Source organism: Lolium perenne, chromosome 3 (assembly GCF_019359855.2).
Source record: "Lolium perenne isolate Kyuss_39 chromosome 3, Kyuss_2.0, whole genome shotgun sequence".
Classification (NCBI taxonomy): domain Eukaryota; kingdom Viridiplantae; phylum Streptophyta; class Magnoliopsida; order Poales; family Poaceae; genus Lolium; species Lolium perenne.
Genome location: NC_067246.2, coordinates 216,561,095 through 216,627,509, shown reverse-complemented (window position 1 = coordinate 216,627,509; position 66,415 = coordinate 216,561,095). Strand labels below are relative to the sequence as shown.

The following is a 66,415-nucleotide window of genomic DNA, read 5'->3' as shown; positions in this document are numbered from 1 at the left end:
TGTGTCCACCATACCTACCTACTATGTGGTATTTATGTGCCATTCCAAAGTAAATTACTTGAGTGTTACCTTTAAAATTTCATTCTTTGTCTTTGCAATATATAGCTCATAGGAAAATAGCTTAAAAACTATTGTGGTATTGAATATGTTGCTATGTATCTTATTTCTTATAAGTTGCTTGTTGAGCGGTAACCATGTTTCTGGGGACGCCATCAACTTTTACACCTTTGTTGAATATCATGTGAGTTGCTATGCATGTTCGTCTTGTCTGAAGTAAGGGCGATTTATCATGATTAAATGGTTTGAGTATGCATATTGTTAGAGAAGAACATTGGGCCGCTAACTAAAGCCATGAATCATGGTGGAAGTTTCAGTTTGGATATCAATCCTCAATCTCTTATGAGAATATTATCTGTTGTTGAATGCTTATGCATTAAAGAGGAGTCCATTATCTGTTTTCTATGTTGTCCCGGTATGGATGTCCTTAGTTGAGATCTATCAAAAACGAGAAATCAAATGCGATTTATCTCATTGGACCTTTGTACAGGCGGCATAGAGGTACCCCTTTGTGACACTTGGTTGAAACATATATTATACAATGATAATACATGTAAATCCAAGCTAATTAGGACAAGGTGCGAGCACTATTGGTATTCTATGCATGAGGCTTGCAACTTATAGGATGTCTTATGCATAACACATATGAATTATTACTACCGTTGACAAAATTGTTTCTATGTTTTCAAAATAAAAGCTCTAGCACAAAAATAGTAATCCATGCTTCCCTCTGCGAAGGGCCATTCTTTTACTTTATGTTGAGTCAGTCTACCTACTTCTTTCTATCTTAGAAGCAAACACTTGTGTCAACTGTGTGCATTGATTCTTACATGTTTACTTATTGCACTTGTTATATTGCTTTATGTTGACAACTATCCATGAGATATACATGTTACAAGTTGAAAACAATTGCTGAAACTTAATCATCCTTTGTGTTGCTTCAATGCCTTCTACTTTGAATCTATTGCTTTATGAGTTAACTCTTATGCAAGACTTATCGATGCTTGTCTTGAAAGTACTATTCATGAAAAGTCTTTGCTATATGATTCAGTTGTTTAAGCATTATCTTTACCATTGCTTTGAATCACTTCATTCATCTCATATGCTTTACAATAGTATTGATCAAGATCATGTTGCTAGCATGTCACTTCAGAAATTATCCTTGTTATCGTTTACCTACTCGAGGGCGAGTAGGAACTAAGCTTGGGGATGCTTGATACGTCTCCAACGTATCTATAATTTCTTATGTTCCATGCTAGTTTTATGACAATACCTACATGTTTTAGTCACACTTTATAATGATTTCATGCATTTTCCGGAACTAACCTATTAACAAGATGCCGAAGTGCCAGTTCCTATTTTCTGCTGTTTTTGGTTCCAGAAAGGCTGTTCGGGCAATATTCTCGGAATTCGACGAAACGAAAGCCAAACATCTTATTTCACCAAGACGGACCAGGACACCGAAGGGGAGACGGAGAGGAGGCCCAGGGCCCCCAGACCACAGGGCCGCGCGGGTGGCCCCCTGGCCGCGCCGGCCTATGGGGAGGGCGCCCTGGTGCTCCTCCGACTCCGCCTCTTCGCCTATAAAATCCCTCGCGACCTAAAACCCTACACCAATTGACGAAACTCCAGAAAGACTCCAGGGGCGCCGCCGCCATCGCGAAACTCCGTTTCGGGGGACAGAAGTCTCTGTTCCGGCACGCCGCCGGGACGGGGAAATTTCCCCCGGAGTCATCTCCATCGACATCACCGCCATCTTCATCGCCATTGCTGTCTCCTATGATGAGGAGGGAGTAGTTCTCCCTCGAGGCTAAGGGCTGTACCGGTAGCTATGTGGTTCATCTCTCTCTCCCATGTGATCTTTATGTGATCATGAGCTTTGTATCACTATTAATCTATGTGCTACTCTAGTGATGTTATTAAAGTAGTCTATTCCTCCTTCATGATGTAATGTGGACAGTGTGTGCATCATGTAGTACTTGGCGTAGGTTATGATTGTAATCTCTTGTATATTATGAAGTTAAATATTACTATGATAGTATTGATGCGATCTATTCCCCCTTTCATAGCTATTGTTGACAGTGTGTATGCTATGTTAGTACTCGGTCTAAATTGCAACGGTCTATTATGCACTCTAGAGGTTACTCTAATATGAACTCCGGATGTTGTGGAGCTTGTTTATTCCGGCTTGAGGTGTGCTTTTGTAGCCCTACACAATGAATGGTGTTTGTTATCCAACAAGAGAGTGTAGAAAGTAGCATTTATTTCAGTTATGTGATCAATGTTGAGAGTGTCCACTAGTGAAAGTATGATCCCTAGGCCTTGTTTCTAAGCATTGAAACACCGTTTCCAACAAGTTCTGTTACATGTTTACTCGCTGCCATATTTATTTCAGATTGCTATTACCACTCATATTCATCCATATCACTTGCATCAATACTACTTTATTTTTCTTTTGATCTCAAGCCGCATTTGAAACGTTGAGACCGCTGCTGCAAAATGGGACCCACATGTCATCCTCTATGTAAAATAAAAGTTTCTTTTCTTGGACTATTTTTCACGCTCTGATTTTTGGCTATTTTCTTTTTCTTTCGATCCCCTGCTGCCTTGGAAACGTTGAGGATGCTGCTGCCTCATGGGTCCCACATGTCATCCACTATGAACAATAAAAGTTTCTTTTCTTCGATTACTTTCACCCTCTGCTTCTTGGCTATTTCCTTTTTGTTTTGATCCCCTGCCGCCTTGGAAACGTTGAGGATGCTGCTGCATCATGGGACCCGCATGTCATACTCTATGTACAATAAAAATTTCTTTTCTTGGACTATTTTTGGCTCCTGATATTTGGTCACTTGCCTATTTCTTTCAATCTCATGCCGACTCTCAAACGTTGAGTAAGCTGCTGGCTCATGGGACCCGCATGTCATTATCTATGTACAATAGAAGTTTCTTTTCTTGGATTATTTTTGGCTCCTGATATTTGGTCACTTGCCTTTTTCTTTCGATCTCATGCCGTCTTTGAAACGTTCAGACCGCTGCTACAACATGGGACCCATATGTCATCCTCTATGTACAATGAAAGTTTCTTTTCAGGGATTATTTTTTGCTCCTGATATTTGGTCACTTTCCTTTTTCTTTCGATCTCATGCCGCCTCGGCCCTCTGAAACGTCGAGTAAGTTGTTGGCTCATGGGACCCGCATGTCATCCTCTATGTACAATAAAGTTTTTTTTCATGGATTTCTTACCCCCTGATTTTTGGTCACTTGCCTTTTTCTTTCGATCCTGTGTCGCCTTTGAAATTGTGGACGCTGCTGGCTCATGGGTCCCACATGCCAGCCTCTATGAACAATAATATTTCTTTTCTTCGATTTTTTTTACCCCCTAATTTCTGGCTATTTGCATTTTTCTTTGGATCCCCGGCCGCCTTTGAAACGATGAGGACGCTGCTCGCGCATAGGTCCCACATGTCAGCCTCTATGAACAATAAACCTTTCTTTTCTTGGATTTATTGTTGACCCCTAATTAATGGCTACTTCGCTTTTTTTCGATCCCCAGCCGCCTTTGAAACGTTGAGGACGCTGCTGGCTCATGGGTCCCTTATGTGAGCCTCCTGAAAAATAAAGCATTTATTTTCTTGGATTTATTTTTGACACCTAATTAATGACTACTTGGTTCTTTCTTTTGATCCCGTGACGACTTTGAAACGTTGAGGGCGCTGCTGGCTCATGGGTCCAACATGTCAGCCTCTATGAACAATAAGAGTTTCCTTCGTTGCATTTATTTTTGACTCCTAATTTCTGGCTATTTGCCTTTTTTCGATCGCCTGCCGCCTTAGAAACGTTGAGGACGCTGATGGCTCATGGGTCCCACATGTCAGCCTCTTTGTACGATAAAAGTTTCCTTTGCTGGATTTATTTTTGACCCCTAATTTCTGGCTATTTGCCTTTTCTTTTGAGCTCCACCGCCTTTGAAACGTTGATGATGCTGCTGCAAATCGGGTCCAATATGTCAGCATCTATGTGCGATAAACCTTTCCTTTCTTGAATTTTTTTTTTGGACACTTGATTTCGAGCTACTTGCCTTTTTCTTTCGATCTCCTGCCCCCTTTGAGAAACGTCGAGAACGATGCTGGTTCATGGGTCCCACATGTCATCCTCTCTGAATGATAAATGTTGTGGCCGCGGTTGCAAGATAGGTCCCACTACACAAAAAAGACAAAATCTGTTGAAATTTGGAGATCTAAAATATGCATACCCAGATCCACACGTTTGTTATTTTTGTGTAGCCCAGAATTTTTTGTATTTGAAACTGAAATTTTGCACGCTTATGGACAATTCATTAGCTACACCATGATTTGTTTCTATTTTTTTGAAACACATAAATATGTTTTTTATTTTTTCTAAAATAGCAGGAGCACTGGTGCCCAAGAGCACCAAATCTCTTAGGCATTTGCGCCTAATAGCGCGAGCTTAGCTAATTTTTGAAGAAAAAAAGATGTCCATTGTGGTATTCAGGATAAAGATCTTCATGTCTGCTACTCCACCAAACAACAGACCAGCATGTATTCATCACAATACGTATAGCTAATTTGTGAAAAATATGTTCAGCACGGGATTCAAACAAAGATCTTCATCTCTGAAAATTTTGATTTCACCAAAAACCGAACAACGAATGTTCATGAGGTTAAGTTCACGAACACTATGTTTTCTCTATAAAATAAGGTCACCATCTGTTTCTTATTTCTCAAGGAAAAACAGGTGGAAGTGTTGGGACGAACCACATGGGTGCTTCAGCTCTATGTTCAATCTTCTCTTTTTTGTACTGCAATCTTGAGCCTATGGCAGGACCTCCATTGACGTGCATTTTGCACCAATTTGGCCTTGGACGTATCCATGTATCACGGGCGCGATTGTGGGTAGCAAAGACATAGTCAGGTTTGAACAATTGGAAATCTGGTTCTGCAGCCTCTGCGTCGATTGGCGGGGGTAGCATGAAAATTGGGTGATTGAGTCCAAGAAATAAAGAATGCCCCTTCAAATTGTTCAATCTTTCCCACCTTGCCTCTTCTACAGGGTCCAAGGTATGGGCAGATCTCAAGAAAACGTAGCACCGTACCAAAGGATAAGACCTCAGCTTGTTACCCATATGTAATATTGGAGGACCGAGGATGGGCCGATAACCCTTAACCTGAATCCACGCGAGATCAGATTCACCAGTAATGGACTCTGCTCTCATTGGTGCCAGGAACCAAGTGCGCTGGTCAGAAAATCCAAGAAATACATCTTCATCTTCATCATTATGATTATCACCATCATCATCTAATTCTTCATCATCTAATTCTTCATCATCTAATTCTTCATCATCTAATTCGTCTTCTTCTAATTCTTCTTCTTCTAATTCTTCTACATCAGCATCATTATCTTCATCGGCACTCTGTCTTATGAAGTCAAGCATGAAGAGAAGTGGTTTTGGGTTTCAAACATGGAAATTTCAAAAACCTCCCTAAAACTTCATTTTAGAGTGATTAAGAAGGATACATGCTTCCCTTTTCATTTCATGTTTTAAACTTGTTTAAATTATCTTGGTCAAACCTAGGATTTGACAATATTCAAATGGGCATCAAAATAAAAAAAACAGAAAAATGAAAAACAAAAGCAAATAGTTTTCTTATGTCATATAGTAAGCATTAAAGTTGATAAACAAGGTCTAGACATAATCAAACCAGACAAATCATGTATATGTCTACCCTAACCCTAAACTCCGTCTTATGAAGTCAACCATGGAAATTTCAAGAACATCCCAAAAGCTTCATTTTAGAGTGACTAAGAAGGATACAGACTTCCCGTTTCATTTTCATGTTTTAAACTTGTTTAAATCTTGGTCAAACCTAGGATTTGACCAAGATTCAAATAAGTTAAAAACATGACAATGAAAAGGTAAGCATCGGTCCTTCTTAGTTGCTCTAAAATGAAGCTTTTGGGAGGTTTTTGAAATTTCCATGTTTGAAACCCAAAACCACTTCTCTTCATGCTTGACTTCATAAGACAGAGTTTAGGGTTAGGGCTTAGGGGTAGATACATGATTTTTCTGGTTTGAATATGTCTAGACCTTGTTTATCAATTTGAATGCTTACTATATGACATATGAAGGCTATGTGCTTTAGTTTTTCATTCTTTCGATTTTTTTTCTGAATTTTTATGCCCATTTGAATCTTGGTCAAATCCCAGGTTTGACCAAGATTTAAACAAGTTTAAAAGTGACAATGAAAAGGTAATTAATCCTGGATCCTTCTTAAATAATAAGTAAGTCTAATTAAAACGAAGCATTTGGGAGGTTTTTGAAATTTACATGTTTGAAACCCAAAACCACACTTCTCTTCATGCTTGACTTCATATATGAGATAGAGTTTAGGGTTAGGGGGTACATGATTTGTCTGGTTTGAATATGTCTAGACCTTGTTTATGAACTTGAATGGTTACTATATGAAATAAGAAGACTATGTGGTTTGGTTTTTTATTTTTTTATTTTATGCCCATTTGAATATTGGTCAAATCCTAGGTTTGACCAAGATTTAAACAAATTTAAAACATGAAAATGAAAAGGTAAGCCTGGATCCTTCTTAGTCACTCTAAAATGAAGCTTTTGGGAGGTTTTTGAAATTTCCGTGTTTGAAACCAAAAACCACTTGTCTTCATGCTTGACTTCATAAGACAGAGTTTAGAGTTAGGGGTAGATACATGATTTGTATTATTTGAATATGTCTATACCTTGTTTATCAACTTTTGAATGCTTACTATATATATGACATAAGAAGACTATGTGTTTTTGTTTTTCATTTTCTGATCTTTTTTAATTTTATGCCCATTTGAATCTTGGTCAAATCCTAGGTTTGACAATGATTTAAATAAGTTTAAAATATGAAAATGAAAAGGTAAGCATGGATCCTTCTTAGTGACTCTAAAATAAAGCTTTTGGGAGGTTTTTGAAATTTCCATGTTTGAAACCCAAAACCACTTCTCTTCATGCTTAACTACATAAGACAGAGTTTAGGGGTAGGGGTAGATTCATGATTTTTCTTGTTTGAATATGTCTAGGCCTTGTTTATCAACTTTAATGCTTAGTATATGACATAAGAAAACTATGTGCTTTGGTTTTTCATTTTTCTGATTTTTTTGGAATTTTGATGCACATTTGAATCTTGTAAAATCCTAGGTTTGACCAAGATTTAAACAAGTTTAAACATGAAAATGAAAAGGGAAAATGTATCCTTCTTAGTCAATATAAAATGAAGTTTTTGGGAGTTTTTTGAAATTTCCATGTTTGAAACCCAAACCATGCACTTCTCTTCATGCTTGACTTCATAAGACCTAGTTTAGGGGTTAGGGGGTAGATACATGATTTGTCTAGTTTGAATATGTCTAGACCTTGTTTATCAACGTTAATGTTTACTATATGACATAAGAAGACTATGTGCTTTGGTTTTTCATTTTTTCATTTTTTTATTTTATGCCCATATGAATCTTGGTCAAATCCTAGATTTGACCAGGATTTAAACAAGTTTAAAACATGAAAATGAAAAGGTAAGCCTTGATACTTCTTAGTCACTCTAAAATTAAGCTTTTGGGATGTTCATGAAATTTTCATGTTTGAAACCCAAAACGACTTCTCTTCATGCTAGACTTCATAAGATCGACAGGGGGTAGATACATGATTTGTCTGGTTTGGATATATCTAGACCTTGTTTATCAACTTGAATGCTTACGATATGACACAAGAAGACTATGTGCTTTTGTTTTCCATTTTTCTGATTTTTTTAATTTTGTGCCCATTTGTATCTTGGTCAAATCCTAGGTTTGACAATGATTTAAACAAGTTTAAAATATGAAAATGCAAAGGTAAGCATGGATCCTTCTTAGTCACTCTAAAATGAAGCTTTTGGGAGGTTTTTGAATTTCCATGTTTGAAACCCAAAACCACTTCTCTTCATGCTTGACTTCATAAGACAAAGTTTAGGGGTTAGGGGTATAGATACATGATTTGTCTGGTTTGAATATGTATAGACCTTGTTTATCAACTTGAATGATTACTATATGACATAAGAAAACAAAGTGCATTGGTTTTTCATTTTTCTGATTTTTTTAAAATTTGATGCCCATTTGAATCTTGGTCAAATACTAGGATTGACCAAGATTTAAACAAGTTTAAAACATGAAAATGAAAAGGGAAGCATGTATCCTTCTTACTCACTCTAAAATGAAGTTTTTGGGAGGTTTTTGAAATTTCCATGTTTGAAACCCAAAACCACTTCTCTTCATGCTTGACTTCATAAGACATAGTTTAGGGGTTAGAGGGTAGATACATGATTTGTATGGTTTGAATTTGTCTAGACCTTGTTTATCAACTGTAATGCATACTATATGACATAACAAGACTATGTGCTTTGGTTTTTCATTTTTCTGTTTTTTTTTTGAATTTTCTGCCCATTTGAATCTTGGTCAAATCCTAGGTTTGACCAAGATTTAGACAAGTTTAACACGTGAAAACGAATAAGTAAGCTTGATAATCCCATTTGTTGACTCATTTAACTAGTTAATCCCATTTGTTGACTCTCTGTTGACCATCCACTTGAGGTAAAACTGAGTACGGAGTATATTGCACTAGGCAGTATTAGTACTCAAGGGGAAAACTGAGCACACAAAAAATGCTAAATTTCCAGGGTTAGACTCGAGTACGCGTGTTGCGGTGCAGAAGTGGAAGACGTGCAATTGTTGACGCGTAGACGCGGGTCGCGGTGCAGAAGTCGAAGACGTGCAATCGTGGACGCGTGTCGCGTTGCAGAAGCCCAAGACGTGCAGACGATCAATGGTGGACGCGTAGGACGCGGGTTGCATTAACCAGCCCTCGCCTTTATAGACGCCTCCTCGCACTCTCTCTGTCACTCACACTAGCTCATGCAACGCCTCCTCTCACGTCCCATCATCTTCTCCAAAGCAAAAAACCCTCTCCCTCTCTGCCGGCGAGATGTGCAAGGAGAATGCGAATCCCATCGTCAATGACGCCATCGGCTCAAGCGCGACGCCTCCCTCTTCGACGTCGTCCCCTCAACGGTCGTCGCCGCCGCCGGTGGCGGTCGGATCCCGCCGGGATGGGACCCCTATGAGGAGGTGCCGTACATCTCGCCTCCGAACCCCTACGACACCTGCATGGACGACCCATGGAACGAGGTAACTATGGGTTGCTCCCTTTTTTTGTTCCCCATTCCTCTTTGAACCCTATTTTTGCTGGTTCCCTAGTAACTATTAGTGCCGATCTGTAGATGGATGAGTATTGGGTTAATATTTGCGCCGATTTTATTCCATTTTGCTTTGATCCCTTCTTGATTTCGTTTAAGATTTGGAGTTCGGCCGTTCGGTTAATTTATGCAAGTAATAATGGGATCTCAATCAGTTAATTTATGGGATCTCAGTCAGTTATTTTATGCACGAATCAAAAGATATCAACCGTTTAATTTTGCAAATATTCTGGAATGTGTTCAAATTCAGATCTGGAATCTGTTTCTTTGCCTATGATGAATCGTCGGGCACAAATTTTTACAGGGTGGGTTCAGCGAACCATTGCTGTGTACAAATCTGTTGTGCATGAGCTTTGGTTCACTTACTCCATCCCTGTAGACATATAATCGTGTCCACTCTAACTAAGGCTGGCTCTGTTTTTCCTTACTTTGTTATCATGCACGTTAGTCATCGTTGCAACTCATTCACTAATAGTTCCCGTTTGATATGGATCAGCTGTCTGGCAGCGACGTCGGCAGCGACGACGAGCACCATGACATCAAGACTCGCCAGGTGCTGCGGAGGCTGCAGGTCGGCCAGTACGTCTCCTACTTCGCCAAGGGTGTCTACAGGTGCCCCTTCTACACTCGGAGGCTCGGCGGCACTGACTTCAACTACCTCCTCACGCATGCCGAGAACATCGGCAACACCTTCCCCAAGGTCGGCGCGACGGTGAACCCCCACTCCTTCTGCGCCAAGCACATGGCGCTCGGCATGCACCTCCGCAGCTTCCAGCGGGTGGAGATCTCCGCCGGGCGCATGCCTCCGCTCAAGCCCAAGGCTCCCAAGGGGAGAAACAAGTGGAGGAAGAGGCAGATGGGGTAGGCGGAGTCCTTGACGTGTGCTGCTGCTGCAAAGCAGCTTCTATTTTGTTGTTAGCTAGGGATCCCTTGTTGTTATGTTGTTAGTATGATGGTGTTGTGAAGAACCTCGAACCTGTTACTATGTTGGCTGCTGTGTATGCAGCTTATTATCTAGGGAGGGATCCCTATTATCTATCCCTATTCTACTATATTTTGTTGGCCCTACTTTGTTTTCTTGAATTACTATGACTGTGAATTTGTCGTACATTACTCTGGAGATCTGCTTCTAGATTTAACTACATACATATGGACCAGAGGGAGTACTAGATTTGCTGCCATATTGGGCAAACAACGAGGGCCAAAAGGCACAAATAATTGAAGAAAGACAGAAATGCAAGCTTCTCTAGATTTGATACTAATTTGGTTAAAAAAGACAAAGAGACAGAGGGGGGAAAAGGTGCTCTTAAAAATGTCAATTCGCGTCGAGAGAGACAGAACCCAGCTCCTGCTCATGTACAACCAAACGCGGTCTCGTCCTGTCCCACGCGGTCCCTTTCTACTATCCCCATACGTCAGCACGGAACGGTCAACTTAACGGGAATCCTCCCGTCTGAGCTCCTTCTGCGGGTTACAAATAAGGTCTTGGGGAAAACTGAGGAAAAACATAAGGCAATCTTATTGACTAATATAGCTGCTTCATTAATAAAAGGATTAGCTACAACGTGCTCAGTTTGCCCATTTATTAAGGTATAAGACTGGCAGGAGAGAAAGTAATCGCTAGTTTCCTCATTTTGCCCCTGCATGCTCGCACGATTAAAGCACCTTCCGCACGCGCTGGACTCCTCGTTTCCTTAAACCTCCTCGTTTCTAGGATAGACCAACAGTTTTCAGATCGTGGGTTAATGTGGCCCTCATGCTCCCGGTCCCGTTTTAAAGTTCAGAGCGAGGGAGTAAATTAAACATGGCATCTCGTGCATGAAGCTTGACAGATCGATCAGGTTGGCTAGAATAGCAATACAATGCTGCTCATTAGGCAAATGCATGCCATGTACGATAGTATACATCCAGTAAAGAAGTCTATACTGACATAAAAAAAGACTACACTGGGGATGAGAGTCAATTGGGGCATCTACAATACAGAAAATATTGCTCGTAGCTAATTTTGGCTAAGAGGGTTTTACTCACATTACACGTGTCACTTTCCTTGTCTGCAAAACAAGTTCCAATAAAGGAAGAGGAAAGAAGAGGACATTGTGGGAGAGATTGAACACCTTTTTTTATGTGTTAAGCTGAGTCCTCGTTTAGCTGAGGATTTCGACTTAGGCCTAACAGCTCAACACACCCACAAATAAATATCATTGCGCGCACCACCGTCAGCAAAAATAACAAAATTAGCACGCAAGATTAAGAACAAAGTGAATTTAAGTAACTTGGTTAGCTTTTCAAGCAATATATTCAGAGAAAGAGCACACATGTTCGGCTCGAAATAATTGTAAGAGAAGAACAATAAATCTAAGGCACCCCACTTCATTGGCAGAAGGGTGCGACAACGCATGGATTCATACCTTGAGTCGAGGCTGGCTCGTAGAAGGGCGGCCGCGCCTCGAGGATGCTGGCGACGTCTCCACCTCGGTCTCAAATGTGACTTCTTCTCGGCAGGCGGTGCGCCGCGCCATGTAGAAGATCTATCAAGAGAAGAGAGCCCGATGACGCTATCGACGCCTCAACCTTGATATCACCGTCCTGTTGCTCCGCACCGAGATGCGCCACGTGCAAGATTTAGTGGATGTGCCAATTTTAGAGATATGGCATGATCGTTGTAACAAATTTCAACGTGATGATGATTTGATCCTGCACTCGGCCTTGAACATAAGTACTAGTACAGTCTCACAATTTTTTTATCATTATACTTTGCGAGATTTAGCGGATGCGCCAAATTCAGAGATAGATCATGATCATGGTAACACAATATTCAATGTAATGATGATTTGATGTTGCACTCGACCTTGAACATAAGTACTAGTACGGTCTTACAATTTTGTATCATTATACTTTGCAAGTTTTAGCGGATGCGCCCATTTTCAGAGGTAGATCATGATCATGGTAACAAATTTTCAACGTGATGATGATTTGATGTTGCACTCAACCTTGAACAGAAGTACTACTACTGTCTCACAATTTCTTTATCATTATACTTTGCAAGATTTAGCGGATGCGCCAAATTTAGAGATAGATCATGATCATGGTAAAAAAAATTCAACGTGATGATGATTTGATGTTGCACTCGGGCTTGAACAGAAGTACCGTCTCACAAATTCTTTATCATTATACTTTGTAAGATATAGCGGATGCGCCAATTTCAGGGATAGATCATGATCATTGTAACAAATTTTCAACGTGATGATGATTTGCTGTTGCACTCGGCCTAGAAGAGAAGTACTAGTACGGTCTCACAATTCTTTTTATCATTATACTTTGCAAGATCTAGCGGATACGCTAATTTCAGAGATAGATCATGATCATGGTAGTGACCGGTATTTAATGTGATAATGATTTGATTTTGCACTCGGCCTTGAACAGAGGTACTAGTACGGTGTCACAATTTTTTATCATTATACTTGGACGGTAGCCAAATTCAAAATCTCATAGCGGCAAAACTTCCCGCCCACAAAATACAAAAATTTCACACGCTTCCAAATTCCCATTCTACCCCTGTGGAGATGACAGCAAACTCGGTTGTGGGGGGTATGCCCATCATTTTTTGGATCACCACCTCCCTAGCCCGGAAACCCTCCAAAAAAAAATTCATTTCCCTCAGACCACCCACCGGAACTTCCCAAGTCCCTCTCTCCCACCTCCACGACCACCGCACCGGAACATCCCCGCCGGACTTCCCTGGCCTACCCGAGGCCTCGCGATCCTCATCATCCGGCTGCCTGCCGGAGCCGCTTCATCGATGCCGTCATCAACCGGACTGGATCATCCCCGCCGAACCTCGAAACCATATGCTCATCCAGCAGTCTACCGCAGTCGCTTTAGCTTCGGTATCGTCCACCCCACCGGAGCCGCTTTGCTGGATCCGTCGTCCACCGCATCGGATCTTGCTCACCGACACCGCTGTGCATGAATCGGATCTGCTTCACCGGCGCCGTGCATGATCTAAACTCTTCTACTGTCGCTTTTCTATTGCTTGCCTGCAAGTTCTTGTTTAATCTTGGGGGAACCTGTCTGTGCTAACGACGCGCCGTTACGTTTTTGCAGATGAGATGAGTAACCATGAAGTGTAATGGCCGTCTCTCCAACCCCAAGTAGCACATGTAGCGTACTTCATCACCGGATCTATCAATCCCAGGAAGATCTGCTGTGACTCCCATAGAGTGCTTCTCCTAATGTAAGTCCCTTGTTTTAGCGCCATGTTCTGGGTTCAGATGCTTGTTTGTCTGAAGCTCTTTTAGTTCATTCCTAGCTATGACCATAACACCTTGCTATTTTCTACTTCATTGCTAACTTTAAGCGATTGAACATTTTGGTTTGCATTCCCTGCTCTGTAGATGTAGCCATCATAACTTCTATCTTGCTCAGTCGTTGTTACAAAAATTATAGGCTGCTACTATTTTGTTCATGCCAATCTTGTTCTCCCTGAACATGTTGGTTTGCATTCCCTGTACTACAGGTGATGCCATTGTTTTGTATCTAGTTCATTGTAAGCTAACAAAGTAAGGACTTAGTTTGGCATGCTATCACTCTGCTATCTAGCCTGTAATACAAATAAACTTGTCATACTACTAGATAATAATTTTGCGTGCAATCTTGTTCTTCAAAAGCTGCATTATTGACTTGTTTCTCTGACTTGGCATGACGCTCACATATGGAATGCTGAACATATTGGTTTGCATTCCCTCTTATACAAGTTCACAGGTGATCCCACTATATTCTGTATCTGGTCCATCCTAAGCTCCATCATTAACTATCCTCTATGTGTTTCTCATTACAAGTTTATATCCCGAAACATCTTGATTTGCATCCCCTTCACTATAAGTTCATGAGTATTATTTAGTTCACGGCCAATATGAAGTAATTGCACTTGGCACATGTTGGTTCACATTCCTCCTCTTTAGCTTTTTCCATCGTAACTTCTATTTTTGGTTTACATTCTCTGCTCTGTAGATGTAGCCATCATAACTTCATCTTGCTCAGTCGTTGTTACAAAATTTATAGCCTGCTACTATGTTGTTCATGCCAATTTTGTACTCCCTGAACATGTTGGTTTGCATGGGACTCGGCAGTAGTAAGTCTGCTATTTCATTCTAACATGCTCTGTTATATTGGCTGTTGGTATGCGGCATGCACTCTTTGTTTGCTTATTGTGCACATTACAATGATCTTGTTATAACGACAAAATGATTAGTTCCAAATTATTTGGCAAACAATATTGTAGTGTCTTTGCCTTTCCATTGTTGCTGTCTTAACTTGTAATGTCTTTGTTTCAGATATAGGTGCTACATGGACAACTTAAAAGATTGCCGGATTGCTTCATTGTATTGCTAGGTTTAATTACCATTCAATTTCTCTGGGTTCTGTAATATTTTTTCAAAGCCTTGCAGCTGATGTAATATTTAGTTAGTTTTTATAGTTCTTTCGCGCATTTTTTCTATGGTGCTTGTGGTAAGTGAGGCTACCCTGATTAAATCATGTCTTTGCGTAAATATTCTCAGTATCTAAATCACAAATTCCCATCCCTTAAACGGCTCAATTAAGCGAAATCACATATGTGTCGGCCCGCAAAATCCTAAAGCGCCTATTATGTCGGCATATAAACACCAACTAAACGGGCTGGCCCACTTACTTATTGGGCCAACCCACTTGCTTTAAGGTGGACCCCACCCACTACTGGGCCGGCCCAATAACAGAAAAGTGGGCCCCACAAGCTTATTGGGCCGGCCTGCTAACTCGTCGGGCCAGCCCACCTAATTTACCGTGGACCCCACATACTAATTGGGCCGGCCCACATACTAATTGGGCCGGCCCACTAACTTGTTGGGCCAGCCCAAAAGCTTTTGTGGTGGACCCCGCACACTAAATGGGCCGGCCCTTTAAGAGGAAAGTGGGACCCACCTGTGTTTTTGGCCCGGCCCACTATCTTGTTGGGCCGACCCACTTGCTATATGGTGGACCCCACATACTAAATGGGCCGGCCCTTTAACAGGAAAGTGGGTCCCACCTGTGCTTTTGGCCCGGCCCACTATCTTGTTGGGCCGGCCCACTTGGTATATGGTGGACCCCACATACTAAATGGGCCGGCCTTTTAACAGGAAAGTGGGACCCACCTGTGTTTTTGGCCCGGCCCACTATCTTGTTGGGCCGGCCCACTTGCTATATGGTGGACCCCACATACTAAATGGGCCGGCCCTTTAACTGGAAAGTGGGACCCACCTGTGTTTTTGGCCCGGCCCACTATCTTGTTGGGCCGGCCCACTTGCTATATGGTGGACCCCACATACTAAATGGGCCGGCCCTTTAACTGGAAAGTGGGACCCACCTGTGCTTTTGGCCCGGCCCACTGGCTTGTTGGGCCAGCCCATTTGATCTATTGTGGACCCCACGTACTAAATGGGCCGGCCCGGTAGCAGGAAAGTGGTACCCACATGCTAATTGGGTCGGCCCACTAACTTCATGGGTCGGCCCGCTTGTTTTATGGTGGACCCCACTTGGTAAATGGGCCGGCCCGATAACAGGCAAGTGGGTCACACCTGTCTTGTGGGCCGGCACATTTGCCTGTTGACCGGTCAAACGAGTGCATTCGGCCCGCCCACATGCTTAGTGGGCCGGCCCATTAAAGTTTTGACCAGTCAACCTTAGAGGTTAGGCCCGGCCCACGTAACTAATGGACCAGCCCAGCTATATAGTTGACCGGTCAAACTAAGTCGGCCCGCCCGCAAACTTAATGGGCCGCCCGCTTAAGACGTGGCGAGCCTCGTGTGGGCCTACCATCTACCACGGGGTTTCAGCGAGTTAACGCCGTTAATCGCGATTAACGGCGTCGCACGTGTCGGTTGCATGACGTCGGCGATCAACGGGCTCCCGGAAACACTTCTGCAACGGTCCGATTTTCCGTGGCGGAAGGGCGCCCAAGCGCGACGGACCGAAAAAATCGTCGTAGGACTTTGCCTGACGCAGTTTCGACAACAGAACCCATATCGTCGGGTTAGGCCCATAGGCGACGGAAAATACCCCTTAGCGGACGATTTTGAGACGTTGTCTATCCGAACTTTTCTTGTAGTGGCTATCGACCCACAACAATCTCAACACCGGAAAAGCAGCGTGGCTTCCACTCAGCAGGATAATGATGAACAGGTGATGGAGCCTCCTCGCTACCCCCCCGTGGATGATTTCACAGAGAGCCTGTGGTGACCCGGCATACCACTTCATGGTGTAGTATGCAAGTCGTTGACATAACACCAATGAAACACCATTTCACTAGTATTACATCCCTCAGAGTGGTACAACAGAAACATATGCGGGTCCAAGCCATGTCTATAGAGTTACACACATACTCTTTACAGAAGATCAGCACAGCCTCCTACTTTACAATGAGGTAAAACTGCAAATAAACTCCAGAAGAACGACTCGTAGTCTAATCTTATCACGAACTCTATCTATGGAGAATTTGACTAGTTATAGAGGCTATGACTGGATTCTAGCTAAATAGGAGCTAGGTTTAGGGAGCTAGTTCCCTTCTAGTGCTAATCTAGGTTTTCTCCATGGTGGATGTGGTGTTTGACTCTTCTGACAGGGTCCTGTCCCTTGAAGTAGTTGTTGACTCCTCGACCTTCGAGTTGCACTGTAGATCCTCCTTCAATGCCTCCATATCTAAGCAGGGGATTTAAAGAGGGATGAGTACGAGCGTACCCAACAAGTTCATTATAAGAAAAAGGTGTTTAATGCACTAGCTACAGCCATAGACCAGAAAGTCATAGGCAATGCAAGTTTTGTAAGCATTTCTTCAAAAGGTTGCATTTATTCTGAAGAGCTATGTCCGTCAGCCTTCGCCGGGTGTCTAGAACTTTATGGAGTTCCTTTCCGGCCGCGTTCGCAGTTCCAAAACCCGGAATAGGGAGTGACAGGTCACGATTCATTACACTCTGCAGAGGTGTGTTGCTTTACCCAAGCTGTAATTCTCCAAGGATCCTCTCCTGGCTCTCTAACTACCATGTCTATGTGGTATTTCGAGAAATTTCTCAAGTCTAGAACTAACGGGTTGCTCCAGTGGATGCATAAGCCCCCGCTTCGTCCAGTACTACCTACTCCATACGCATGATCATATCCAAATGTGGAGGCCAAGCCTTCCATCCTATACTTGGCAATCTGTGTCTCCAATAAACACAAGATTGTTGGCGAGTGTATCCGTGCGAGCTTGCGCACCTCATTAACTGTCGCAGAATCGCCTAACCCGCGATAGTTTAAGCTTAAAGTACTCATTGGGCCTGGCGGTCCTCCTCGGAGGCCGCCTCTGTCGCCATGACAATATCATTCACTTCTTCTGAATTGTTACCGTATGCCCCTTTCTTTGTTCGTTTCCTTTCTCTCGGAGATGTATAGTTTGGTGGTGGAGGTGGCACCAGGTTAGACGCACCACTCCCCTCACCCTGTTCTCCTTTCCTGTCATCCTTTGGTAGAATATGATCTTCATCCTCCTCTGACTCACCGCCAAACGTCAGTTGTTGTTTGGCACTTCCCTTGCCCTCTTTGCCCTTCCCATCTGCATCTGCAGAACCATGTGGATTTGTCTTGAGAGGGCTGGAAGCAGTATCGTCCAAATTATCAGCATCAAAGGCCTCATCCGAAGGACGTTTTCGCACCATTGCTGCTTCTCCACGGCCTCCTCGACCACGGCCACCAGATCTTCCACCATAAGGTGCTCTGAAATTACGTTGCCCGCCTAGCTGAACCCTCCTTTTAGCTATCATCCATTTGCCATACTGTACTGCCTCAGGCGGATGCACTCCATCGCCACATTCCTCCATGTCATGGCCCATGATACCACATACATCACAAAAATATCCTATCTTCTCATACTTCACTTGCAATAAAATTCGGCCTGTTCCACCCAGATTCAGCGGCGTGAAGCGTATCAGTGGCTTACTCACATCAATATTAGCTCTTACACGTATGTAATCTCCTTCATACCATCTCTGATGAGTCATCTCAACGCTTTGCACCCTGCCAATCCTTCGAGCCAATTGATCTACAACTGGTTGGACTCGATACATTTAAGGTATAGAATGGATTTGCGCCCACACTGCAACCCTATCCAACGGAACCTCAGAAGGCTTGATCAGACCATCATATTCTACAATAACAACAACCAATTTGCGGAATAGCCACGGACCCTGGTGCATCACTTTATTCCAATCACCCAAACAGAAAAATTTGAAGGTGAAGAGGTTATCATCCACTTCACGAAGCTCTGGATCATTGGCAAGGCCCCATACATACCTCAAGGTCTCAAAAAGCTCCTTAGAACTAAACGGTTTCCTTGTGTTTACCCGTGCTACTGCTAGCCATCTAGCCTGCTTTTTCATCGCTGCAAGATCCGTTTCTCCAATGAAAACATCATCCAATTCTCCCTCTCTCAGGTCTAAATTCTGCAAGGCTCGAGCGAGTGCTTCATCTCCCTCTCTCCCTTTACCTTTGCCAGAAGAGCTTGCCGATGCTGCCATCACACCCTCTGCCTAAGACCAATCTAAACCTAAAAACCTCCTCCTAGAAGATGCCAAGGTCGGGCGGATAGACCAGCTGTCCCCTGGGTCAGCCCGAGCAGTCGACCAGAGGGAGGAATAGGTAAGATCACTGGTGTAACCAGTGGAATCTCACACCGATGACAGAGTCGCCGGCGGAGCAGTAAAACCCTAATCGCCTAGGGTAAAAAAAGTTTTGGAGGCGACGCATTTTGGCGGCCCAATGGATGCGAAAATGACCGCGAGGCGCAAATTATCTGTTTGCGTCGGGGGCACCCCAGCGGTCCGATGTATTTTGGACACCCCACTGTTTTGTTTCATGTTTGTTCTTTTTCTTTTGTTGAAGAACTCTCCAATTTCTACATCGGTTAACGAATCTTTGAAAGAGCAAGTTCAAACGCGAAAACAAGTTGTACTGATTAAAAACTAATTCTCGAATCGAACAAGTTCAATTAACATACAAACTAGAGAACAACTTTGAAAATAAAGAAATTCTAAACTAATTCTTGTCCTTCTTGTTAGAAGGTCCCGCCTTGTCATCCTCACGGACGCGCCTCTTGCTTGTCACCTCCTCCTTGAAAGAGGAACTGCCAGACGATGCGTCCGTGGAGCTTGCACTAGTAGGAAAATCATTATAGGTAGAAATGTATTCTGTGGCACACGTAAAAAATATGCTTCACAAAAATTATTTTTGTGCGCATGTAGAACTGGTGCGCCACAGAACTTTGCCTTTCTGTGGCGCATGTGGACGAATGCGCCACATAATTTCCATCAGACCCACGTGAGGTCCAGCACTGCACATGAGCGAAGGGAAGTCTGTGGCGCATCTGCCACATGCGCCACAGAAAGTCAAAACTCTGTGGCGCACGGGCATATGCGCCACAAAAGTTCATCTTTCTGTGGCGCATGTAGGCAGATGCGTCACAGAAAGTTGAAGAATTTTTTCTCCCCACGCAACTCCAACTCCTCTGGATCCCCCTTTTTAGCACTGTAAATAAAAAAGAAATAGATAGAAATTTCAAAAAAATAAATCCTTCGAGGTGCCCATGTATTATGTCATCTAGTACCACTGAAAATTAACAAACATGAATTTTGACTTTTATTTTTGCAAAATTGCATTGCAAAACCATCAAACTGAATTCCTGATTACATGCGAACTCGAAAAAAACGCACAATATATCAGAATGACCGGGATTTTTTTTAGAATCGCCAAATTCAAAAAGAGTAAAAAGATATGGTAAGTTAAAGATTTTTCCCTGCAAAATAGAAAATTTGAAAAAAAAAATTCGGTGGCGCATCTTATGCCCATGCGTCACAGAAGTTTTGGCCAGAATTTTATATTTCGGAGGCGCCTCACTTCTCCTCCACCACTTCTCCTCACGTCTCCATCTCCTCACTTCTCCTCCTTCTCCTCCCTCTCCTCCATTTCTCCTCCCCTCCCTTCTTCTCCACCACCACCACCACCTCCTCCTCCCTTCTTCTCCACCACCACCACCACCACCTCCTCCTCCCTTCTTCTCCCTCCTCCACCTATGGCTTCCTCCTCTGGCGATCACCACCACCTTCTTCTCCTCCTTCGGCAACCACCACCGCCACCTTCTCATCCTCCTCCGGCGACCACCACCACCTTCTCCTCCTCCTCCGGCGACCACCACCACCACCTCCTCCTCCTCCTCCTCAGGCGACCACCCACCACCACCACCACCACCTCATCCTCCTCCACCACCACCACCACCACCTCCTCCTCCTCCTCCTCCGGCGACCACCCACCACCACCACCACCTCCTCCTCCTCCACCACCACCTCCTCCGGTCGGCCGGTCTCCTCCTCCTCCTCCACCCACCCCACCCCACCCCACCCCACCCACCCAACCCAACCCATCCCAACCCACCCAACCACTCACCTTTCGGCGAAATTCCAAAAAAAAACCAGCAAAATTCCGGCGGCCCCAGATCTAGATCTAGATCTAGATCTGGCCGCCATTTTTTTAAAATTCAAAAAATAAATTCTGTGCCACATATTGGCATGGTGCACCACAGAAGTTTTCAAGAAATTTTGTGGCGCATATTGACCTGGTGCGCCACAGAAGTTTCAAGAATTCTGTGGCGCATGTACGTATGCGCCACAGAATTCAAATGCTAATCGCATGACAACTGTGGCGATCGAGATATGCGCCACAGAAGTCTAATTTGGTGCGTCACAGAAGGCCTATTTTCCAGTAGTGTTGTGTTCCAGTCGGACGACTGGTCCGTGGGGTCTTCTTCGTCGTCATTGGTGAACGGACGACGACGCTCCGCCCGCGCCCGCGCCCTCGCTCGGGCCCTTGCCTCCTTCCTTGCCGCCGCCGCATCGTCCGCCGCCTCCAGCCGTTCCCACTTGCCGTCGGAGCCCTCCTCCTCCTCCTCCTCCTCCTCCTCCTGGTCGTCGATGCTAACGGCGCCTCCCTCCTCCTCGACCTCCCTCGGCGGGGAGCTAGGGTCATTGGGCGTCGCAGCCCTATCCCACCAATGCCGCCATCCCGACGGCTTTCCCTAGCTGTCCGTGTCTGACGGCAACGACAAGTTGCTCATGGTGGCTAGCCGGTGTTGGAGAAGAAGAAGAATGACAGCCAGTTGGACGTGATTAACAGCAGGCGCTGGGGTTATATCCAGCGGGGATTAATGGCGACGCGTATAACAAAGAGGCATGCGCTTGCTCTTTCGCGGCGATTCGGCGCTCCATTCCGGCGGTTGGCGGGTTGATCGGCGTGGTTACCACTCCGGCGGTTGACCTCCACGACGGCTGTTGTGCTTTAATTTGCGCCGATCGAGCCACGGTCGCTGCCAGGCGGGCCTGTGGGGGAAGCGAGTGGACGATCGGCGCGATCGCGGAGACGCAAACGTACCGTATATTTACGCCGCGTTTGCGTCGATGCGGACGCCCCGAATACGATGCGTCGCCCTGCTGAAGGTGGGTGCAAGCGCATTTTCGATCCGCGCGGACGCAAACGGTTACGCAGCGTCAGTTTGCGTCGTCCGTTGGAGATGCCCTTAGAGACGACTGACCGACGGACGGCCCACCTGGGTAGTGTCAAATCGATCGAGTAGAAACGCGACCCCTGGTAATCTGGGATCACGTCGTTGACGCCTTGACGGTCCAGCGTTCGCCGAGTTGGATCAACGACGTATGTACGTAGATGCCACCCGTCGATCTCACGCCCAAACCACACAGGTCCAGGTCGAGAGCGAGGTCCAGACCAAGCCCGCTCGTGCGCGTGCGTCGAGTACTCGAGTCCACTCAGTGAGCCCTCTGCCCTGGTCTAACACGCTCGGCTCGGCTCAGCTCAGTCAGCCCCGTGCGCACGTCACTTTTACCCCCCTTTTGAACCAGTCTGGCCCGTATATCTCACCACAGCTCCTCGCCACGCACGCTCGCTATAAATCACCGAGCGCAGCAGGCACTTCGTATCATTCTCACAATCTCACTTGAAGTCGAACGAACCAGTAGAACCACCACCACCACCATCATCACTACTGGTCACTTGTCCGGGCCTCAGCTGCGTAACCACCATATACGTGCACACAGGCCAGAGCATCATACAATACATGGGCAACGCCGTGCCGCGCCACCGCCACGAGGCCACGACTCCGCGCTCCGGGGCGGCGACGCCCGTGCCATCTGGACGGAGGCATGGCGGCAAGGCGGCGCGGGACGCCACCGTGCGTCGACCCCGCGTGGCTGCTGACGACGACCGGAAGGCCGGAGGCGGGACCAACGCAGTGGTCACGGTGAAGGTGGTGGTGACGAGGAAGGAGGCAGAGAGGCTGATCGCGCGGCTGGAGGAGCATAACGCCAAGGAGCGCAAGGCCAGGATCGCCGACATCACGCGCCGGCTTAGGGCTGGGGATGGAGGTGGCAGCGGGAGCCCGGCGCCGTCGTACGGCGGAGCGCGGACGCCGCCGAGGCTCGAGCCGATACAGGAGGTCTAGCTCGTCTGTCGTGTAGACGTGCATGTACGCGCCTAGTCCTGGCCTGGCTCACGGTGGTTAGTCACCGGCACACCGGCGCCTCTGTAATTTACTAGTTCTAGCTTCACTTCGTAACCTTGTGTCAGCCACCCAGACATGCGCTTTGTTTCAGTTTGGTTCATATGTAGGTGGTCCGTGGAAAGAGGTGGCAACCAGTTAGATCAAGACAATATATGTTCTTATTCAGTATCGTTCTGCATACCTGAATTTCCTCGACAAATGAAAGCCAAGCTATACATAAATCTGATTATCGTGAATAGTGTATATTTCAAAACTATAAAGTTTGCTAGAATTTGCCATTTTTAAATAGCCTTCAATATACAGATTTTTACACTAAGATTTTTGCACACTTATGATGCATCATTTGCTAAATTCAAGATTTTTTTTTTAGAATTTTTCGAAACTTTTAAAGAGCTCTATGTACCTTGGTCTCCATTTATCCACTAAATTTCCTCGTTAGTGTTACCAAAAGTTTGTGTTGTACGTAACTACGTACTATCTTAGTATTTGGCTGGAAGAAAACACGGAACACACATAAACGATGGCCACAGTCTCTTTCATGTAAAATTGATCGGAGGTCAGATCTATTTGTTAGAAAATAAGGAAGATTATGAAAGCTTTTCCTAGTTTTAGAGTTTTCTTTATTGGGTGTGATGCTAATCGAGCACCTCACTTGTGCCCTAAATAAGCTAGACTAGATAGAAGAAGATGCATGTGGATTAACTATAAATCAAGTTTTTCTTTCTAACACTCTTACTAGTTATTGTAATCCTGATAAATGAATCTTTGAATTCGGAAAAAAGATCCAAACCCAAGAAAACGATCAAGCCCGGTTAGCTTTGTCCAAAGCTTGTGTATGTACTTTCCGCTTTCGAAAGCAGATTTGGTGCACCCGGGTGCTAGTGCTTCTGGTTTTTGTAATATTTAAAATTATATTTACATGTTTCAAAAAATTATAAATTGTATTCCATGAATACATACACATGTTCTAAATACTCGTGTAAATTTTTGGTAGAAATTGCGTTGTATTTTGCGCTAAGGAAAAATAACAAATTTGTGGGGATGGAAACTTTAGATGTTTATCGGAAATTTGTCTTTTTCGTATAGCTCAAAATACAGCATATTTTCATCCGAAATTTACACTGTACCTTCAAAATGTTTATATATGTATGTGCATTTAATTTCAGATTTTTTAAAATCACAGAAATATGTTTTTCAAATACTAAGAGCACTGGTGCTTATGTGTCAAAGAGACTTTCAGCTTTCTTGGCCGTTTCCATAACAGGGAGAAAATAGACGAACAGGCGACCCAGTCACTCAGCCACTGAGCCACTGCCACTCGCCCATTCAAGAGGAAAGCAACACGGCGACCACCCGAATGCGGCCAATTTTGCGGCGGCGATGCGGTCTTCGTGCTAGTCACGGCACGTCCGTGCATACTCTCGCCTCTTCCTCCAGACATGGTAAGGTAACGGCATCGTCTGGTGCAGTGCATCACCCCTAATCCCTAACCATCATGCCCCATCTCTCCTGATCTGAACTTGACCCACGGATCGTCCATGCAAACGACTTTTACCTCAAAAGTTACACTACACCCATACCCATGACTCTGATAGCATAGATTGATCGACTTGGACTTTGGAGTGATCCAACGCCGTGAGTACCAGGGTCTGAATCAAAGGTAAGAATCTTGGAAAATACGGTCACCTCAGCCAGGGAGGACGAGATTCTTTACCTCGGAGACCTCAAGCCGCTATCAGACTGTCGCGATTGCAGACCGGCTCAAAGGAGTTATCGTGCGCTTGTAGAGAAGGCTACGCGAGACTTATCCAAGACCGTTTCGAACGAGGTAAAAAGGGAAAGCAAATGCGCAATGGAGACATTCGCGCCGCTGACGCCCAAGTTCACTTGATTGGTCTCGGAGAAATTTTGCAAAGCGACTGCCAAAGCAATCCACGACGGTTTCAAGTCTTGAGCGCCAATCTCTATCCTTAAAACAACATATATTACAAGTAAAGTGGGATCAGTCGCCAGTCAGCGTTTAGAAGAAAACAAAATCAGGCAATAGCCAGGTGAAACCCTGCGGAAGTGGCAGCATACCACTTAGTTGACTGTACTATTGTATTTGCACAAATTAACTTCTATCATGATAACGATTTTATAAAGGAGTCAGGGATTACAACCAAAAGTCAGCTCCAGGATACATGAATGTAGAAGTGCTTGAGGCGGAAGCAGCTCCAAGTGATAACACAGCAAAAAAATCAGGGAGTAAGAGTAACAAATATTATACATACAGAGATCACATTAATTTCCAGTGCCAAGGCAAAATATTTCTGATCACATTACAACAAATACAGTCAAACAGAGGAGCTCAGACATTGTATTTTGCTTTCTTAGTAATAGTAGTCGTTATTTATTACTACAACTCACTTCCCTCCAGAGTTGGGCTTCGCAAGCAGCTTCTTCGGAAGTTTATCCAGTGGGGTTGTTTTCAGAAGGAAAAGTCGGGCTGCACGCTCTTGTAAGGTTCCGCCACATTTTAGTCCACGAGTCTGGAGCTCCAGCTTAAGCTTCTCCATGCCAAGCACCTAGATGACAACAGAGTTGATGAGCCACATGATATAAAGAATTATTTCAGACCATAAAAAGCATACAATCTTCGGGACTCCCGTGAAATGTGTATAAACAATACAGGATTTAGACAAAATAAGCAAAACATCTGAAGATGGTAAATAGATTTGACCTAATGAACATACGGAGGACATTAGAATGAAGAACTGAGACCAAGTAGTAAGGAGCTGGTTGATGTCTATCATGAACCTCAGCTCACAACTGGTCAAATAAAATACAGTAGATTGCACACATCTTGAAGGAGATGAGATGGTAGAATATATATGAGAGAAAACTTGGATGACAGAAAGACTGATTATTCAATTATTTCTTACTCCCTCCGTCCAAAAATATGAGACAGTATTAAATTCGGTTGTTCATTAACTTATAACTTAAACTATAATTTGTACTTATAATATATCCACAAAATTTGTAATAAATATATATATAATTAAAAAGATTTGCAAGACAAATGCAACGATACCATTTATACATTCTGAAACCATATAATGTTGCATATATTATTGGTCAAAGTTGTGCATCAAAGAACGTACGAAAATGGCGTGCCTTATATTTTGGGATGGAGGGAGTAATTCTAATCGCTTGATCTAGCTAGTTATGTGATGCACAAACTATTATAAAGGAGAAAATTGCTTATTTTCCCCTTAGAAGCGCTCAGTTTGCTCAAATTGCATCGAACAAACACAATTTGCTTATTTGTCAGCACACAAACACAACTTCTAGCTTCCATGCCCAAGGGGCAAAGGGCATCCATTGTGCAAAAAGACATTCCTGCCCTCAGTAGCAAATAAGAAAAAAAAGGTGTAACAATACGACTAACCAAATAACTATTTTGATTAGAAACTACCCCCTCCTATACATAACAAGTGTCGGAGATTTAATACTAAGTTAGTACAACTTCTGTACTAAGTTTCGACGCTTATAATGGATCGGAGGGAGTACATTTTTCTAAGTTCAAAACAATTTTCTAGAACTATTTACATTTTAAAGATGTAATTCCTTTAATGAAAAACTATTTGATCGCTGCAAAAAATAAAGAAGGTGTAATAATACAACTAACCAAATAACTATCTTGATTAGGTACTACCTTTTTCTAAGTTCAAAACAATTTTCTAGAACTATTTGTATTTTGAAGATTTAATTCCTTTAATAAAGAACTATTTGATCCCTGCAATAAGATAAAGACCTATTTGATTTTCTTGTAAATATGACTCACTACAAAATCATATTGGATTGTTTAAAGTGTTTGGAATTGATTCAATATTTACTTTAGCCACATTATTTTCCTCCAGATTACAATTCCGAAAATCCAAACTATATCTTAGCTTTTTGTGGGCCCATGCTCCACACATGACCTTCTTTTCTTTTCTATTCTTTCCTAGCTAATCAGATGTCTTAAATATTCAGCCAATCACTAATCTATTCTTTCTTTTTTTTCCCTTTGAATCCCATCTGTCAGATGCTTCTTCTACCTCAAAAGTAAGACATAGCAGCAAAAAGCATGGCAGTACAGAACATAATGTTCTTTTCTCCTTTTTTTAGGAGGTGGAGCGAGGGTAGTCTGGGGATTTAGACAAAATACTGACATGTCACATGTATATGACGGTTAGGGGAAGTTCACACATGGAAAAATAACAGCAATGGTATATAGACAGGAAGTTGTGTTTACGTGATGGAAAATCAGAAAAGAGTTTATTCGATGGCAATTCAGCAAACTGAGGGTCAGTACGGCATAAAGAAGCAATTTTCTTACTATAGAGCTGACTCAACTTGTGATCAAAGACTTCAAACTCTAAAATCCAATCTAAATAAAACAAACACTATCCTGGTCATAAGTTAGAATTTCTAAGTTGAAATCTTAAAGATAATTTTGTAATCAAACTAATGGACAGCACAGACAAGATGGAGAAGGTAATTCGTGCTGCTGTAACTGCAGTCCATCCGATGAAAATATGCCAGTTCAAATGATTTATCTTCATTGCTACTACACGAGCTCATTATGCAAGTGGAGTACTAATTATATATGAGCTTCTACGCCAGTTGGCAGCTGCTTATGCATCCATTTGACACGATTAATGTTTAGCACTTTTTGTAAGACAAGTTGGGCACACAATAGGCTGAGCTAGTGATTCTAAGGGTAATGTGAAACATGTTGAGTCTATTAGACAACAAACTATCGTGGTCAGAACAACAAATGCTATTTGGATGGTCTGAAAGTCATTTGATCTTTAACTCCTGCTTAAGTGAAATTGGGCCATCATTGTGATAGCTGACCTGGTGATTCTAAGGGTAATGTAAAACACAAACAACATATGCTATTTCGGTGGTTTGAAATTCATTTGATCTGAACTCCTGCTTAAGTGAAATTGTGCCGTCATTGTGATAGATGACTGATTATGCTATATTATTACTACTACTAATTGATCCTAACAATTGGCTTTCGACAAGTTGCTGAATTTTCACGAGAATCCAACTGTCAAGAGCAAATCACCTTTTAATTATGACAACATCACTACGCTACTACCTACATGCCTGCAAACAGTTATTATGTAACTATGGGGAATTGGTGATAAATATGTACCAGGAGCAGCAAAGAACACAACATACCTCCAATTCTGCAGCTGAACTGAATGCTGTCAGATCCACAGGCTCCTCTGGCAGAGGAGACTTAGTATTTACATCAGCAGATTCTTCCACTGGAGGCACCTCAGGGTCATTAGGAAGTGATGTAGCCGAACCGGTGTTCTCCACATCTGCTTTGTCATCAGTTTTGAGAACTTCTTCTGAAAGGGCACTCACACCATTCTCAGAAGTTCCATTTTCAGAAGTGTTCTCAGGAGCAGGCTGATCCGTCATTCCCCCCTCACACTCTAAAGTGGGCAACTCAGACTCACACCCTGATCTAATTGTTAATTCAATGGATTCCTGAAGAGCATTTCCATTTTTCTCCGAATCACTGCTATGGGACTTTTCACCCGAGGACTCTCCTTCTGAATGTGACCCGGAAACTGAAGCCAGATCAACCTTGTCATCCTCACTTTTGTTGGACCCATTTGAGCAATTCCCATCATCAAGAGCTGCAGGTTTTGCATCTGCATCCTCATCATCATCCACATCACTGTCACTGTCACTTTCACTATCGCTCTCATCGTCTGCTACCTTCTTCTTGCCCATCCTAAAATAATTTGATCAAATCAGATAGTTAGCACCACAAAATAACAGTCCACACCACTCTTGAGTGTAACATGCTTGATTACATTAGCTAATAATAGGCAGATTCGCAACCAGAGAAAACCATTTTTTGCACCCTCAACAGACTTAAATCAGCAATAACTATGTAAATTTCACCACAAATAGAACATAGAGTATAAAACGCCTCCAATATATGTTCACCATATAAAATAAAAAATAGAACCTAAACCATATTCGGTTACAATTTCAGATGAACTAAGGTTGAAACAACATGCATCAGTTTAGTCAAATTATCACAATACTTGGTGTACAGTTGGGCATAACAGAACAAGAGATAAGTTGTTCTTCTACTAGCACTCACCAGATCTTAAGCTTCTTGGCGTCCCGCGGCTTGTTGACAGCCTTCCTCTTCCCAAGCGACGCGCGCACGGACTCCTCCACGGCATTGACGCAGCTCTCGGCGTCCCTGCGGTACTTGTCGAGGTACTTGTCGACCTCAGCGGCGCTGACGCCGCGGCCGCCGCGGCCCGCCTCCTTGGCCTTCTTCCTGAGGAAGTCCTCGGCGAGCCGCTCGAGGCGGCGGTCGGCGGCCTCGGCGCGCCACTCCTCGAGGCGGCGCTCGGCGTTGACGTGGCGGAGCCTGCGGCCGTTGATGTCGCGGCAGGCGTCGAAGTTGCTCGTCTTCTTCTGGCCCGCCTTGGAGGCGGCCCCGCGGAGGAGCGAGCCGAACCCGCCCTTGCCGCCGCGGAGGCGGAGGAGGGTGGTGGCCGAGGGGAACGGGGCGAGGAGGGTGGTGGTGGGGGAGATGGTGCGGCGGCCGGTGACGAGGCGGAGGGAGGTGGGTGGGATGTGGGTGAGGGCGGAGATGGTGTGGAGGAGGGTGGAGCCGGTGAGGGTGGGGGACGGGAAGAGGAGGCAGCGGGTTCGGCCGTCCAGCAGGCGCACCTGGATCTGGTACTGGGGGGCCTCCGCCATGGCGCGCGGCGGTGGTGGTGGACGGAACCCTAGGTTTGGTGCTACTTCTCGGCGAGGTCGAGACGGAAAGGGAGAAGAGGAAAAGGGGTCGGTCAACTTTGGAGATGTATGTCTGGGGCCACCTGTGGGTCTCTTTTAGAGGAAATTGCCGTCGGTATCTGACCCGGTTTCCTTCGGTTCGAATTCGATCAGATTGTCACTGACGTGCGTCAGGAGACTACCCGACCAGAAGCAGCAGAGGAGCAAAGAGAAACAACTTCGCCGGCGCTCCACCCGTCCCAGCGCCGCTGCCTCGCCGTCCTCGGCCTCGTCTCCTCTCCTCTCGGGTGGATTTCCTGCTCAGGTCCTCCTTGCCCCGCCTTCCCCCACCCTCTCTAATCTGGTCTCCCTTCGTCTCTCCCTCGAGTCAGATTATCCCCTTACGCCCGAATTCGTCAGGAATTGCAGCTTGTCGGATCGTAGGCGACGGGGACAGAGGCAGCGCAACCAGCCGGAGGAGACGGGCGCTCACCCACCCTGCCTCAACGCAGACTGCCGCCCCGGTGCCCGGCTGAAACCCTAGCCTCCGCGACATCCGGTAGCCCGGCTCATCCGGCCGCCGACCCGAGCGCGCTCGTCCGGCCGCCGACCCGCGCCCGCTCGTCCGGCCGTCGCCCGTCGCCCCAGCTCCCGCTCATCCGGTCGCCCCGCTCCAGCAACTAGTCAATCCGGCGCGTCCCTGTCAAGGTACGGGGTCTTCTTTGCTCCAGCTCATACCGTCGGGCTACACACCTTGCTTATCAGATTACTGGAGTAACTTACTTACCGTGTTAGGTACACTACGTTGCTGTCTTACACGAGGATACGATTCACTTCCTATTTCTATTTCTTTGCACATGAGCATCATCATCAAACGATACAAGCTGAATCATCCAGCCTGCAGTTAATAACTGCTACGTACTACTCTTATGGTGTTTGAGTAGTAGTTTTTGCACTTAATTTTACACATAAGAGGTGTGCTCGTGCCCTGATAATCTGTTTTCCCCAACAACAATTTTTCCTCTCATTAAGCTTGAAATCTACATCTTTGTTATTCTTATGCCTTTGGTATCTGCATCTGGTCTGGACTCCTGATTTGTTAGGTAAAAAATTAGGAAAAATATATGATGTTTGGTAAATATGTGATTTTCCTCTCAGTTAAGCTAGTACTCTTGTTAAGTTAGCTTATAATAATATTAATAAGATTGAACTATCAAAGAAGAAAAACCTAGTTCAATAAAGTTGATGATTCCTAATTCCTAAGAAGTTTGATTTCTGCATGTATATATATAGATATGCATGGTTTCTTGTCTCTCCCTCTGCATCTCTCTCTCTCTCTCCTATGGCTCTGCGCCCTTCACACTATAGAATGTTATGTACATGTACACCTGATCTTTTCCAAATATTCTTTTACCTGTTTTTTAATGTAGCAAAACTATAATTGAGCCATTTCTTGACGATTATTGCAGCAACAAATGTGATCTCTGTTTTTTAATTGCTACTCTTGTTAATATTTATCATGATTTGGGATATTCTATTTATGATGCAGGTGCGACAACGTCCAGACCTAAGTCCGAGAGTCTGCTGCAACATGAAGCCCAAGGTTGCCGCAGCTGGCGGTGGCGAGAAGGGCCGCAGCGTGGACCCATCTCTGCCGCGGTTCAAGTGCCAGGAGTGCCACCGGGCGCTCGTGGTCGTCGGTGTGGAGTCCTTCCCTGATAGGCTGCCCGCTCACACCAACTCAGGTAACCCCTCCCCCCTGGCACATTCATGCGTTGATTTGTCACCCTTTCCTTTCATGAGCCCGTAGTAATCTAACTGTTGGCTCTAAGTGAGCCGGAGAATTTGGCACATTTTGAATTGTGTGTTAGAAGTGGAGTTTTCTTCTGTAAAAAGGGAGTCTTGTGTCATGTAGGTTCTAATGGAATGCATTATTGGCTTGCCACGTGAAGGCTTCAGTTGTTGGAGCAAATCGTAGGAAATCAATCTGTATCCTTTTAATTTAAGAGGATTGTATCTCTGGAGTTAGTTTCCAAGTTATTTAGTCCTTTCCAAGTTTGTTAGGATTCTGGCCTTAGGCCTTAGGTAATGTACGAGGGCTATTTATGCCTGCCCCTAGACCCTTACGGAAAATCAATAAAGAATCAGATCTATTATCCCCCTCTCTTAAGTTAGTTCTCCCATGCCTTTGTTGCGCGACAACCCCTCCACGGCTGGAGTCGCGCGTCAGAGGTCCAGGGGTTCGGCGTTATATCCCACTACATGCCAGGCAACTGTTTCTGGTTTTTACTTCTATATAGCCGATTTTAAACGAGAAATCTAAGTCTGTGCATCATTGGGTTTTGTTTCTGGAGCCATTTTGTTTGATATGGTAGTGGGACCTATATAGTGCTTTCAGATATCATGGTAGGGACTGTAAGTTTCAGCTCACGAAATACCTTATTTCATGGTGGCAATTTGCTGTCGTTTAACATTTATTTCCTCTATTATTTGACTCGAAACTAGCATATTCTCCATATTGATGGAACATTTAGTTTACACAACATAAGCTGTCATGACAATCTTAACATGTGGTGAACTACATGTATTGGTACATAGTTGAACCCACACAATAATGTTCAGTAAAACTTAAACCAGCAAATGCTTGCATACGTACAGAGGAATACATATAGTGGTGCTTTAAGATGGTTTAATGTTGTTGCATTGATCATGGTGCTAACCATTCCTCATTATGCTACCTGCTGGAATTGGTTCCAGTTGCTAGTCAGTTCAGTATTAAGCTATTTCATTGCTTAGCCGATAACGGTTGGCATTTGCTTTGCTTGCCTTCTGTAAACTGATGCATCAGCATCACAGATTTATATTCAAAGCAAAAGCAGTTTAATTTTCCATTTCCCTGTTTACATTATGATTCTATTTTGTGGTGGTAGTGGTTCTTGACTTATGTATTATGCCATTAATGAATACAGGTATGCATGCATCCTCTGTTCAAGGCAGTATCATGGGAGCGAGCAGGATGGACAGTTCTTACGTCGTGCTATCCAAGCAGAACAAATCTCAAAGCCCTGGAATTCCCCCACGCCCACCAACTGCAGCAGCCCGGCATGTCGAATCTAACCAATCAACAAGAGCAATAGAGGGGTCATATATAATGCTTCCACCTGCTGCTGCTTCCATATACAAGACATCTGCCTCTGAAGGAGGTGATGCACATCTGCCACCTCCAAGTCCTAACTCCACTAGCCCTTTGCCAGGAAACAATTCTGGATTTCACTCTAGTGTGACTGTATTAAAGCGGGCATTTGAGATTGCTAGTTCACAAACTCAGGTAAAGTAATTTGCTTAAGACGTCTTCACATTGAATTTGTGTGTGTATATGCACCTGTTACCGTTTCATGAAATGCAATGGTAACACAGGTGTGCATATGAAATATATTTGCAGGTTGAGCAGCCACTCTGTCTGGAATGTATGAGGGTGCTTTCTGATAAGATGGATAAGGAGATTGAGGATGTAAATACTGACATTAAAGCTTATGATGTGTGTCTTCAACGTTTGGAGCAAGAATCCTACAACATACTTAGTGAAACTGATTTCAACAAGGAGAAACAAAAGGTATCGATCTCTGTCACATAACAACATATACATGTTGGATGTTAATTAATGAGGTCACAAGATTCAGGTTTTACTGTTTTGTCGTTATCCTAGATGTATGCCATAATCATACATTTAGAGAGTTTCCGAATACTACGAAACATGGTGAGCTCCAGTTTCATGCTTTGACTTGGAACTATCATATCAACCAGCGATTGATGAAAACGTACATTTATCTCCTCAAAAATATAAATAAAACGCATTTGTCTTGTGATTCATATTTGATAAAGTATTTAAGCAGCTACTCTCTCTGTTCCAAAATAATCGATGTTCTAGTTTTGTTACCAACATTTAAAACACCGATTTAGTTTTATCACATCCATCATACAATAAGTTTCCAAACTATATAGATTTGATGTTGTGGATATTGATACATTTTCCTATAACTGTGGTCAAACTTAGAGAAATTTGACTTACAACAAACCTAGAACATCTGGAACGGAGGGAGTACATCGCAAACCTTACATGAATATTCTAGGAAGTGAGCTTCAAACTTTACTTTGTATGAGTTATGTAGTTGTTCATAGTGTTATACTTTCTGACACAGCTAGTTACAACCTGGACAAGTAGACAACAGTGTATGCCCTTTATGCTGAACTGATTTCTAATTTCCTATAGATAAGACTAAAAACCTTATTAAAATGTAAGAGAGTTGCTCGGCTTGGGATGAGAAAATGAGGACAAAGGAATAGTTTTTATCTATAAATCAGACATGTAGGGACCGGACCAGTACATTCAGTTATAATCAGTTCATTTACAATAGTCTAGTGTAAGTATGTGTGTTTGCCATCTCAGATAGAGGAAGAAGAGAAGAAACTAAAAGCTGCTATTGAAGAGGCTGAAAAGCAATATTCAGAAGTTACTTCTGAGATGAAGAAACTGGAAACAAAGTCTAAAGAATTTGAAGAACTGGAAGAGCGGTACGTCTTTCCTACACTTTGCCACTTTCGATTCAGATATCATGTTGCTAGTTTTGCAATTTGTCCAGAGGAAGAAGGCTTTTCTGCACAGTGGTTTTAGGCAAATCTGAACTGTTTGGTTTGCTTTTAAGCTCCAACTAGTTTCTGAACAAATCTAATATATCATTTTTTTTCAGGTATTGGCATGAATTCAACAGTTTCCAGTTTCAGCTGACATCTCACCAGGTATTCCTATTACAGGCCACAAGAACTTCTACTTATCAGAATAACAGTGATCCTGTTGTCTTGTCATATTTTGAGGTTTCCTACATTGTCATTGACACGAAAGTTACTACTAGCAAATTCCAACTTATGTACAATCAGACATGCATCTTTTCCAGATCACTGAACCAGGTGTATGGTTTACTTTGTACTCCTTGTTTAATTGCCTAGTGTTTTATCACCTAGGCAAGCTGGGACGTGCACCTGCACCTCTAGCCAACGAGCAACACTTGGTTCTCTCTTAAAAAGCCCAAACGGTTTACACAGTTTTCTCAAGCAAAAAGCAGGGGCTCTGCCATTCATTAGAGAGTTCAACAGAGAGAAGTTGCACAAAATAACTAAGCAAGTCCAGTATGGAAACAGAACACATAAACACTTGCTTACTCCATGATGAAGTAATACACCGAATCTGCATTTCAATGTTTCATACTTAACAAAAAGAACATTGTAACTTTGCTTTCCTTCTGTATGCGCATGCTTTTTTTATATCTGAACTGTTTATCAACATTTTCACCTGATGCTTTGAGTCATTGCCTATAACATATGTCCTATTCCACTTTTCAGGAAGAAAGAGATGCAGTTTTGGCCAAGATAGAAGTTTCACAGGTTCACCTGGAACTGTTAAAGCGCACAAACGTTCTCAATGATGCATTCTATATTTCACATGATGGAGTGATCGGAACAATAAACAACTTCCGTCTCGGTCGTCTCCCTAATGTACAGGTAACTACGCAAACGGAAGATACATCATTGATTCATTCACTGTCATCTGTGCTTCACTTGTGCTATATTCGATCTGTACTTGGAGTACATACAGTTATCGTGTGTACTAACGCCACAAATCTCTTTTGCTCTGACCTTAGGTTGAGTGGGATGAAATAAATGCTGCTTGGGGTCAGGCTGCTCTTCTGTTGCATACCATGGCTCAGTACTTCCCAAAATTTAAGTATCCTTGACACACATGACCTTTTTTTTCAATTTGTTATTGGTGATAAGTGCATATTTTTTATTGCTACGTAACATAAATGATAAATATTACTACCAAGTACACTAAAATTTCTGTAAGAAGAGATGATTTTGCAGTTGAGTTCCTGAACTTCTATCTAGGTACCGGATCAAGATTCACCCCATGGGAAGCTATCCAAGAGTAACAGACATCAACAATAATACCTATGAACTGTAAGCTTTATCCTGGAAATTTACTCCTTTTCTGCCTAGGAAGATATGTAGAGTGACCCTCATAAATTAGATTAATGGTGCTTATTTTATCAAGCATGCCCACATTATATGGTAGTAAAATATATGAATTGAAAATCAATTGCATGTTTACAGACTTGTTAATCAGTACGAAACTGCTTTCACCGAGCATGTGTTATGTCGCTCAGTGTTGTGGAAGACTGGAAGTATATTAAAATGGAAATTCTAAAATCATCATTGCCCAATCTAGGTGCTGGCTGTGTGTGTTGGGTGTTTATTTTTCAACTTTTTTCTCCTCATGTTGAGCTGTGCAATCTCATTATGCTTTGGAAGTAAATAATGCATCATTGGTGTTTAGGTTTGGTCCTGTGAATTTATTCTGGAGCACCAGATTTGACAAAGCAATGACATGGTTTCTGACTTGCCTACAAGAGTTTGCTGAGTTTGCCATAAATTTGGATAAAGAGAACAATGTTCCATTTGATAAGTCATTGAAGCTACCCTACAAGTAAGATTTCTTGCAACTTTCTGGTTCTGGCAATATTTCTGAATTTCAGGGCACTTCAGTAAAGGTTCTCACGTGAGGTGAAATTTATTTTGATGGTCTAAGTTGATTGGCAACCATATAAACATGCTATTTGGTGGGGTGGACTGATTTGTCTGTCATTGTGGTTTTTTTTTTCGTTGGTTCATATAACAATTAGTGTAACTACAAGGATGAGATCATATGTGCTGCGAATGTATATAACAACAAAATTGAAGATATCTTATGCATGCACCACCCTCTGGATTTTTGTTTGGCTTTCTTGTTAATTTAGATCTATTCACTTCACAGGATTGATGGTGACAAAGTAGGGAGCTACACAATCTTCTTAAGCTTTAATAAGCTTGAGAACTGGACAAAGGCATTAAAATATATGCTGTGCAACCTGAAGTGGGTTCTGTACTGGTTTATTGGCAATACAAGTTTCGCGGCACCATCTGCATCTCTGTACTTGGCGCAGTCTCCAAAGTGATGTTAGACACAGACAGAGAGGCACTGACCTTAGAGGCTGAATCGCTGACTGTAGCCGCATGTTGACCAATGGAAGTAACAATGCACATTTGATGTACATAAAAATCAGGCATAGCTAGCCACCTTGTTGCTTGCAAGTCAACAATTTATATGCACCGCATGAGGTCCATTATTATGTATCAGTTGTGCAATTCAGATAAATTGGAATGACAGCAAAATAGTACCGTATAGTTTTAAATCCAGATTACATGTGCACAGTAGCGGAGTACATTCCTATTGTTACAAGCTTGGGTCTGTCAATGGACAGAGCTTCCTACCTGTCAATCGATTTTATGAAGTACAACTTCAGTTCTAGTTGGAAATTTTACTAAAGTTGTGTTTTTCAGAAGTTATATTAGCGAAATAGTTCTAGATAGTAGTATTTTTTTTAGTGTTTCATAATAATAGATATTATGTTTTAAGATTTTGAGTTTTTGTGTTTATAGATAGTCATAGTGCCACGTACAAGATCGCACGGGGATCCTATGATGCGTGCAAAAAAGAGCTACATGTTCACCTTTCCCAACATAGTTATTCTTGACGGTTTTTAAGTATCGTTTAACTGCAAGTGTGGTGAAGAACTAGATTTGTGGTGACTCTGCTTTTACCTTTCATGTTCCACCTTTCATATTCCACCTTACTAGGGATAACGGGCAAGCGTTGTACTAGGCTGCTTAGTGTAAAAGGAATTGTTTATGTTTTCATGAGAACTTCTAATTCTAAGTAATTTATCTTAATGGTTGCTTTGTCTTGTAATTCTTTATTTTTCCATGTTTTCCTGTCATGCAAGGCACTTTTATGGCACAAACCTAGTAGTTATTTGTCCTGCTGATCTTGGGTGAACTAATGAATTGAGGTTGACTGCCTCCTGGATGAACGAAAGAAGGGAAGTTATAGAATGGGGCAGTGAAGGCTCGCCAAGACGAGATCGATCAAGCCCCCACCCCATCAGCACTCTTGACATTAGGATGTGATATTCACATAAGTAGAGGTGGAACCAGGATCGGAAAAAACCCGGGGCCAACTTCATATCAAATGTTGTATAGTTAGGTTAAATCCTAAAGGAAATCAATTGTTTCAGCCAATATGCAGGTAAAAAGTAAGTCTTATACCTAGAGCCATGGCCCGGGTTGCCAGGGATGCATATCTATGCTTTATGTGTCACCACATTTATGAGAGACAGTGAATCCATGAATTCCGGACTTTTTTTTTCTTCATACTTGCTTCAATTTTTTGTCACTTCTTTTTGTGTTTATATTGCCGGGAAGTAAAAGGGTAAAACATTACACCCCCACAACAACACTTCTATGCCACCATTATCAAAACAACCATCTTGTTTCCTTTAACTTGTCTAGTGCAAGGAAAACTTGAATTGTGCCACTCTAGGGTGAGAGAATAAATAACATAACCTTCTTTTTCGATAGGCTTTATTACTAAAGAAGATTTAAGCATTACATCCAGTTTCTGCATAGATAAGATGCACACACTTGTTCAACAATCCAGCCTTCAAAAACAAAATAAAGGCTCGATAAAAAATCATCATCATGTTGCATCGACCTTAGTCCTGACACTATTTACTTTCACATCACTAGGTGCTACAACTATCCACCACACTTCGTGGTAATCACCTATTTCCAGTGACCTTAGATTCCAGAGGACCCATTCATTGACAAGGACCAAGGTTTAAAATAGACACTATTTGTTTGCTAATAGCACCATATAGCATACTTTGACACTCCATGGTAAATTTTAGTAATTTTTCTTGCTATGATAGTATTTGCGAATTAGCATGTTATATCGCGCTAAAATATCATAGCGTTAGCTCGTTATTTTTAACAGCCTATTAATACAAGGGTTTGAGTTTTCCTCGTTAAGAAAAGAAGAAATTTCTTTTTATTTGTTGTGGTGATGAACGCCAATCTGTTGATTCCTCTTCAAATCGGAAGATAATATCGATAATACTGGTAATTTTTAATAAATAATTTATACAATGTTGTTACCTCGTGAAATAATGATGTTAGGCTTCTAAAAAAATTGGAGGAACTATTTTTGTATGTGATTATGTATGTATGAATCTATCACTTTTAGACTGAAATCCTTTATTTCTAGGTTTTATCTTTTCTTTCAAAACGCTATTTAAAATATAGCAAGCTATTACCATGATATGGCGTGCATAGCATTTGGAGGATGTCGCCGCTATTTCTTTTAGCACGCTATTTTAAACCTTGATAAGGACACCCTCCCACCGTATGGAGGCCACAAGAGCACCGTAACGACCTCACCATGCAAGCACATCCTCTATCATCGCCATCATCTACTATGAGAGACAACCTCGACACTAGCAGCGAGGGAGAAGAGGAGGAGGTAGGGGACGAAAGTAGCAATGGCTAGGGTTTCTCCACATCCAAGAGGAGGAACATGTCGATAAGTAATCATGCACTACGTACATAGTTTTTTTTTGTACACATATATACAGAGAAAGCTTTGAACCTCTGTTTCTCCCCCGTATTGTTCACCACGTATGGTCTGTCCCTACCATTCCAGTCATACATCAAGAATCTATTGAATTCAGAAAAAAAATTACTCTGAAACATTTGTCCATACGTCTTTTTGTTTTTGTGAAGCTGCCTCCTTAATGAGCCTGAGAGACTGGTCGAAGTCATCCAGAAGATCATGAGCATCTGGGAACTGGGCTTCGTCAACTGATAGGACTAGCTTGATAATGTTCGCGTAACTTTGATAATGCATAGTTAAGGCCTGTAGTACACATAGAAACCAAGTGATTAACAGCCGTATATAAAGAACATATCACATTTTCCAAGAGAAAATGATCGGTGGTAACCAATGAAACAACTGAAGACATTATACAGTACACAATTTGAGGCAGCAAAACCGAAAGATAGTGAGCCCGATCGGCAAGATGTTGATTGTAACTTACATGTGGATGCCCGTAAGAGCCGGGGGCAATGTAGACGATGGGGTGGCCGTAGAAGACCACCTGCTCGGTTGGCCCGGCGACGTTGGAGAAGGACAGAGTGGTGTTCCTCATCATGCCGTAGCATAGAGAAGCTGCGGCCTGTAGAATATATATGATTGATCAACACTTTCATCCAGGTTACAAAACTATCAATAATCAAGATGAAAACGATGGAGCACCTTAATGCCTAAGATTTTCAATATGACCGACCCGCTCCAGAACGTGAAGACCGATTCCATGGAGCTCTTCTTCCTGCGAGAAACCTGGGTCGCCTTCCGGACGTACTCTAGAGGGTCCTCGTGGTTGGCTATGTGGAATGGGAGTATCATGTAGCCGAGCCGATTCCCCCACTGGGCACCGTTGTTTTTGCCAGATTCCATCATATTAGCCAGCGCCTGCATATAATACGAATTAATCAATTGGCATAATGAAACATTATCAGAGAGGAGGCAGTGCTTGGGAAGGTTCTTTACATGAAGGCCAGGCGTCTTTCTTAGGTTGACAAGAAGAGTGGACCGCACCTTGATGGTCTCGCTGCCACTTTCTCCTAACATAACATGCTGGTTACAACAATCTCATCATAGAAGTAACAAGAAAAAAAAAATACAACCATAACTCAATTTTTTTTTGAAGCTGAACAGTGAGTTTCTTCGCTGCATATTTTTATATTTTATTAATTAAGAAGGGACTGTACAGGCAGTGCTAGAGAAAAGCACTTAGAAGAAAGGATCATACAAAATTATACAAAACTATCTACCCAAACCTTTAGTCCCGCATAAGATTTTCTCTTGGCCTTATGAATAAGGAGATGCAGTTCATCCTTTAATTTGCGCCTGGTTCTATAGAGACTGGGAGTCAGGCATTTGAAGATAAAATCATTACGTGTTGTCCAAATTGATCAGCAAATAAGAATTATGATTTCCACGAAGAAAGGCTGTCGTAGATGTACTTTGATACTCTGTATATAGCTCTGGATATCATTTGGCATAGTCACTTGAGAGAGGTTCCAGGGAGGGCACATGTACGTTCAACATTGTATTGCAAACGGGCAAGTGAAGAGTAAATGATCTCTAGTCTCAAGAACTGCTTCATTGCACATGATGCATGTGTAATCAGTCATAAAAAAATTCTTTCTTTGTAAGAGGGCTCTGGTGTTTAAGCGATTGTGAATTAGCAGCTAGAAGAACACTCTATGTTTATTCTGACAACAACTTTTCCATAGCCATTTGATAGCAGGAATAACAGAATCATGCTTGGTCAAAGACCTGTATGCTGAAGAGACCTTATAGCCTGTCCCATTTACAGTAACCAGCCAGCTATCCTTATCCTGAGACAGATGTGTTGTCTGCACCAAATCTAGTAAATCATTATATTACTCCATAGCTTTTACTGATAAGGGAAAATGAAATAACTCAGCAGTGTTAGGAGTATTGATAACATCCCAGACTGAAAGAGAGACATTCTTGACATATGTGAAAAGGAACACTTGCCCCCATTTGTCAGTCCAAAATAAAATGGACCTACCATTCTGTAATGTGCATGAGGCCATGTCCTTGTAAGTATCCAAAGATTTGAGGCAATCTCGCCACCAGAAGGAAATATCTCTGGCTCGGAGGGGTGGCAAAACAGATTGATAATAAGTTTCCCAGGCAAGGCTCACCCAAGGAACAGTATCCTTGTTATAGAACTTAGAACTTATGTAAATGCTTCATTAATAGACAGTCATTCTGCACTGACAATTTCAAGACTCCAAGCCCTCCCCGATCTTTAGGTCTACATACAAGTTCCCAGGAAGCCAGCTGGTGTTTTACTATCCAAGTCCTTATTCCTCCATAAACAATGTCTCCTATACTTATCACACTCATCCAATACCCATTGGTATATTTTCAAAGTACTCATGGCAAAAATGGATAGTGATGAGAGAACCGAGTTGACCAATCTGAGTTTGCTTCCATAGTTCAGACACATGGCACATGATGGCAATCTTCTTTGTATACACATTATAAGAGGCATGAAGTACTCCTTTCTAGGCTTGGTAGTACTTAAGGGAAGCCCCAAGTAGAGCAGTGGGAGATTTCCTAGCTGGCAATTGAGAGCAGGCGTGTACTGACTTACATAATCCTCTGGTATATTGATGGGGATAAGATTGGATTTCTCATAGTTAACTTTTAGTCCAGTGGCAGCCCCAAAAGTATGCAACAACTCTTTTAGATGTACCAATTGTGAGATATCAGCTGGCATGATGACAAGAGTATCATCTGCATATTTTACAATTGGGTAGTCTGAGGAACAAGTGAGAGAAATAGGTCTTTGCAGGTGCCCAGTGATCAAAGCATGATTAACCAAAGTATGCAAAGTATCAGCAGCAAGCACAAATAGAAGAGGAGAGAGAGGATCTCCCTTCCCGACTCCTCTTTTACATTTCAAAACAGACCCTGGGACTCCATTGAGTAGAACTGATGATGTAGCTGAGGAAAGAATTTGCATAATCCAAGCACACCATTTGTCTCCAAACCCCTTTCTTCTTAGAACCTCAAGAATGAATGTATGATCCAATTTGTCAAAAGCCTTTTCAAAATCAAGCTTAAGCAAGATTGTTTCTTTCTTGGATTTATGACAAAGATGAATATATTCATAGGACCAAGCCAGACAATCTTGAATAGTTCTAGTTTTGATAAATCCATATTGATTTTCATGAATAAGTTGCATGATGACAGTCTGCATCCTATTAGCCAGGAGCTTTGTGATAAGCTTAAGTGTATAGTTGAGGAGGGAAATTGGCCTAAAATCATGCACAGTAGAAGCATCATCTCTCTCTGGCACAAGTGTTATGAAGCAGCTATAAATGCTCTCAAGACATAGAGAACCTTGGTGAAACTGGTTGCATAGATCATAGAAATCCTTTTTAACAATAGGCCAACATTTGTGCAGAAATTCAGCATTGAAACCATCTGGGCCAGGAGACTTGTTGTGAGGGAAATCAGCCACAACATCATCAATTTCCTTTGGGGTAAAAGGTTCTTCTAGAAAATCCAAATTTGGATGCCTTCTTAACAGAGAGGAAATTTCAGTCAAATCAGTAATAGTTTCAGTTTGGCCCAATCTCTGCTTGTAAGATTGAAGTAAAATATCAGCTTTAGCAGAATGTTCAGTCACTGTGTCTCCATTGGGTTTTGAGAGAGAAGCTATGTGATTCTTCCTTTTTTGGTTGGAAGCCATGGCATGGAAAAACCTAGAATTTTCATCACCCAGAGTAACCCATTTGATCTTACCTCTCTGCTTCCAATAGGCCAACTGTTGCTTGAGGAGACTAGCTAGGTGCATTTTCATAGATTTTCTGAAAATTCTCTCCATAGGATAAAGATCCCTAAAATTCTCAATGGCATCCATCAGAGAAATAAGGCTATTTAAATCTTGGATATCGTGGTTAATGGAGGAGACGGAAATGGACCATTTCTTAAGTTCTTTTCTAAGAATTTTAAACTTAGCAGTAATCCTTTTTTCTGCATCAGCATAATGAATGGACTGGTTCCAAGTGCCAGGAAATCTGGGTGTTGCAACCATCTGTTCTCAAATCTGAAGAATTTTTCATGAGGTATGAGCTAGCTAATGCATTTTTCTATGGAATTTATACTACAAGATTTCTATAAGATTAGCTTCTAGCGGCCTGTTCCTCTGAATCAAACAATTTATATAGAATGTTTTTCATAGAATCTAAATGGTAGGTATTTTCCACACGAATCATATGAATCAAAGGAGCCCGTAAGGATTGAGGGTGTTCCAAAATTCGTGTACATCATTTTGCATACACGACCTTATGTTTGTACTGTACATCTCTCTTCCCCCGTAGTAAGAGAAGTGGACGAGCGTACAGCTTAGCTCTGCACACACACAGCCACCTGAACCCCTCTCTCTGGAAGGGACAGCCATGGTTCTCGCTTCTCGGTCAGTTCGTCTCGCTGGTTCCAGCCTCTCCATCCTGTATGTATTTCTAGAACTTGAGAGAAGAGGAAGAGTGCAAAGTGGAGTAATCTCCAGGGCAACGCAGACACGCAGTGCACCAGGATGGTCCGAGAAGACGAACTGGTTTGTAGGTTTGTCCTCAGCTAGCCAACGAAGTGAACAAACGAACTGAACCTTTTTACTCACCGTGGTTAACGAATCAAAACCGACCGATCGCGCCGCGCGTGGGCGACTAATTAGCAACGTACCTGGAGGCTGCAGAAGCGCAGGTGGCGCGCGAGGGTGGCCTGGAGGCCGGCCCGCATGGCCGACAGGTCGACTGCCCCGCCGAGGCCGAGCACGGAGACGATGTAGCAGCTGAAGTGCGGCTCCCGGAACAGCCGCCCCGTCGGGCTCACCGGCTCCTCCACCTCCTCCTCGCCCGCCTTGATCTCCGCCGCCGCCGCCGCAGCCGTGCGCGTCGCGTCGATCTCCAGCGCCGGCTTCCGCATCGCGGCGCCGCGGCGGCGATCCATCCTTCCGCTGCTGCGTGCTTGTGTGCCCGTGGGGCTTGCTGGTCGTTTTTATAGACCTGGAGCAGAACGGGGACAGTGTACAGTCAGGGGTGGAGCCGGGGGGGGGGGGGGGGGGGGAGCAGTGCAATGACGGTCGTGGCGGGGCAGCGCGCCGGTGCAGGTGCGTGGACATCGCGTCGCTGCCGTGCGCTGGTTTTCTTTTTCTTTCGTTCGGGAAACCCTCTGTCTTGGCTTTCGTGTGATTTTTGAGGAAAACTTCCGTGCGAGTTCGGCTGTCGGAAAGTGCAGGCCTGTGGCCGGAGTGAGCGCAACGATCGTCCCATGCACTTCCCGTGCATGTGACGTTGGATTCGCGCCGCACTGTTAAGGTGTACAATGGTTGATAAGACCCGTTTTATCTTAACACGCCACACAATTTAGACATGGTAATAAGATATGATGTATAATGGATTATCTTTTAATCTTATCTTTACTAATCAGATATCCTAAATTTGTGGTGAGAGAAATTATGCTAAAAGATCATTCCTTAATTAAGAGAAGATACACTATTTCCTCCACCTCAGCATTTATCCTACGTGGCACTGCTAAGATATCACTATTGTACATGCTCTTATTTGCTTTCTTTTGTAAAGAGAACAAAAGATTTTGTCTAATCTATCTATTATATTTTTTCGATAAACAGAATATATTAATATCAAAACATACCAATTACATCCAGCCTCTGCAATAACGTAATACCCTAATAACATTACAGATGCACACAACCAACAAAGAGAAAACAAAAACTAAGAACTAAAAGTCCCGCTACAGCATTCTAGCACTAGCAAAAGCAATACATCCACCACCAACACAACACCTGAAATTCAGACTCTCCAAAAGCGACAGCTCCAAGAAGAGAACAGTGCACCAGCGCCGTCATCGCCCGATCAAAGATCTTAGGTTTTCACCCTGAAGATAGTCTCCGCTCTCAAAACAATGCTTTCAACAAGGATATTGCCAGGCACAACCAGTTAAGGCCAAACCTTTGGGTTTTCACCCTCAAAGGTAAGACTCCGAACTTCACATGTGATGCCTCCCCCATTTTCATACCACTGCTGTGAAGCCCGAAACACCAAGCAAGTCCCTCAACAACGCAGAGACTTGAACCTCCATTAGCTAGTTCTTCAATCCGGCCTACATGATATTCTCTTCTTTTGACTTCACCATGGACCAACTGTCACTTGATGTCAACACAGAATAGAGCTTCGCGCAGCTCCCTCTAGAACCAAACGGTCGGAATAAAAGCATGGGTGCACACGACCGAATACCACCGATCCAACAAACTCCAGGCAATAGAAGCATTGTTACATTCGTCGGCGGCACCTTCCGGAACTCAACACTTCAGCCAGATCAAGAAGGGCAGACCTCCGGCAGGTCTTCATCTTCGCCCAAAAGAGACCTGATACGTCTCCAACGTATCTATAATTTCTGATGTTCAGTGCTTGTTTTATGACAATACCTACATGTTTTGTTCACACTTTATATCGTTTTGATGCATTTTCCGGAACTAACCTATTGACGAGATGCCGAAGGGCCAGTTGCTGTTTTCTGCTGTTTTTGGTTTCAGAAATCCTACAAAGGAAATATTCTCGGAATCGGACGAAATCAACGCCCAGAACCTTATTTTTCCCGGAAGCTTCCAGAGAGCCAGAGAGGGACCAGAGGGGAGCCCTGGGGGCCCCACACGTGGTGGCGGCGCGGCCCAGGGGGGCGCGCCCCCCTAGTGTGTGGGACCCCCGTGGCCCCTCCGACTCCGCCTCTTCGCCTATTTAAGCCGTCCTGCCCTAAATCTTCGATACGGATTGACGAAACACCAGAAAACCTTCCAGAGCCGCCGCCATCGCGAAACTCCAATTCGGGGGACAGAAATCTCTGTTCCGGCACCCTGCCGGGACGGGAAAGTGCCCCCGGAAGGCATCTCCACCGCCATCTTCACCGCCATCGCTGTCTCCATGATGAGGAGGGAGTAATTCTCCCCCGAGGCTGAGGGCTCTACCGTAGCTATTTGGTTCATCTCTCTCTTTGTGATCTAGTTGAATATCATCTATGTGTTACTCTGGTGATGTTATTAAAGTAGTCTATTCCTCCTCCATGATGTAATGTTGACAGTGTGTGCATCATGAAGTACTTGGTATAGGTTATGATTGTGAACTCTTGTAGATTATAAAGTTAACTATTACTATGATAGTATTGATGTGATCTATTCCCCCTTTCATAGCTGATGTTGACAGTGTGCATGCTATGTTAGTACTCGGTATAATTGCGTTGGTCTATCATGCACTCTAAGGTTACTTAAATATGAACTCCGGATGTTGTGGAGCTTGTTAACTCCGGCATTGAGGTGCTCTTGTAGCCCTATACAATGAATGGTGTTTGTTATCCAACAAGAGAGTGTAGAGTAGTTTCAGTTATGTGATCAATGTTCAGAGTGTCCACTAGTGAAATTAGGATCCCTAGGCCTTGTTTCCAAACATCGAATCTCCATTTATTTACTGTTCCACTGCATGTTTACTCGCTGCCATATTTATTTCAGATTGCTATTACCACTCATACACATCCATATTACTTGTATTTCACTATCTCTTCGCCGAACTAGTGCACCTATACATCTGACAAGTGTATTAGGTGTGTTGGGGACACAAGAAACTTCTTGTATCGTGATTGCAGGGTTGCTTGAGAGGGATATCTTTGACCTCTTTCTCCCTGAGTTCGATAAACCTTGGGTGATTCACTTAAGGGAAACTTGCTGCTGTTCTACAAACCTCTGCTCTTGGAGGCCCAACACTGTCTACAGGAATAGAAGCGTGCGTAGATATCAAGCTATTTTCTGGCGCCGTTGCCGGGGAGGTAAGGTAAAAGGTATTCACATCCTCCGACTACTAAGCTATTTCCTAGCACTGTTGCCGGTGTGCGAGTGCTCGAAGCTATTTCCTTTAGATCCTGCAATTGCATCTTTTTGTTTCTTGTTTTTATTTCACTAGTTAGGCATAATGGAAAACAACAAAAAATTTAGTGAGCTTTATAATCTTTTTCCTGAGTTAAGACATGGATTGTTTGATGCGAAAATTAAAAAACCTATGGAACCTTATTTGCATGCTAGTAGCAATGTTATTAGTATGAACGCAATTACTGCTAATGTTATGGAAAAGTCTAAGCTTGGGGAAGCTAGTTTTTATGATCTTTTTAGCTTCCCATCTTTAGGGGAGAAAAATTGCTCTGATAATACTTTATCTCCCATATGCGATAACTCTAATGATGCTTGTGATATTTTAAATCCACCTACTGAAAGTATTCCTTTCAAGATACCCATGAAAATTATTGAACATGTTACGGATAACCGCTATGAAGGAGATGGAACTGTCCATCTTGGAGATCATTTACTGTTTTTGCATGAATTATGCGGGTTATTCAAGTGTGCAGGTATCTCTATGGATGAAGTGAAGAAGAAACTATTCTCTATGTCGCTGTCTGGTAAAGCGGCGCATTGGTACAAATTGCTGAAGAATGGGGACTCTCTTGATTGGAAGGATATTGTGCCTCTATTTTATTCTAAATACTATCCTCCAAGTGAAATTCACAAAGACCGAATCCGCATATATAATTTCTTGCCTCATGATGGAGAGAGTATTGCCCAAGCATGGGGAAGATTGAAGTCTTTAATGCTCAAATGCCCCATTCATGAGCTTCCTGGTAATATCATCATTGATAATTTCTATGCAAGACTTTCTTTTCAGGATAAAACCTTGCTGGATACTACTTGTTCTGGATCATTCACGTGCAACAAAGAAGATTTTAAAAGGGACCTTCTTGATCGGATTGAGGAGAACGCTGAAGATTAGGAGAACGACAAAGGTAGAGAGTCAGGTATAAATTATGATTATGAATGCATTGAAACTTTTATGGATACTGATAAAATTCGAAATATGAGTGCTACTTATGGTCTTGACTCTCAAGTTGTTGCAAATCTTTATAAAGCTTTTGCCTCTCATTTTGAATTGCCTAGGAAGAATTTTGATAAGTATCATGAACCCTTTAAAGATGCTTGCATGAAAAATGAAATTGATATTAATGATTGCAATAAACATGCCCAAACTTCTGGAAATACTATTTCTTATAAGCATGTTAATTTTTTTGGAATGCATAGACCCTGTGGAATCAATCAAATCGAAGATGAATATTGTATCCATCATATGAATGAAAAAACTAGAAAGTGGTCTAGGGCTCTAGATGATCTTGGTAAAAAAGTTTGTGCCCTCTATCCTTTTATTTGTGAACTTTGCCATAGAGTGGGTCATTTTAATTTTGAATGCTCCTCCAATGATAATTCGAACCCCATGACTGCTGCAAATTTGTATTGTGATGATGAAATTACTCCTAATCAGCATGATGAACTTAATTTATTTTTGTGGTGTGAAGAGTTATCAAGAAAAATCTCTTTGCTACATATGAGTGATCTTGATATTGATGATGTCCTGCATGGGTGTTTTTCTTATTGCATTGATAATTTTCATACAAATACTTACATACAAAATATTTTAGAAGATGTCACTTTGCCAAAATATGATAGGACCGCTGTGTGTTTTGAACTTATTAATAAAAAGGAGGAATCCTCCCAAGTTTCTTCTATTGTTTCTGGAAATAAATCAGGTTATGTGGAGAAGCCTCCTTTCAAGCCTCTTCCTCCTAAAGAAGGGAACGAGAAGAAGGAAGAGAAGAAGAAGAAGAAGAAGGGAACGAAGAAGAAGAAGGGAATGAAGAAGAAGAAGAAGGGGAATAAAGAGAAAGAGGTAACGGCATATCCCCGCGTGTATGAGATAACGATAGGTAACCGTAAGTATGTTGCTCCTAATGATTATTATGATAATGAATCTGAGTACAATGATCTTTCTATGCCCTTTACCTACATTAGTGATCATGATTTGAAAGAGCACACTACTTTTGATATTGAAAATCTCTGGAAAACTAATTCTGAAAATGATGATGTTAATAATTGCCATAGTATCAATACTATCCATGCTTCCTCCCATAATGATATAGAAAGTTCTAAGCTTGGGGATGAGGTGTTTGAAAATCCTTTTGCTACTGATCATTATATGTTTGATACATCTCCTTCTAGTAACAATGATGGTATGGTCACAGATGAACATACTGTGAAAGATAACTATTCTATTTCTTATGATGACACTATGCCTCCAATCTTTGATGATTATTATAAAGAATGCTATGATATAGGTTGTAACTATCCTTATGAAACTTGTCATAGTTATGATTGGCTTGCCAAAAAACATTCCCTTAGTATGCAACTCGTTTACCATGTTCAAATTCTTGATAATGATCCTGCTCCAATTACTATTAATGAGAAGAGTTCTTCTTATGCCAAAATTAATGATACGTTTATGCATATGAACCATGATAAGAATGTTTTAAGTGATGGGTATATTGTGGATTTCATCAATGATGCTACTGAAAGTTATTATGAGAGAGGGAAACATGGTTATATGCATCTTAATAATATTAAGTTTCCCCTCTTTATGTTGAGAATCTTGAAGTTACTCGTGTTTTATCTTCCTTTGCTTGTCACTTTGTTTTTCATGAATTTATTTGTGTACAAGATTCCTTTTCATAGAAAGTGGGTTAGACTTAAATGTGCTTTGAATTTTCTTTTTGATGCTCTCTTTTGCTTCAACTATTATTTCTTGCGCGAGCATCATTAAAATTACTGAGCCCATCTTAATGGCTATAAAGAAAGCACTTCTTGGGAGATAACCCATGCTTTTATTTTGCTACTGTTTTGTTGTGTCTTGGAAGTTGTTACTACTGTAGCAACCTCTCCTTATCTTTATTTTATTGCATTGTTGTGCCAAGTAAAGTCTTTGATAGTAAGGTTGATACTAGATTTGGATTACTGCGCAGAAACAGATTTCTTGCTGTCACGAAATTTAGCAGCCCTGTCTGTAGGTAACTCAGAAAAATCTGCCAATTTACGTGAGTGATCCTAAGATATGTACATAACTTTCATTCAATTTGAGCATTTTCATCTGAGCAAGTTAAGTGCCCCAGAAAAATTCGTCTTTACGTACTGTTCTGTTTTGACAGATTCTGCCTTTTATTTCACATTGCCTGTTTTGCTATGTTTGATGGATTTCTTTGTTCCATTAACTTTCAGTAGCTTTGTTCAATGTCCAGAAGTGTTAAGAATGATTATGTCACCTCTGAACATGTGAATTTTTGATTATGCACTAACCCTCTAATGAGTTTGTTTTGAGTTTGGTGTGGAGGAAGTTTTCAAGGATCAAGAGAGGAGAATGATACAATATGATCAAGGAGAGTGAAAACTCTAAGCTTGGGGATGCCCCCGTGGTTCATCCTTGCATATTTCAAGAAGACTCAAGCATCTAAGCTTGGGGATGCCCAAGGCATCCCCTTCTTCATCGACAACATTATCAGGTCACCTCTAGTGAAACTATATTTTTATTCCGTCACATCTTATGTACTTTACTTGGAGCGTCTGTGTGCTTTTATTTTCATTTTGTTATTCTCTGAATAAATTCATGCTTGTGTGGGAGAGAGAGACGCTCCGCTCGTGCATATGAACACATGTGTTCTTAGCTTTACTCTTAATGTTCATGGCGAAGGTTGAAACTGCTTCGTTTATTGTTATTTGGTTGGAAACAGAAAATGCCTGATATTGTTTTGGATAATTTGATACTTGGCAATTGTTTTGAGCTCTCAAGTAGATCATGTTTAAGCTCATGCATCATGTAGTTTGAACCTATTAGTGCAGAACTACCATAGAGCTTGTTGAAATTGGTTTGCATGATTGGTTTCTCTAAGGTCTAGATATTTTCTGGTAAAAGTGTTTGAGCAACAAGGAAGACAGTGTAGAGTCTTATAATGCCTGCAATATGTTCTTATGTGAGTTTTGCTGTACCGGTCAATACTTTTGTTTGCTTCAAACAACCTTGCTAGCCTAAGCCTTGTACTGAGAGGGAATACTTCTCGTGAATCCAAAATCCTTGAGCCAAAAAACTATGCCATTTGTGTCCACCATACCTACCTACTACATGGTATTTTCCGCCATTCCAAAGTAAATTGCTTGAGTGCTACCTTTAAAATTCCATTCTTTGTCTTTGCAATATATAGCTCGTGGGAAAAATAGCTTAAAAACTATTGTGGTATTGAATATGTACTTATGTATCTTATTTCTTAATAAGTTGCTTGTTGAGCGATAACCATGTTCCTGGGGATGCCATCAACTATTTCTTTGTTGAATATCATGTGAGTTGCTATGCATGTTTGTCTTGTCTGAAGTAAGGGTGATTTATCATGATCAAATGGTTTGAGTATGCATATTGTTAGAGAAGAACATTGGGCCGCTAACTAAAGCCATGATCCATGGTGGAAGTTTCAGTTTGGACAACAATCCTTAATATCTTATGAGAATATTATCTATTGTTGAATGCTTATGCATTAAAATAGGAGTCCATTATCGGTTGTCTATGTTGTCCCGGTATGGATGTCTAAGTTGAGAATAATCAAAAGCGAGAAATCCAATGCGAGCTTTCTCCTTAGACCTTTGTACAGGCGGCATAGAGGTACCCCTTTGTGACACTTGGTTAAAACATATGTTATGCAATGATAATCCATGTAAATCCAAGCTAATTAGGACAAGGTGCGGGCAATATTGGTAATCTATGCATGAGGCTTGCAACTTATAGGGTATCTTATACATAACACATATGCTTTATTACTACCGTTGACAAAATTGTTTCTTGTTTTCAAAATAAAAGCTCTAGCACAAATATAGCAATCCATGCTTCCCTCTGCGAAGGGCCTTTCTTTTACTTTATGTTGAGTCAGTTTACCTACTTCCTTCCATCTTAGAAGCAAACACTTGTGTCAACTGTGCATTGATTCTTACATACTTACTTATTTGCATTCATCATATTACTTTGCGTTGACAATTATCCATGAGATATACATGTTGAAGGTTGAAAGTGTAAGAGCAAGATTTATATCCCTTGTTTTGTGTGTTTGATAACAACACTCGAACAATTCTAACCGTGCACAAAGTTTGTCATTGATAGGTTTGCAAGGTGTACGGTAACACATTATGATCAGAAGACCGAAGCGTAGTTCTTAGTCTTTCTGGTTTTGTGTGTGTGTGTCGTGAGGAAACATGGTAGGAGAGGAAAAGAGGAAAAAGCTGGTTTAGCCAAAGCGGTACTACCGGTACCAGTAGCGGTAGTACCGCTACCCCTACTGGTACCGCTCTGTGTACCGCTATGAGGTTTTCACATGAGATAGTCCCACAATACTCACTACGGTACCTGTGCGGTACCATGAGCGGTAGTACCGCTCGCAAGCGGTAGTACCGCTGACGGTACCGCTCAAGTACCGTAATGCGTTACGGCAGTACCGCTGTGGTACCGCTTCGAGTCCAGTAAGGTTTGGACCCTGTTGCGGTACCTCGAGCGGTACCGCAAGCGGTAGTACCGTGATGTGTCCACGTGGACAAGTTCAGTGGGGATTCAAACTCATAGCGGTAGTACCGCTTCCCAGAAGCGGTAGTACCGCTTAGGCAAAAACAGCACCTAACGGTTGGATTTGGAGGGACCTATAAAAAGGCCCCTTCTTCTTCAGATCGTTTTTAGCTCTTCTCTCTCTCTCTCCTCCATTGTTGCTGAGCTCAAAGTGAGGGGATCTCCCCAACCATCCAACCAATCTTGCCCATACTTTGAGGAGTGGTGGAGGAGACCCCGATCTATCATTATACCGGAAGAAAGTTCGCCAATTCATGGCACTCCTTAGTGGATCTTGGTGGAAGAGTTCCTATGGTGGAACATTGGAGATGTGCAGCTATGGAATCTAGCTTGGTGATGTACTAGCTCCATAGGGTGTTGGGAGCATCCTTGTGTGTGGAGCTCGCCCCAACCTTGTGAAGGAATCACCGCCTCGACCGGTGCCTTAGTGGAAGAGGGGGAGCACCTTCGTGGAGCTCTCTCGAGGAAGAAGGTGAGGCCTTCCTTCGTGGTGTGGCCGTCTAATCTCTTGTGTGAGACTAGCACCTCCTCAACGCAGATGTACTTCCTGTTGTGGAAGGAACTGCGGTAAACAAACCTCGCCTCGTCTCCGCGTCCTCCGGTTGTCTCGCTCCTTACTCTTACTATCTCGTTGATTCCTTTGCTTGTTTGCACTTGTTCTAGTATCATTGTAGGATCACCGCCATCGCTAAAGTGTTCACCTTTACCTTCCGTTGCACTAAAATTGAAAAAGACTAAAACTTGCCGTAGCGCCATTCACCCCCCTCTTGTTCGCTACGATCCATTCAAGTGGTATCTTCTTGCTCGGGCTTTACCGCCTAAGAAATGGCCGAACAAAGAGGTGATATGTCAATTCTATGCCACCGTTGTGTTTCTTGAGTATGAAGGAGGCTTTCGCTCTTTGAAGTGGATGACTAGGGAGCATGTGATGGAGGCCACGTGGGTGGAATTTGCTAGAGGCTTTAGTTATGAGATTCCCGAAAATGACTCAAACACCTTCCGGATTCATATCCAAGCCAAGCTATGGCCAAGGAGAAAATGGCCGATCTCTATATTCGAGGGAGGATGTTGTGTGGAAGCACCAAAGGCCTTCTTCCCGTCTACGACATCATGAACCGCATCTACCGCAGCACCATCAATCCCAAGCACACCAACCATGATGAAGTGCATGGGTTCCTTGTGAATCTTCTTGTGCGTACTCATGAAATGAGGGGCCGCGGCAAGCAACTGGACGTCATGGACTACATTTGGCATGAGATGCGTGACTGTGCCTTCCTTCGCAAGCTTCCTCAATATGCGCCTTACATCATGAGGCTGATTTGTCTTAAGTGGCATCAAGAAGGTTGCGGAAATCTTATGGATCAAAGCCACCCCATCACTATCCACAAGGAAAAGAGTCCTCTTGTCAAGAATCATGATCTACCAAGGTTCGGCAGGGGAGCTCCCAAGGACAAGGACGAAGACGAAGCCGATAGCGATGACTCCGACTATGTTCCCAACTCCGTCAAGACAAAGGGCCTCTTCGCCAAGCTCACCGCTCGCCTCAAGAAGTCCTTTTGCTTCAAAAGGGACCTTGAAGATAGGATGTATCAAGCTCATCACGACAACAAGAAGATCCGCCAACGCCAAAAGGCGATGATGAGGCACATGCAGCTCCCTGTCTCCGAGGGCTCTGAGGACAACATCACTCCTCCCGGTGAGTGGAACTCGAAGCTATTTTGGTCAAGCTCCGAAGACTCCATCCCCGAGCCACCTCATGGCAAGGGCCATGTTCAAGAGGAAGACGATGATGACGAAGGCGAAGATGAAGAGGAGGAGGACATTGAGGAGGAGGGTGATGAGGATGAAGATTACGACGACGAGGATGATGATGACGAGTGATCCCCTTGGGGCGTTAGCATGCTTCTTCTCCCTTTTTGGTGTCTTGATGCCAAAGGGGGAGAAGTTGATCTATTAGGACGGGAATTTGCATGGGGATGCCAAGGGCTTGGTGGCTTCGTTTTGGTTTTTTCGGCCTTGGCATCAAACCTTCCCCTAGTTATTTGGAACTTAATTCGTATGTGTGCTTGCTACTCTATTTGTGGATCTCCCGATCCCCCGGTTTGTATTAAGACTTAATCATTCATAGTAGCTTAATGGTCTTCACTATTTATCTTTGATTGGCTACATCAATCCTATGGAGGCTCTTATTATTATGAGTTTGGGTTTTATCAAGGCAAAGGTATGAAAAGTATCACCCAAACTCCCTTTATGCACTCATAATTGCCTCCATAGTATGTGCTTGTGCTATATGATCTTGTCATATGTTCTTCTTAGCACTTGTACATGGTTTGTAGAATCTAGGGGAAGTCTCTCTCTAGGATGTGTGCATTTGTATACAAATGCATATTCTAAATATGCACACATCTAGGGGGAGCTTCGTCTACTCTTGCAAACCAAATACCTTATCATAATATCCTATAAATTATTGCAAATTCGTGTGTTGACATCAAACACCAAAAAGGGGGAGATTGTAAGAGCAAGATTTATATCCCTTGTTTTGTGTGTTTGATAACAACACTCGAACAATTCTAACCGTGCACAAAGTTTGTCATTGATAGGTTTGCAAGGTGTACGGTGCCCTCGCCAAACACATTATGATCAGAAGACCGAAGCGTAGTTCTTAGTCTTTCTGGTTTTGTGTGTGTGTGTCGTGAGGAAACATGGTAGGAGAGGAAAAGAGGAAAAAGCTGGTTTAGCCAAAGGGGTACTACCGGTACCAGTAGCGGTAGTACCGCTACCCCTACTGGTACCGCTCTGTGTACCGCTCTGAGGTTTTCACATGAGATAGTCCCACAGTACTCACTACGGTACCTGTGCGGTACCATGAGCGGTAGTACCGCTCGCAAGCGGTAGTACCGCTGACGGTACCGCTCAAGTACCGTAATGCGTTACGACAGTACTGTTGTGGTACCGCTTCGAGTCCAGTAAGGTTTGGACCCTGTTGCAGTACCTCGAGTGGTACCGCAAGCGGTAGTACCGCGATGTGTCCACGTGGACAAGTTCAGTGGGGATTCGAACTCATAGCGGTAGTACCGCTTCCCAGAAGCGGTAGTACCGCTTAGGCAAAAACAGCACCTAACGGTTGGATTTGGAGGGACCTATAAAAAGGCCCCTTCTTCTTCAGCTCGTTTTTAGCTCTTCTCTCTCTCTCTCCTCCATTGTTGCTGAGCTCAAAGTGAGGGGATCTCCCCAACCATCCAACCAATCTTGCCCATACTTTGAGGAGTGGTGGAGGAGACCCCGATCTATCATTCTACCAGAAGAAAGTTCTCCAATTCGTGGCACTCCTTAGTGGATCTTGGTGGAAGAGTTCCTATGGTGGAACATTGGAGATGTGCAGCTATGGAAGCTAGCTTGGTGATGTACTAGCTCCATAGGGTGTTGGGAGCATCCTTGTGTGTGGAGCTCGCCCCAACCTTGTGAAGGAATCACCGCCTCGACCGGTGCCTTAGTGGAAGAGGGGGAGCACCTTCGTGGAGCTCTCTCGAGGAAGAAGGTGAGGCCTTCCTTCGTGGTGTGGCCGTCTAGTCTCTTGTGTGAGACTAGCACCTCCTCAACGCAGATGTACTTCCTGTTGTGGAAGGAACTGCGGTAAACAAACCTCGCCTCGTCTCCGCGCCCTCCGGTTGTCTCGCTCCTTACTCTTACTATCTTGTTGATTCCTTTGCTTGTTTGCACTTGTCCTAGTATCATTGTAGGATCACCGCCATCGCTAAAGTGTTCACATTTACCTTCCGTTGCACTAAAATTGAAAAATACTAAAACTTGTCGTACCGCCATTCACCCCCCCCTCTTGTTCGCTACGATCCATTCAAGTGGTATCTTCTTGCTCGGGCTTTACCGCCTAAGAAATGGCCGAACAAAGAAGTGATATGTCAATTCTATGCCACCGTTGTGTTTCTTGAGTATGAAGGAGGCTTTCGCTCTTTGAAGTGGATGACTAGGGAGCATGTGATGGAGGCCATGTGGGAGGAATTTGCTAGAGGCTTTGGTTATGAGATTCCCGAAAATGACTCAAACACCTTCCGGATTCATCTCCAAGCCAAGCAATGGCCAAGGAGAAAATGGCCGATCTCTATATTCGAGGGAGGATGTTGTGTGGAAGCACCAAAGGCCTTCTTCCCGTCTACGACATCATGAACCGTATCTACCGCTGCACCATCAATCCCAAGCACACCAACCATGATGAAGTGCATGGGTTCCTTGTGAATTTTCTTGTGCGTACTCATGAAATGAGGGGCCGCGGCAAGCAACTGGACGTCATGGACTACATTTGGCATGAGATGCGTGACTGTGCCTTCCTTCGCAAGCTTCCTCAATATGCGCCTTACATCATGAGGCTGATTTGTCTTAAGTGGCATCAAGAAGGTCACGGAAATCTTATGGAGCAAAGCCACCCCATCACTATCCACAAGGAAAAGAGTCCTCTTGTCAAGAATCATGATCTACCAAGGTTCGGCAGGGGAGCTCCCAAGGACAAGGACGAAGACGAAGCCGATAGTGATGACTCCGACTATGTTCCCAAATCCGTCAAGACAAAGGGCCTCTTCGCCAAGCTCACCGCTCGCCTCAAGAAGTCCTTTTGCTTCAAAAGGGACCTTGAAGATAGGATGTATCAAGCTCATCACGACAACAAGAAGATCCGCCAACGCCAAAAGGCGATGATGAGGCACATGCAGCTCCCTGTCTCCGAGGGCTCTGAGGACAACATCACTCCTCCCGGTGAGTGGAAGTCGAAGCTAGTTTGGTCAAGCTCCGAAGACTCCATCCCCGAGCCACCTCATGGCAAGGGCCATGTTCAAGAGGAAGACGATGATGACGAAGGCGAAGATGAAGAGGAGGAGTACATTGAGGAGGAGGGTGATGAGGATGAAGATTACGACGACGAGGATGATGATGACGAGTGATCCCCTTGGGGCGTTAGCATGCTTCTTCTCCCTTTTTGGTGTCTCGATGCCAAAGGGGGAGAAGTTGATCTATTAGGACGGGAATTTGCATGGGGATGCCAATGGCTTGGTGGCTTCGTTTTGGTTCTTTCGGCCTTGGCATCAAACCTTCCCCTAGTTATTTGGAACTTAATTCGTATGTGTGCTTGCTACTCTATTTGTGGATCTCCCGATCCCCCGGTTTGTATTAAGACTTAATCATTCATAGTAGCTTAATGGTCTTCACTATTTATCTTTGATTGGCTACATCAATCCTATGGAGGCTCTTATTATTATGAGTTTGGGTTTTTCTCAAGGCAAAGGTATGAAAAGTATCACCCAAACTCCCTTTATGCACTCATAATTGCCTCCATAGTATGTGCTTGTGCTATATGATCTTGTCATATGTTCTTCTTAGCACTTGTACATGGTTTGTAGAATCTAGGGGAAGTCTCTCTCTAGGATGTGTGCATTTGTATACAAATTCATATTCTAAATATGCACACATCTAGGGGGAGCTTCGTCTACTCTTGCAAATCAAATACCTTATCATAATATCCTATAAATTATTGCAAATTCGTGTGTTGTCATCAAACACCAAAAAGGGGGAGATTGTAACAGCAAGATTTATATCCCTTGTTTTGTGTGTTTGATAACAACACTCGAACAATTCTAACCGTGCACAAAGTTTGTCATTGATAGGTTTGCAAGGTGTACGGTGCCCTCGCCAAACACATTATGATCAGAAGACCGAAGCGTAGTTCTTAGTCTTTCTGGTTTTGTGTGTGTGTGTCGTGAGGAAACATGGTAGGAGAGGAAAAGAGGAAAAAGCTGGTTTATCCAAAGCGGTACTACCGGTACCAGTAGCGGTAGTACCGCTACCCCTACTGGTACCGCTCTGTGTACCGCTATGAGGTTTTCACATGAGATAGTCCCACAGTACTCACTACGGTACCTGTGCGGTACCATGAGCGGTAGTACCGCTCGCAAGCGGTAGTACCGCTGACGGTACCGCTCAAGTACCGTAATGCATTACGACAGTACTGTTGTGGTACCGCTTCGAGTCCAGTAAGGTTTGGACCCTGTTGCAGTACCTCGAGCGGTACCGCAAGCGGTAGTACCGCGATGTGTCCACGTGGACAAGTTCAGTGGGGATTCGAACTCATAGCGGTAGTACCGCTTCCCAGAAGCGGTAGTACCGCTTAGGCAAAAACAGCACCTAACGGTTGGATTTGGAGGGACCTATAAAAAGGCCCCTTCTTCTTCAGCTCGTTTTTAGCTCTTCTCTCTCTCTCCTCCATTGTTGCTGAGCTCAAAGTGAGGGGATCTCCCCAACCATCCAACCAATCTTGCCCATACTTTGAGGAGTGGTGGAGGAGACCCCGATCTATCATTCTACAAGAAGAAAGTTCGCCAATTCGTGGCACTCCTTAGTGGATCTTGGTGGAAGAGTTCCTATGGTGGAACATTGGAGATGTGCAGCTATGGAAGCTAGCTTGGTGATGTACTAGCTCCATAGGGTGTTGGGAGCATCCTTGTGTGTGGAGCTCGCCCCAACCTTGTGAAGGAATCACCGCCTCGACCGGTGCCTTAGTGGAAGAGGGGGAGCACCTTCGTGGAGCTCTCTCGAGGAAGAAGGTGAGGCCTTCCTTCGTGGTGTGGCCGTCTAGTCTCTTGTGTGAGACTAGCACCTCCTCAACGCAGATGTACTTCCTGTTGTGGAAGGAACTGCGGTAAACAAACCTCGCCTCGTCTCCGCGCCCTCCGGTTGTCTCGCTCCTTACTCTTACTATCTTGTTGATTCCTTTGCTTGTTTGCACTTGTCCTAGTATCATTGTAGGATCACCGCCATCGCTAAAGTGTTCACATTTACCTTCCGTTGCACTAAAATTGAAAAATACTAAAACTTGTCGTACCGCCATTCACCCCCCTCTTGTTCGCTACGATCCATTCAAGTGGTATCTTCTTGCTCGGGCTTTACCGCCTAAGAAATGGCCGAACAAAGAAGTGATATGTCAATTCTATGCCACCGTTGTGTTTCTTGAGTATGAAGGAGGCTTTCGCTCTTTGAAGTGGATGACTAGGGAGCATGTGATGGAGGCCATGTGGGAGGAATTTGCTAGAGGCTTTGGTTATGAGATTCCCGAAAATGACTCAAACACCTTCCGGATTCATCTCCAAGCCAAGCAATGGCCAAGGAGAAAATGGCCGATCTCTATATTCGAGGGAGGATGTTGTGTGGAAGCACCAAAGGCCTTCTTCCCGTCTACGACATCATGAACCGTATCTACCACTGCACCATCAATCCCAAGCACACCAACCATGATGAAGTGCATGGGTTCCTTGTGAATTTTCTTGTGCGTACTCATGAAATGAGGGGCCGCGGCAAGCAACTGGACGTCATGGACTACATTTGGCATGAGATGCGTGACTGTGCCTTCCTTCGCAAGCTTCCTCAATATGCGCCTTACATCATGAGGCTGATTTGTCTTAAGTGGCATCAAGAAGGTCGCGGAAATCTTATGGAGCAAAGCCACCCCATCACTATCCACAAGGAAAAGAGTCCTCTTGTCAAGAATCATGATCTACCAAGGTTCGGCAGGGGAGCTCCCAAGGACAAGGACGAAGACGAAGCCGATAGCGATGACTCCGACTATGTTCCCAAATCCGTCAAGACAAAGGGCCTCTTCGCCAAGCTCACCGCTCGCCTCAAGAAGTCCTTTTGCTTCAAAAGGGACCTTGAAGATAGGATGTATCAAGCTCATCACGACAACAAGAAGATCCGCCAACGCCAAAAGGCGATGATGAGGCACATGCAGCTCCCTGTCTCCGAGGGCTCTGAGAACAACATCACTCTTCCCGGTGAGTGGAAGTCGAAGCTAGTTTGGTCAAGCTCCGAAGACTCCATCCCCGAGCCTCCTCATGGCAAGGGCCATGTTCAAGAGGAAGACGATGATGACGAAGGCGAAGATGAAGAGGAGGAGGACATTGAGGAGGAGGGTGATGAGGATGAAGATTACGACGACGAGGATGATGATGACGAGTGATCCCCTTGGGGCGTTAGCATGCTTCTTCTCCCTTTTTTGTGTCTCGATGCCAAAGGGGGAGAAGTTGATCTATTAGGACGGGAATTTGCATGGGGATGCCAAGGGCTTGGTGGCTTCGTTTTGGTTCTTTCGGCCTTGGCATCAAACCTTCCCCTAGTTATTTGGAACTTAATTCGTATGTGTGCTTGCTACTCTATTTGTGGATCTCTCGATCCCCCGGTTTGTATTAAGACTTAATCATTCATAGTAGCTTAATGGTCTTCACTATTTATCTTTGATTGGCTACATCAATCCTATGGAGGCTCTTATTATTATGAGTTTGGGTTTTCTCAAGGCAAAGGTATGAAAAGTATCACCCAAACTCCCTTTATGCACAAATAATTGCCTCCATAGTATGTGCTTGTGCTATATGATCTTGTCATATTTTCTTCTTAGCACTTGTACATGGTTTGTAGAATCTAGGGGAAGTCTCTCTCTAGGATGTGTGCATTTGTATACAAATTCATATTCTAAATATGCACACATCTAGGGGGAGCTTCGTCTACTCTTGCAAATCAAATACCTTATCATAATATCCTATAAATTATTGCAAATTCGTGTGTTGTCATCAAACACCAAAAAGGGGGAGATTGTAACAGAAAGATTTATATCCCTTGTTTTGTGTGTTTGATAACAACACTCGAACAATTCTAACCGTGCACAAAGTTTGTCATTGATAGGTTTGCAAGGTGTACGGTGCCCTCGCCAAACACATTATGATCAGAAGACCGAAGCGTAGTTCTTAGTCTTTCTGGTTTTGTGTGTGTGTGTCGTGAGGAAACATGGTAGGAGAGGAAAAGAGGAAAAAGCTGGTTTAGTGTAACACCCCAAATTTCAAAACAAAGAGAAAATGAATTTCCTTTTTTACAAAAATGAGAACCAACAAAAACTTTTCAACAAATAGAGTGCTATGCTTAGTACTCCTACCTAATGTTTGTGTTTTACATTGATGAGTGCTTTTATGCTTATGAGATAAACCCTAAAACACTAAAGTGATCAAATGAAGATCACCAACCAAACAAAATCAAAGAGAAAGAAATCAAATAAGAAAAACCTTAAACCCTAACCTTCTCAAATTTCTTTTGGATCTATTTTGGGAAACTAAGAAAAAGACATATGTGGGCCTATAGCCTTAATATGTGAATCTTGAACCCTACCTTTTCTTATTTTGCTAAATGGTGGTGAACCATTGCAAAACTTATTAAACCCTAAACCTCATCCCTCTTGTCATCAATCTTTGAGAAATAAAATAAAAAGGAAATATCTTATTTAAGAAAAAGGGCATATGCAAGCCTAGGGATACTTGTGGAAAATGAGGAGCTTTGCCTTATCTACCTTGAGTAGATGAATTGAAATACCTCAACCCACTCAACAAAGCCCTTACCAACCAATTCAAGTGTGAAACAAAATAAAATCAAACATATGCATAGAGGCATATGTGCCTATGGCTATTTTTGTAAAACTTTACCCTAGGCCTTTTTACTTTATTTAGAGGATTGGAAAATCCTCATAAACACTACAAGAGATGGGGGATTTGTTGACGAAAACCCTGGTGACAAAAATGCATACCGTCATGGATGTGTCCTTATAGGTGACGAATTCATCTTTCGTCAAGCATTTAAGGTAATGCTTGACGGCATGATTTTTCGTCAACAAAAAATCGTCACCCATTACCCAAGCGGGAAGGGCTTCCATCGTGTCTGATAATAGGTGACGAAATCAAAGATCGTGGTGACGAAATAATACTAAGTTACTTTATTAAATGTTATTAGTTTTATATATCATGCGTGACCCACTTGTCAGGAACATATTTAGTTAAGTAAAAATTGTGGTTTGGAAGAATCGAACAAGGGCTTTGGCGTGACCGACGCGGAGTCTTACCGCTAAGGTAGATATGGAATTTTGATCTAGATCCGTAACTAGTCTATTCTACATATTTATTTCAATGGTGTGATCTAGATGTTACGACATAATAATTCCCTTATTAATATTTATGTCGGCCGAGGGTGCCTCGTTTAAGTCGCGCCGCTAGCAGACACGGCCTATATAGGTGCTCTTGCTAACAGTCGAATTGACTAGGGTTCTCGTCGAGGTGAGAAGAATTCCGTGAAGGCTCCATTGTGGTGGCGGCGAGACGCATCATCGGTGAGTTCTCCTGATTGTTCGTTAGGTCTAGATTTTTTAATCAGTTGTCAAGATCTGTTCTGAAGAACGTTGGCATGTTCTTAACTGAATTGTAGGCAATGGATCGAAGTTGGATAACTGATGGCACCAAGAAGTTCACAACAAAGTACATGGCAGGTGTTAGGGATTTCATCAAGTTTGCGCGAGAACACTTGGACAATACAGATGAACCCATCTTGTGCCCTTGCAAGGACTGCCTAAATCTGATACGTCAGGATATAAAAACAGTCGAGGATCACTGCAATTGTTCAGGTATGTCCATGACGTATACAAGATGGACTAGACATGGGGAAGATTTTAGTGATGACGAAGGGCGGGATAGAAACGATGATGGTGCGTATGATAGTGACAACGATGAAGAGGAAGACAATGGTGATTGTTATGTTGATGATTCGTCTAGTATGATCGATGAACTGCAGAAGTCTGGAAATAAAGGTCCCGACCTGCCAAATCAGATGCTAATCTAATTGAGTCAGCGAAAAAAGAACTTTATGAGGGATGCACCTCTTTCACTAGGTTGTCGTTCATTATTAAGCTCCTTCATGTCAAATCATACAGCCGGATAACAAACAGAGGATTTGATCTCTTACTTCAGCTTTTACGTACAGCTTTGCCAGATGTGGACTTTCCCAAATCATATGCTGATGCTAAGAGTGTTCTTTCTGATGTTGGGCTTGGTTATGAGACAATTCATGCATGCAAGTTTGATTGTTCTTTATTTTGGGGAGATCACAAGGACGATACGAACTGCCATGTTTGTGGATTATCAAGATATAGAGACCCGCCTGGCAAAAAGAAAATCCCTCACAAGGTGTTAAGGTACTTTCCTATAATTAAAAGGTTGCAGAGACTATTTGTTAAAAAGGAAATATCGACACATACTAGATGGCACAAAGAGAAGAGGGTTGTTGAGCCCAATGTACTGAGGCACCCTGCTGATGGTGAGGCATGGAAGCACTTTGATGGCAAGTTTGATTGGTTTGCTAAAGATCCTCGTAACATAAGACTAGGTTTTGCCACAGACGGCTTCAGTCCTTTTGGAAGTATGAGTAATCCTTACAGTATGTGGCCTGTTTTTGTGATTCCTTACAACTTCCCACCATGGATGTGCATGGATCAATCGAATTACATGATGGCATTGCTAATCCCGGAAAGTATTCCCCAGGGAAAGATTTTCATGTATTTATGCAGCCACTGATAAAAGATATGATGTAGCTATGGAGTGGTGTGGAGACATTTGATGCATGCACAGAGGAATATTTCCCATTGCATGCTGCGTTTCTTTGGTCTATTCATGATTATCCTGGATATGCCACTATGTCAGGCCGAAGCACAAGAGGATTTCATGCGTGTGTGCATTGCGATGAGAATCCTTGCGCTGAACCTTTGAAAAACAAAATTGGATATATTGGGCATCGGCGATTTCTTGATAAAAATCACCCATACAGAAAAGCAGACTTTTCAATGGTACAACTGAGACTAGAGATCCACCAAGGAAGTACACACCCAAAGAGGTAGCTGCGAAGGTAGAAAGGGTTAAGGATTTTGAACATGGGAAAAATCCAATAAGTAGAAAGCGGAAGCGTGCAACTGTACCCGGTGAACCAACATGGCACCTGAAAGTCAGCTTACATCATCTACCGTACTGGCCAGAACTTAAGATAGCTCACAACTTAGATGTGATGCATATTGAGAAGAACATATGTGACAATATTGTTGGTACACTACTTGAACTTGAGGGCAGGAATAAGGACACTGTTAGTGCTAGAATTGATTTGAAGAAATTCAAAATGTGGAAGAAGTATTGGTTGGACAAAATTGTGAAGGATGATGATGATGATGCAGCAATAACTTATGCGAAGCCCCCTGCACCGTGGACGCTTTCGAAGGAACAGAAGAGACATTTGTGTAGGTATTTGGCAAACACTAGGTTCCCAGATGGTTATTGCGCAAACTGGGGAAGATGTGTGAATATTGATGGTTGTAAGGTTACCGGTATGAAGACGCATGATTGCCACATACTTCTGCAGCGAGTGTTGCCGGCTGGGCTCAAGGGAATTGCATCTAAGGAAATGTATGTGGCTATTGCAGAGCTAGGAAGATTTTTAGGGAGCTGTGTGCCAAAACCCTGAAAGTTGATGTGCTGAATCGATTGAAGGTTGAAATTGTTGTGATCCTATGCAAACTTGAGAAGCTCTTCCCCCCAGCTTTTTTTGATGTAATGGTGCACTTAGCTATTCATCTTCCTGAGGAGGCTCTTTCGAGGGGTCCTGTTCATTATGGTTGGATGTATCCAGTTGAGAGAAGATTAGGTTATCTAAAGTCTACGGTCCGTAACAAAGCAAGGCCGAAGGTTCTATCGCAGAGAGCTACATTGTTGATGAGTGTTTGATTTTTGCTCTAGATTTTTCAAGGATGGCACAGTAAACAAGATTTAACAAATATGAAAGGAACCAAGACATTCGGAGAAAACCTGATCCTGACGAGATGGAAGTATTTTCAGTTGGAGCTAAAGGTCTTGGGAAATCCATTTTGAAACATTTTGACAAGGAATTTGACAACATGGTTTGGTATGTGCTGAATAACTGTGACGATGTAGAACGTTATATCAAGTAAGTAGTTAGCTTCACTTTAATAACTACTTCTCAATGTTGCAGACATAATTGTCTTGTATTTCATATGTGTTTTTTCTATGTTTCAGTGAATTCCGACAAGAATTGGGAGGTAGGGGTGTGCGTGACATCGAGGAGACGGTTCAGAGAGAGTTTGCAGGTTGGTTTGCAAACCATGTGAGACAGTTGGACAATGCATCGAAGATTTGAAGTCTCGGCTCTTTGGGCCGGACCGGCGTGTAGTAGTATACGCTGGTTGCAACGTAAAGGGTGCGAGGTTTCGCACGCTTACTCGGGATAAAGACCTGAAGACTCAAAATTCGGGCGTAGCGACTAAGGGATCTTTTGGTGATGCGAGATGAGACCGACTACTATGGTGTTCTGCAAGAAGTTCTTGAACTGCAAGACGGGACTAACAAACACGGTGACAGTCCGTGTACTTGTTTCGTTGCGATCGGTTCGACCTTGCGAGCAAGGGTTCCAAGATTAAAGATGATGGTTTTTTTAAAAGCGTTAACACTTCTATCCTATGGTTCAAGAATTCACCATTCATATTGGCCAGTCAAGCTGAAACATGCTTCTATTTGGAGGATACAAAGTTTGGTGATCCGTGGAAAGTGGTGCGAAGTTCAGCCATAGACATGTGTACGACGTTCCAGAATTAGAAGATGGTAACGATGATGCATTTGTACGG

General features: G+C 43.1%; 3 protein-coding genes across 5 annotated transcripts; 1 reads left to right on the top strand and 2 right to left on the bottom strand.

Moving 5' to 3' along the window:
• Nucleotides 1–25,204: 25,204 nt before the first annotated feature.
• LOC127343352 (uncharacterized) lies at nucleotides 25,205–29,843 on the bottom strand. Its single transcript, XM_051369468.1, has 3 exons — nucleotides 29,120–29,843; nucleotides 28,174–28,741; nucleotides 25,205–25,523 (listed from the first exon to the last, which is right to left on the bottom strand). Exons 1-3 carry the CDS (start codon nucleotides 29,731–29,733, stop codon nucleotides 25,362–25,364), a joined length of 1,344 nt encoding a protein of 447 aa, XP_051225428.1. The 5' UTR covers nucleotides 29,734–29,843; the 3' UTR covers nucleotides 25,205–25,361.
• A 94-nt stretch (nucleotides 29,844–29,937) lies between these two features.
• Nucleotides 29,938–37,038, top strand: LOC127343351 (beclin-1-like protein). Of its 3 annotated transcripts, none has more exons than XM_051369464.2 (12): nucleotides 29,938–30,076; nucleotides 30,181–30,459; nucleotides 31,301–31,496; nucleotides 32,721–33,079; nucleotides 33,194–33,364; nucleotides 34,199–34,323; nucleotides 34,500–34,548; nucleotides 35,149–35,307; nucleotides 35,448–35,530; nucleotides 35,692–35,763; nucleotides 36,140–36,289; nucleotides 36,617–37,038. In XM_051369464.2, exons 3-12 carry the CDS (start codon nucleotides 31,343–31,345, stop codon nucleotides 36,795–36,797), a joined length of 1,503 nt encoding a protein of 500 aa, XP_051225424.1. In that variant the 5' UTR covers nucleotides 29,938–30,076; nucleotides 30,181–30,459; nucleotides 31,301–31,342; the 3' UTR covers nucleotides 36,798–37,038. The 3 variants fall into 3 exon arrangements, with proteins under 3 accessions (XP_051225424.1, XP_051225427.1, XP_051225425.1); XM_051369465.2 differs by having other exon boundaries at nucleotides 29,946–30,076; nucleotides 30,172–30,459; XM_051369467.2 differs by lacking the exons at nucleotides 36,140–36,289; nucleotides 36,617–37,038 and adding an exon at nucleotides 35,917–36,115.
• A 2,214-nt stretch (nucleotides 37,039–39,252) lies between these two features.
• LOC127339806 (wax ester synthase/diacylglycerol acyltransferase 6-like) lies at nucleotides 39,253–44,336 on the bottom strand. Its single transcript, XM_051365617.2, has 8 exons — nucleotides 44,015–44,336; nucleotides 42,680–42,917; nucleotides 42,030–42,094; nucleotides 41,095–41,157; nucleotides 40,286–40,372; nucleotides 39,992–40,207; nucleotides 39,774–39,911; nucleotides 39,253–39,592 (listed from the first exon to the last, which is right to left on the bottom strand). The coding sequence occupies exons 1-8, from the start codon at nucleotides 44,288–44,290 to the stop codon at nucleotides 39,416–39,418; spliced, it is 1,260 nt and encodes a 419-aa protein (XP_051221577.1). The 5' UTR covers nucleotides 44,291–44,336; the 3' UTR covers nucleotides 39,253–39,415.
• Nucleotides 44,337–66,415: the final 22,079 nt, after the last annotated feature.

What these genes read in the sequence shown, in the direction of transcription:
- LOC127343352 (XM_051369468.1), bottom strand. Translation starts at nt 29,733, where the DNA reads ATGGCGGAGGCCCCCCAGTACCAGATCCAGGTGCGCCTGCTGGACGGC. An exon ending in GCCAAGAAGCTTAAGATCTG is followed by an intron (nt 28,742 to 29,119) that starts GTGAGTGCTAGT and finishes AAATTATTTTAG; the next exon opens with GATGGGCAAGAAGAAGGTAG. An exon ending in GTTCAGCTGCAGAATTGGAG is followed by an intron (nt 25,524 to 28,173) that starts GTATGTTGTGTT and finishes GTTGTCATCTAG; the next exon opens with GTGCTTGGCATGGAGAAGCT.
- LOC127343351 (XM_051369464.2), top strand. Translation starts at nt 31,343, where the DNA reads ATGAAGCCCAAGGTTGCCGCAGCTGGCGGTGGCGAGAAGGGCCGCAGC. An exon ending in TTCAGCTGACATCTCACCAG is followed by an intron (nt 34,549 to 35,148) that starts GTATTCCTATTA and finishes TCCACTTTTCAG; the next exon opens with GAAGAAAGAGATGCAGTTTT. An exon ending in AACAATAATACCTATGAACT is followed by an intron (nt 35,764 to 36,139) that starts GTAAGCTTTATC and finishes ATTGGTGTTTAG; the next exon opens with GTTTGGTCCTGTGAATTTAT.
- LOC127339806 (XM_051365617.2), bottom strand. Translation starts at nt 44,290, where the DNA reads ATGGATCGCCGCCGCGGCGCCGCGATGCGGAAGCCGGCGCTGGAGATC. An exon ending in CAGCTGATATCTCACAATTG is followed by an intron (nt 41,158 to 42,029) that starts GTACATCTAAAA and finishes GATTTGGTGCAG; the next exon opens with ACAACACATCTGTCTCAGGA. An exon ending in GAAAGACGCCTGGCCTTCAT is followed by an intron (nt 40,208 to 40,285) that starts GTAAAGAACCTT and finishes TATTATATGCAG; the next exon opens with GCGCTGGCTAATATGATGGA.